We start from the raw sequence: 72,089 nt of genomic DNA on the forward strand, positions 1-72,089 counted from the left end.
AGGAGGTGATGGCAGCTCCGTCTCGTGGAGCACGATAATTCTTTCTCCCTAACTTTTTTCTGGAAAAATAGGATTTTATAGCGTCGGTTTCAGGGTCTGCGGGGCCACTAGGTGGGGACAACCCAGCTGGGCGTGCCTGGGGGGCAGGCGCGCCCTGGTGGGTTGTGCCCGCCCAGGTGCCCCCCTTCGGTGGTTCTCAGCTCCAGAAATTCTCTTTTATTGTATAAAACATCCTCGCAAAGTTTCGTTCCATTCTGAGAACTTTTATTTCTGTACAAAAACAACACCATGGTAGTTTTGCTGAAAAGAGCGTCAGTCCGGGGTTAGTTTCTTTCAAATCGTGCAAATTAGAGTCCAAAACAAGAGGAAAAGTGTTAGGAAAAGTAGATACATTGGAGACGTATCAGCCACCACAAGCTTCTGTTCTTCTGTGATCTCATATGGAGGCCTTTTCCGGTACTCTGCCGAAGGGGGGATCAATCATGGAGGGCTTCTACATCATCCTTGCTTCACCTCCAATGATGTGTGAGTAGTTTACCATAAACCTATGGGTCCATAGCTAGTAGTTAGATGACTTCCTCCCTCTCTTTGACCTTCAATACCATGTTCTCCTCAATCTTCTTGGAGTTCTATCTGATGTAATCTTCTTTTGCTGTGTGTTTGTTGGGATTCGATGAATTGTGGGTTTATGCTCAAATTATTCATTGAAAGTAACTGAGTCTTTTCTGAACTTTATTATGCATGATTATTATAGGTTTGTAATTCTCCCCGATCTATCCATTTGGTTCGGCCAACTAGATTGATTTATCTTCAATGGGAGAGGAGTTTTGTAATGGATTCAATCTTGTGGTGTCCTCACCTCATGACAGATGAGGTAGCGAGGCACATATTTGTATTGTTTCCATTAAGGGTAAAACGAAGGGGTTCAATCATATTGATTTGTTTTTTTTTATACATTACGTCATCATACTTCATGCATTACTCCGTTTTTCACGAACTTCATACGTAGAGAGGCAAGCATAGAAGCGCTCTCGAAGTGGAGTAATAGTAGTAGATGCAAAATCATTTTGGTCTACTTGTCACAGACGTAATGCCTATATACATGATCATTGCGATGAATAACATCATAACTATGCGCTTTTCTATCAATTGCCCTATAGTAATTTGTTTACCCACCGTATGCTATGGGTTCGAGAGAGAAGCCTCTAGTGAAAACTATGGCCCCCGGGTCTACTTTTATCATATTACTAAAACCAAAAATACCTTCCTGCAATTTTACTCTTTTATTTTACTTTTCACTTTATATATCTACCACTACCAGATTTGATCCTTGCAAGTAACGAGTTCAAGGGGATTGACAACCCTCTTGCCCACGTTGGGTACAAGTATTTGCACTTGTGTGTGCAAGTACTGTTCACTAGGGTAAATACTTATCAGCTACTATATTGCTTCACACTTCCTCTTCGGGGAAAATCTGAACACAGCTCACAATTAGCACCTGGTGCTTCCCGCGTGGGAGTTAGGGCCTGACCGCTACGACGACCTCACATGTCTCCACGAGCCTGCCCCGACCTCACAAATCGTTCCAATAGTTTCGTCAACTGCTATATAATGCACACACGGGAGGACCGCATCATCAATGATTCCGCTTCCCGCGACAGCACCAACACGATCGACGCCATCTCATTCTCACACAGCGAGAGCGAAAAGTACGGGGTGATCTTTGTCACTGATGGCGGCTACGGTGGGCTGCCCACCATTCTGGAAGCCCCGAGCTTAGGCTCCTGGAGCGGGTAGGAGTAGTCCAAGGAGACCGGAGATACCCAGCCAAACTCCTAGGAGGCCTCTGATACATATCCAACGTATCTACAATTTTTGATTGTTTCATGCTATTATTTATCAATATTGGATACTTTGTATGCATTTTTATGATATTTTATATCATTTTTGGGACCTAACCTATTAACCCAGTGCCGAGTGTCAGCTGTTGTTTTCTGCTTATTTTGGTTTTCTAGAAAATTAGTACCAAACGGAGTCCAAACGCTAAGAAACTTTTTGATGATTTTTTCTACACATAAGAGATCCTAGAAGCTTCGGAAGGAGACCAGATGCAAAGCAAGGAGACGACAAGGCAATAGGGCGCGCCCAACCTTGTGGGCCCCCACGTGGCTCCGTCTGACCTAATTCCACTTCTACAAATTCTCAAATATTAGGAAACCCACGAAGATCCACCCAAAACACTTTTTCCGCCGCTTTCTTCCTTGAGCCCATTTGGAGGCCTTTTCTGGTACTCTGCCAGAGTGGGAATCGATCACGGAGGGCTTCTACATCATCCTTGCTGCCTTTCGATGATGCGTGGGTAGTTTACCATAGACCTATAGGTCCATAGCTTGTAGCTAGATGGCTTCTTCTCTCACTTTGATCTTGAATACAATCTTCTCCTCGTTCTGCTTGGGGTTTTATCCAATATAATCTTCTTTTGCGGTGTGTTTGTTGGGATCCGATGAATTGTGGGTTTATGATCAGATTATTCAACTAAAGTAATTGAGTCTTTTCTAAACATTATTATGCATGATCATTATAACTTTGTATTTCTCTATGATCTATCAGTTTGGTTTGGCCAACTAGATTGATTTATCTTCAGTGGGAGAGCTGCTTTGTAGTGGGCTCAATCTAGTGGTATGCTACTTGTGAGATGTGTTCGGATTTCCTCGAAGAGGGGAGCATGGTGTAGTACAGTAGAGATAAGTATTTCCCTTAATTAAGAACCAAGGTTATCAATTGATGTCTAGTATGCAACTTTATTCTTGTAGACTCATGTTGGGCTTCCAAGCGCTTAGTTTTGTAGGACAATAGCAATTTTCCCTCAAGTGGATGACCTAAGGTGTATCAATCCGTGGGAGGCGTAGGATGAAGGTGGTCTCTCTCAAATAACCCTGCAACCAAATAACAAAGAGTCTCATGTGTTCCCAACACACCAAATACAATGGTAAATTGTATAGGTGCACTAGTTTGGCGAAGAGATGGTGATACAAGTGTAGTAATGATAGTAGATATTGATTTTTTGTAATAGGAACAATAAAAAACAGCAAGGTAGCAAGTAACAAAAGTGAGCACAAACGGTATTGCAATGCTTGAAAATAAGTCCTAGGGTTCATACTTTCACTATGCAATCTCTCAATAGTGCTAACATAATTAGATCATATAACAATCCCTCAACATGCGACAACGAATCACTCCAAAGTTCTTATCTAGCAGAGAACATAAGAAGAAATTGTTTGTAGGATACGAAACCACCTCAAAGTTATTCTTTCCGATCGATCTATTGAGCTATTCCTATAAGTGTCACAAACAGCCATACAGTTCGTACTAAAATAACACCATATGATACACATAAACCAACTCCAATGTTACCTAGGTACTCCAATGTTACCACAAGTATCCATGACTTGATTATACGATATGCATCAAACAACTTCAGATTCATAATATTCAATCCAACACAAAGAACTTCAAAGAGTGCCCCAAGATTTCTACCGGAGAAAGTAGGACAAAAATGTGCATCAACCCCTATGCATAGATTACCCCATTGTCACCTCAGGAATCCGCGAGTTGAGTGCCAAAACATACATCAAGTGAATCAATATGATACCCCATTGTCACCACGGGTATTCATACGCAAGACTTGCACCAAGTGTTCTCAAATCCATAAAAGTATTCAATCCAATAGTAGTGAAACCTCAAAGGTCAAAACTCAATTCATCACAACAAGATAGAGAGGAGAAAAAACAATATGATCAAACTATATTAACAAAGCTCGCGGTACATCAAGAACGTGCCAAATCAAGAACACGAGAGAGAGAGAGAGATCAAACTCATAGCTAGTTGTACATACCCCTAGCCTCGAGGGTGAACTACTCCCTCCTCATCATGGAGACCACCGGGATGATGAAGATGGCCTCCGGTGACGATTTACCGTCCGACAGAGTGCCGAAAAAGGGCTCTAGATTGGATCGTGGAGGTACAGAGGCTTGCGGCATTGGAGCCGAAGTTCTTGGGTTATTTCTGGGGGTTTATGTATTTATAAGAATTTTTGGCGTTGGAATCACGCGAAGATGGACCACGAGGTGCACACTACCCACCAATCCACCACTTTGGCCCCTGGCGCCCCCTGATTGGTAGTGGCCACCTCGTGGCTCTTTTGGCCCACCCACAAAGCTTCAGGGGTCTCTTTTGTTCCAAAAAAAATCATCAAAAAGTTTCGCTGCATTTGGACTTCATTTGATATGGATTTTCTGGAAAACCAAAAACAAGAAGAAAACAGCAAATGGCACGCGGCACTAGGTCCATATGTTAGTCCATAAAAACCATATAAAAGTTCACCAAAATCATACAAAACTTTAATAAACATGGGGATACTTCATAAATTATAGATACGTTGGAGATGTATCAGCATCTCCAAGCTTAATTCCTACTCGTCCTCGAGTAGGTAAATGATAAAAGAAATAATTTATGAAGTGTGAATGCTAGCATAGTGCATAAGTTTGATCAATGATAATTTCAATCACTTTTCCCAGCTTCATGACAACAACTTTGTCTCATAAAACTCATCATGATAAAGTAGCAGTCAAATCACATGTTATGGTTCAAACAATGCATTCTCTTGAAACTTAATAATAACCCACAAATATAGGGGATTGCAATAGTTTTCGAGGGTAGAGTATTCAACCCAAATTTATTGATTCGACACAAGGGGAGCCAAAGAACACTACAAAAAAATACACTTCCGTGATGACACGTGTTTGTAATAGTAGGTCATGTTTTCTATCATGCATGTACATCCATGACAATTTTATGACAGAATCAAGATAGTCATACCTGTGCTGTCGTAGAAGTTTTCCACGAGAATACCAAAATTATCATCACAGAAGTGTTGACTGTTGGGGAACGTAGTATTGCAAAAAACTTCCTACGATCACACAAGATCTATCTAGGAGAAGCATAGCAATGAGCGGGGAGAGTGTGTCCACGTACCCTCGTAGACCGAAAGCAGAAGCGTTTAGTAAAGCAGTTGATGTAGTCGAACGTCTTCGCGATTCAACCGATCCTAGCACCGGACGTATGACACCTCCATGTTCAGCACACGTTTAGCTCGATGATGTCCCTCGAGCTCTTGATCCAGTTGAGGACGAGGGAGAGTTCCGTCAGCACGATGGCATGGCGACAGTGATGATGAAGTTACCGGCGCAAGGCTTCGCCTAAGCACTACGATGATATGACCGAGCTGTGTAACTGTGGAGGGGGGCACCGCACACGGCTAAGAGAAGACTTGGTGTGTCTTTGGGGTGCCCCCTCCCACTTATATACACTATAAAAAATACAGTTCCGTGATGATACGTGTTTGTCACAGTAGGTCACGTTTTCTGTCATGCACGTACATCCATGACGATTTTATGATAGAATCAAGATAGTCATACCTGTGCTGTCGAAGAAGTGTTCCATGACATTACCAAAATTATCATCACAGAAGTGTCCACTTCCATGACGATAAATGTCGTGTCATGGAAGTGCTTTCGTCAAGGGTGACCGACACGTGGCATCCACCGTAACGGGTCGCCGTTAAGCTATCGGGTCCAGTTTTGGATCCGATAACCCGCTAACAGCCCAGACCAATGAGGATTTTCCACGTGTAAAATTCTCATTGGCCGGAGGAAACACGTGTTGGCTCACCGTTGGTACAGATGTCATCCATTCATTGGATAGGACGTTCCTATGATACGTCGACACATGGCAGGGCCCAACAGAGGCCCATATAGGTTAAAAAGGCCGGCCCAGTCAAAGGCCCGTAGTACTTACTCAGGTACTAGTGGGCCAGCCCAATAACGAGATGTTTAATAAAGGCCCATTTACTGCCCGAAGCTAGATTTGGCCCGTTAATTGTTCGCCGAATATTTGGGCCCAATTACGGCCCAGTGACTTTTGGCCTGTTAGAGGCCCGATGCAGACATGGGCCCATTTCATCCCGGTGTGTCTTTTGGCCTGTCAATGGCCTGTGCTGCCCATGGGCCATATATGGTCCGACGCAACATCCGGCCCACTAATGGCCCGTGATAAATGTGGCAACAGTTCAGCCCAACGTGACTTTGGGCCTGTTAAAGGCCTGTCGTATAATTCGGCCCATTAATGCGCGTACTAAGCTTTCAGCCTGTTAAAGGCCCATGATATCAGTGGGCCAACTAAGGCCCGAGATATGTTTCAGCCTGGTAACGGCACATCATATAACTGGGCCAAAAAATTCCCGGTCTACATTTCAGCCTCCTGAAGGCCCGTCGACGACTAGTGAAAATTGAGGCCAAACATGCATTTCGGCCTGTTAAAGGCCCATGGTTTGTTCGGGGCCGTAATAGGCTAGCAGAATATTCAGCCTGTTAATGGCCAACGCTACATGGGCCAAAGTAAGCACTGGGTCCACAAAAGGCCCAACTAAAATTTGGGCCGAATATAGGCCGGAATAAGTTCTGGGCCTAGCGCAAAGTGTGAAGGCCCCAATGGCCATTCGGGCCCAAGACAGATGCAGGCCGGCCCAATTGTGGCCCGCTAAAAACCAGGCCCGTTAGAGGCGAATGTTTCGGCCCGGTCGACTACATCAGATTTTTTTTCAGATAGCGAATGATGGCAGTAACTAGTAGGAATTAAGAACAAACCTACTTTATACAATAAAGAAATTACGACATGGTAACTTAGAGTAAACCTATAGTGTATAATAAAGGATTTAAGGTATATTACATCCACTCGGCATCGAAGTTCGCCACCAGTGATCATAAAGCGCAACGACGAAGAAGCAGATTACAAAAACTGGGCACCTTGCAGCGTAACAAAATAATACTAAACCGAGACCACTTCCAAGACAGTTCAAGAAAGGTTAGCCTTGCGCGGGAACTGCTGCGCAAGCTGCTGAGCAAGGTTGTGAGACCGGCCTAGCATGTCGGGCTGTTTAGCAATGAGGTTCTCATTGGTGTTCTCCACAATCTTTCTTAGAGATAGGACTTCAAGTCGAAGTTGAGTTGCAGAATGCCTTTCTGCTAGAACTTGGGACTAAAGAAGTCGAACTGATTCAGACAGCAAATTCTGTGAGCTTGTCTGACTGCTAGTCTCAAGTAAGTTGAACACTGCATCAAGACAAGACTTCGGGGTTGTCTCGCTATCTTCAAGATGTTTTGCCTTCTTTGCTGCAATATATGTTGGGTTTGTCTCACAGCCTTCAGCAGACTTGTGCATGCCATCAGGCATATCACCCGGAAACAAGCAGAGAGATGACAGGTTTTGCATGTGTATAAACTAAGATGATAACTGTGTTGTCAATTCCATCCAATTTCGAATTAGAAAATAAAGAGTAAGTTCAAAATATCAATAGCATAATTTGGCATTGTTCATAATGCGGGGAGCTTCACCACACTACTGGATTACCATGTCAACATGACAAGCATAGATGAAGGGCAAAGACAATCATTGTATCTATTTTGGTTAATGTGCATGGCATGTTGTTCATATCATCAGCCACATCAGTAAGATAAAACAAGAGGTGACAAGGTGCAAATGTGGGCTGCTTCACCACACACTGGATTATAGATCCACAAAAACAAGCATACATATAGGGAGTATTGAGTAATGTGCATGGTACACTACAAAAAAAATACACTTCTGTGATGATACGTGTTTGTCACAGTAGGTCGCATTTTTTGTCATGCATGTACATCCATGACAAATTTATGACAGAATCAATATAGTCATACCTGTGCTGTCGTAGAAGTGTTCCATGACATTACCAAAATTATCATCACGGAAGTGTCCACTTCCATGACGATAAATCGCGCGTCACAGAAGTGCTTTCGTCAAGGGTGACCGACACGTGGCATCCACCGTAACGGAACGCCGTTAAGCTATCGGGTCGGGTTTTGGATCTGATAACCCGTTAACAGCCCCGACCAATGGGGATTTTCCACATGTAAAATCATCATTGGCTGGAGGAAACACGTGTCCGCTCATCGTTGGGGCAGATGTCATCCACTCACTGGACAGAAGCCGCCTATGATACGTCGACACATGGCACGGCCCAACAGTGGCCCATTCCTGTGAAAAGGCCGGCCCGTTTGACTTGGTCAAAAGCTGGCGGGCCGGCCCATGGAAAGCCTGTTAACGGCCTGTTCACATATAGCCCATTTACAGCCCGCTAACCCAAGGCCCGTTAGGCCCTATCCGAATTAGGCCCAGTAGCGTCATCTGGGCCATCCAATATGGTTCCAGCCCGTTTTCACTTCTGGCCAATGTATAGGCCATGACGTCTTTCGGCCCATATGAGGCCCTTTGTAACTCTTGGCCCATTAGCGGCCCGTGCTGAAACTGGCCCGTAATGAACAGTGTATTACCTTACACCCATTAACGGCCTGTGGTGAAACTGGCCCGTAATGAACAGTGTATCACTTTATACCCATTAACGGCCCGTTATTCCGTTGGGCCGTTTCCAGCCCAAGTTAACTTTCAGCCTTCTGAGGGCCCATTTATTCTTGGGCTCATTTGCAGCATTCGGTTACTTACGGCCCGTTACTGTCATGTTCTGCTTGTGGGCCAAATTCAGCCCGTCGTTACAGTCGGCCCGTTTGTGGACCGTTAGTCTGTTGGGCCATTTTCATAGCATCACCAAATACGGCCTATTAACGGCCCATTATGGTCAGCCCATAAAACGTATGATTTCCATTAAAGGCCCGTCTACGGCCCATTAAAGGCCCGTACAAGAACCATTAATGAGTCGGCGGCCCATGGATCCTACGAGACGTAGAAGGCCCATGGATCCTACGAGACATAGAAGGCCCATGGATCCTACGAGACGTACAAGGCCCATGGATCCTACGAGACGTAGAAGGCCCATGGATCCTACGAGACGTAGAAGGCCCATGGATCCGACGGCCCGTGAAGGGCCATGGTCGGGCGAGTTGGCCCCCGTTTGAACGATATAGCATATTCAAAGAATTATCCTACTCAATACTATCACCTCTAAAAAGCATACACTATACAACAAAGAGATCAAGGCATAGAAAGGTAGAATAATCCTACACTATACAATAAAGAAATTATGGCCGATTATACCCACTGGGCATTATGGTTCGGCACAGGTGATAATAAAGCATACACAAACAGCAAATTACATACACTGGGCAAATACAGCTCATACATCATGGACGCGCATCAACATAACTCCATTTGAACTATAATCTCTTCAGAAAATAGGATTGGCCGGATTCAGATAGCACAAATTTCAGTCTGCAAAATCTCCAATTCCTTCATGGTTACCTCAGTGTCTTGTTTCATTTTTTTGACTCCTGCATCTAATACCTGCATGTCAAGTCTCAACTTGTTGATTATACGTTGACAATCATGTACACGTTGTCTTGCCACCTCTAGTTGATGCTCGAGAACATCAGCACATTCCAATTCCAATCCATAATCATTCCGCAACGGCCATGCCGCACTGCTCGCAGATCTTTGTGTTGATGTCACTTCATCCTGAAATGTTTCTGTAAGTACACATGACTAGTGCAAAAATATAGTTACAACAGTGAAGCGAACAAGAAACTATTTTGTACTACATGGCAAAACAGGACTAACAATAATGTTACACGTCACTTTCAAAAAAATGTTACACGCCATGAAGCATAAGCAGGTGATATTTTAAAAATTATAAAAAAGATAGTATGTGCAGCCTACATACAGAAATCCCTCTTAGTTCACTAGAGGAGCATGATGTTGGGGCCCAATCGAAAACACAGACAATTTACAAATTTAGACAGCACGTTGCATATAAGTAAGCAAGCAGTTGGCCATTTTGTGCCTCAATTAAAGTCTTAGGGAGGATAATGAACAGCAGAGGGTTTCATACAAACATACTATAGTAGGCAAAACTATGCAATCATTAGTGTAGTATAAACTAGATTGTGAGCCTCATGCAATAATAGTTGGTTAATAGACTTCAAAGCTTCAGGCACACTTCGGCAGAGTAATTAAATGGTAAGGCCTTTAATTATGTCAACTAATAGTGATACAAGTACCGAACATCAGGCATGATTATTTGGGCATCTCATTAACTGAGGACAAATAAAGCAATTGAAAAGAGAAAATTAACTATGCCTGAAACAAATAAGGAATTGAACTGTTGAGTTGCATATAGTGACTTACCTTAGCAGGTTGAAGAGGCTCAGCGCAGCTCCTACTTCTCTTGCAAGGCTCCTTCCTAACATCTTGTACTTGGAAATCCTCAATCTTATCTTCATTGCACCCCCTCTGCAAGGTGACACAAACTAGTTACTCGTCTCCATGGAAGATAAATATGCATACTTTCCAGTCTGTGAACACAAAAGGATGGGATTATAACAAAACAACACCACATAATGAAACATGCCGCATCTCTTGCACTTGCACACAATGAAATGAGTATTTACTATGTCTGCACTATGTAAAAACTAGGCATACCTTCGAACTGGATCTCCAGGTACTCTTGGAGAGCCTACTGTAGTGTATAGCCAAACCTTTATGTCACCTATGAGTTAGACAAGGCCCCACTACAGCAGCCCTTAGTGTTTAAATCGTTGACAAGCTTTGTTAGAGTGTTAGGTCAAGAACAGCAAGTAATCAAAGCAAACAGTCCTAGTATGGATGGCTGATGCAAAGAAGCAATTGAACAGATGTGTGAGCAAATCTTACATATCAAGAAAAGAAGCAAAGAAGGAGGCTTAAAGACCATCACTCGACTGACCAGATTTAAGGGGCATTTAAACATCATGTGCAACGTATGAACTAACATAAACATTGCATATTCCAGATTCTACAATGGAATGCACATGTATTAGGTTATGCCATGTATGATGATGCCTAAATGTATAGATAGCAGGCAGGAGTGATTCATCATTGCACGCACAATTGAATTACAGGTTAAGGGCCAGTTCGATTCCGCCTTTTCAGGGCATATTGTCAAAATAAGCCATAAAAGATGTAAAGAAGTCATTTTTGGGTTATGCGCTTGGGCTTAACTAATTTCGCTTTGGAGGGGGGGTGTTTCGGGTAGAACCTCACTAAAAATTGAAGGGAAGGGGAATAGTGAAATGACTCTGTTGTCTGCCTATATTACACTCAAAATGCAACTGCTGACGCCCGTGTCACACCTGGCCCTCAAGTACAAACAAACACGCAAGCATTCATTGCCCTGCCCGCTTGCATCTCCTCTCCCCTTTCCCTCTACCTCAATCCCATGCTTGCAGCACTAGGGTTCCACGAGCGAGCCGTCACCACTGGTCCCATCTGGCCTGGTCCTCGACGATGTTATGTCCAGCTAGGCTACATGGCCGGTGGGTAGGGGCAAATCTCCCTGGCTTCTCCTCCCTCTGGCGCCGCCCCTCATTCTCATGGTCTCCAGCAGCTGCTCCACTGTGGTTCGTCCAATGCACTACTCCGGCGGGCGCTGCACAACTACGGCTGATGCCACACTGCAGCAGAAGGCACCTTATTCCCCGTCCCCTCCTCCCAGGCCATGGCCTTGAGGTGCTGTTGAAGGATGAGCTCATCCAACAAGGTGAGGATCTCCTCTGATTTTTTGCCAAATTTTCATTCTGATCCACTATACGATGAATTGCTATGAGCTGCTTCTGCTGCTGCTATATGATGCATTGCTATGAGCTGCTCCTGCTGCTGCTATATGATGAAATTGCTATGAGCTGCTGCTGCTGTATGATGAGTTGCCATGAGCTGCTGCTGCTGTTATATGATGAATTGCTATGAGCTGCTGCTGCTGCTGCTATATGATGAGTTGCTACAAGCTGCTCCTGCTGCTGCTATACGATGAATTGCTATGAGCTGCTCCTGCTGCTGCTATATGATGAATTGCTATGAGCTGCTCCTGCTGCTGCTGGTATATGATGAATTGCAGACTGCTGCTGCTGTATGATGAGTTGCTATGACCTGCTGCTGCTGCTATATGATGCTTTCAGGTGGTGCTGCTATACGATAATAACCAGCCACTTGGACCATCGAATTTCAATAAATAATTGTTCTTCATTTAAATGTGGGCCATGCGTTCTTCGTTTAAATTAGGCAATGGGATCTCTATGGAAAACATTGACCAATGTAGATTGTGCCAAGTAGATGGTATCTTTGTATTTGCATTTTGAGCAAATAGTGATGGTCTGTTTTCCTATCATATTAATTACTGCACTGGGTTCTATTTGTGATGTTTGCAAGTCAAATTAATTTCCATATGGGCAGCAAAATGAAAAAAATATAATGCAATCTAGACTTTCCACTGATCATACCAAAGATAAGCTGAAAACGCAATGAAAAGAACTGGTTGGCTTATTACATGGAGCTGATATTCACAAGTGCTTATTTTCTTAGGATAACTCGTAATAACTGTCCCTAAGAAACTTGGCTAATAGAACTGGCATACAAATAACATGTCACGATGATTGCAATGGAGGAGTGACGTACCATAGCACACTGTATAGGCTCACCGCTGCCTCTCCTTTTTTTGCGATATTCCATGAAATTGCCACATACATCTTGTACTTTTTCACTGTGTAACCCTATCTGCAAGTTGACACAACTAATTTCAGACATCTCTACATGATACTACATTGCATACCCCTTGCGCATATTTAAACCACCAATTAACGATTGTGTGCGTACCATAAACTAGCCATGACTCTGTATGCTGGACTAGCAGGCACTCTAAGGGAGCCTAATGTAGTGCACTGGAATTCCTACATGCCACCTACTATTTTGTGTAATGTACTGCCCCTGTTCCTAAATATATGTCTTTGTAGAGATTCCAGTATGGACCACATACAGCTGTATATATATGCATTTTCGAGTGTAGATTCACTCATTTTGCTCGGTATGTAGCCTATAGTGGAATCTCTAGAAAGACTTATATTTAGGAACGGAGGTACGAGGTAGTATCATGTATGACATCTACATATCTAATTTAGCAGCCAGTAGTAGAAATCATGGTCTGCACAAAGGGATTACTGGTCGAAAATCCTAGCAAAGCACGCTGGCAGGCACAGAACAATACAAGAGAGAGAGACGCGCTTACAAGATCATAGCAATACCTCAGTCCAGGATCTTGGTTGGCCAAGCTGTTAGATCTGGAAGAAACATCGTCCTTGTAGTTTTTGCCAGCTGCATACCAGGTAACAGCGACCGGTTAGTATATTTGAAGTACATCGGGCAGGTGATGCTGGACGGGTTTAAAGGTGACAAGTACCTAGGCCATGGCGGGTGCTTGGCATCTCTCTAGACGGTGGGAATCAGGTTAGAAACGTCGAGGGTGATGACGCTGCGCTGGCTGTCGGGGTCCGGTAAGGAGATCTAGAACCGTCGAGTAGGGTGTTTGTTGAGCGGCTCCGGTAGGGTGGACTACGGTGTGGGCGAAGCGGATCTGTGGCCGTGGACGAGGGCGTAGGTGAAGCTGCTCCGGTGGTTGGGTTAAGGATGATGTCGACGACGCGGATCTGCGGTCGTGGACGGGGCGTCAGAAGCTGCTCCGTGGTTGGGTTAAGGATGGTGTCGACGACGCGGATCTGCGGCCGTGGACGAGCGTCAGAAGCTGCTCCGGTGGTTGGGTTAAGGATGGTGTCGAAGATGCGGATCTGCGGCCGTGGACGGGGCGTCAGAAGCTGCTCCAGTGGTTGGGTTAGGGTGGTGTCGACGATGCGGATCTGCGGCCGTGGACGGGGCGTCAGAAGCTGCTCTAGTGGTTGGGTTAAGGGTGGTGTCGACGATGCGGATCTGCGGCCGTGGACGGGGCTTCAGAAGCTGCTCTGGTAGGTTGGATGAGGGTGCGAGGAAGCGGATCTGAGGCCGTGGACTTGTGAGTTGGCAAAGCGGCCCCGGTAGGGTTGAGAATGGTATAGGTGAAGCTACTCCGGTAGGGTTGACGATGGTGTCGGCGAAGCGGCTCCGGTAGGGTTGAGGAAGGTGTCGGCAAAGCGGCTCCGGTAGGGTATTGAGGAAGGTGTCGGCGAACAGGATCAGAGGCCGTCGATGGGGGCGTCGGTGGGGTGGCTCCGGGGGGTGTGGACGAAGCGTCTCCGGTGGGGAGTACGAATGAGCCGCTGCCGATGCGCGGCGGTTGACGAGAGTACCGGCGAAGCAGATCCGGCGCCGTGGACAAGGCTGGCACTGAATGGGCTTGTGGTACAGTGGTGGATGAGCAGTCTACTTGTTTCTAGGGGTGGTGGGAGGGGTAGATGCGGCCGCAGAAGCAGATCCGGCGAGGTGGACGCCGCTGGCGGTGAATGGGCTATGGGACGCCGGTGGATGAGCAGTCTAGGGTTTGGAGAGGGGAGGGGAGAAAGGACGATGAAGTATGGACGACGTGATGCAAGATGCTCTGGTGCTGTGGAGTTAGTCGTTTTTGCGGGAGGGGGAGAGGAAATGGGGGTGCCGTGTAGTGGGGGAACCGGAAGTTACCAAAGCAGCCCCGACCTATCATGTAGATGAGGGCGGTATTGTAACTGTTGGTCTCCGTGCACCAAGGACAAAAGGGGGATTTCGCATGCTAAAGACTAAGGTGGCGGAAATTTTAGAAGGTGGCGGGAGATTTTGCCGCCCGCGGGATCGTTCGTATCCAGTTTCAACTAATTTTGGACCGTGCTAGCGGGAAGGTCATGCTAGACTGTGTACACGGGGCACGCGTCAGCAGTTAATAACTGGTGTGAAGTCCACCCCAGAAAAAAATACAATAACTCGGGATGATGCGCCGATAACTTGGACGTTCACACGGGCGCGGCCAATCGTATGGGTGTAGTGGCGCGTTCACAAAAAAGGGATCAAACGCTCAGCCTATGTATTTCTCGTGTAAATAGATAATTTAGTGTCATTGGTTATTTACTTTAAACATAATGCATTGACGTGTTAGTGTAGAGGCGCACAAAAAGAAATGGATATTGTAGTCAGCTACTTAAAAGTGTTACCTCATATGATTACATAGCCTCCATTTCATAAATTGCGTATCCGTTGAATTCCTATATGAATATTACATATGTTACTTCAAAATAGAAACATAAATCATCCAAGACTAATGAATTTGAATGCAAGAGTAACAATGGTGCATATACATGATAGCTACATTGGTTGTTTGAAGAAACATCACTGTAACTTTGGCATGCACAACTGAAAAGGTTTATTTAAATAGAAAAAATGTGATATGTGAGTGTCCAATCTTTATAGCGTTGAATCGATATTGTACCTTTGGCCACGATACGAAGTAGATATTGACTTATGTTCAAGCGATGCATGTCCATGATCGATAGATAGTGATATGTGAATGAATTGTGCAATCTCTCTCACACGCATACATATCTCACTTCCCTGTGGGCATCGGAATCACACACGCGCACTTCGTGTATTTCTCTCCCTCCGTCAGGGTTAAATTCGTCTTTCTACCCCGTCCTACAAGTCTCTCACACAGAAACACACACGCTCTCTATGTCTAACACGCCCACCCCTTTAATTCCGCCCACCCACAGCCACTAATGTCTCAAAGTATAATAATGTCTCTCACACATATGCTATCTACCTATCCCTTAATATAGCTAGATATGTGTCACACAAACTCCTTCTCCCTACTAGCAAGATGCCCATGCGTTGCACGGAACATCAAGATGCATTTGTATGAGAAGTTTATCTTGTGGGAGAAAAGGATGAACGAGGGAATGCCTTATTTGCAAATGAAGAGAGGGGTGTGGGTATCTTTTTGCAAAATTGCCATAGTTTCCTTCCTGCCGTCAGATATGAATCGGATGGCCTATATTGCAGGATGGCAAGAACACCATCATCACCAACTCTGTTTTTTTATAAGAGTAGAGATATGTGAGTGTCACTCCCCCCCCCACACACCCACACTTCCCAACACCGAAGGAGTAGGGTGACACCTCGATCTTGATACTAATCTATCGACTGGCTTCTCTCTCAAACATACACACACACACACTACCCGACACCGAAGGAGTAGGGTGGCACATCGATCTTGATAATAATCTACCAACTCCTCTTTCAAACACACACACACACACACACACTCGCTAGTTGTGCCTCTGTGCCTACCGCGCACACTCTCGATATGTCTTTCTCTCCCTCCCCCCCAACAATGACAGCAGAAGGGTGACAACTCGATCTGATCATAATCTATCAATTGGTTTCTCTCTCAAACATTGTGTCTCGGTGCCTCGCTCGGTAGCCCCCTCGATATGTAGACTTCTCGCGCGCGCATAGCTGTACTCACGATGACGCTGAACCCAGTGTGCCTTGTTTTTACCGGCCTCATGTGATAGTTTTCACCCTATTTTCTATGAATTAACAAGGCAACCTTTTCTTTGTTACTACCAGTGAATCTGAAATCATTCGGGGCAGACATAAAATATATCACTTCAACCCAACTATCGCAGCAACTATTTTAAAAGAAATTAGCTAGCTGCCCCGTGCGTTGCACGGAACATCAAGATGCATTTGTATGAGTAGTCTATCTTATGAGAGAAAAGGTTGAACGGGGGAAGGCCTTATTTGCAAACATGGAGAGACGTGTGGGTATATTTTTGCAAAATTGCCATAGTTTCTTTCCTATCCGTTAGATATAAATCCGATGGCCTATATTGCAGGATGGCACGCACACCATCATCACCAACTCTGTTTTCTACTCCCTCCGTCCGAAAATACTTGTCAACAAAATGGATAAAAATAGATGTATCTAAAACTAAAATATGTCTAGATACATTTCCTTTTATCCATTTTGATGACAAGTATTTCCGGACGGAGGGAGTATTTTTCTTTTTAGAGATTTCAACAAGTGACTATGACCGGACCTTACCAACATACTCCAAAAAGTAGTCCATAATTTTGATGTTACCCTCTTTTCTTGGCGGTGCAGTGCCATCTGGATACCTCATACATAAATCAAGGACAAATCTGACCCCTTCCTGAAAAGACATACGAAGCAAAATGAGTGAATCTACATTCTAAAATATGTCTACATACACATCCGTATGTGGTAGTCCATTTGAAATCTGAAAAAGACAAATATTTAGGAACGAATGGAGTATATATATGAGTAGACATGGAGATATATCTCCAGCATGGTCTACAACAAAAATGTGCTGGGCTGGTTAGCGCCGGATGCTCGCAACGCGATGACATGAGTTCGAATTCTGTCTTTAACTTTATATTTTTATATTATATATTACTCTACTTATTTAATATATACTTCTTTCGCTACTGTACTGACAGTGGAACCCACAGAGTACTTAGAATACAAGATTAAGGATCGACTTGTTTCTTTTTAACTTTCTGTACGAAGCTGTAGCCACCCTGCAAGTCATGTGTACACTGTACATGCAATTAACTTTTTATAGAGGGACAATCATACAGGCAACTAACTCAAATGGATTGGATGTCACTCTATTATTTCCAGCATAAAGAGCATCTCCAACGGCAGCCAAAAAATTTCCTCCCGCTTCCTTAAGCGGAGGACGACATCCAACGCCACCGGCATACATTTTTACAACTCTAACCAACCAGATGAAATTCGTGCAAACACGGACTGATTTCGTATAAGCATGAAGGATTTCGTATAAAAAAGCCAGATCTTCATATAAACATGATGGATTTCATTACATTTACATGAACTAAGAGGTGCCAATCCGGCTCTCTTGTATAATTAATACTCCCTCCGTCCGGAAATACTTGTCCTAGAAATGGATGTATCTAGACTTATTTTACTTCTAAATGGCCGCCCGCGGATCCCTTTGTCTTCCTCATGTCCGTCAGACACTTGCGGGGTCGACGAAGGTCCTCGGAAGAGACGAAGCAGCAAAGAAACCACCTGAATCCGCGGTCGTCGCCACGGCGGTGGCCTTCATGGCTCCCAAGTGGCGGCGGCCTCCCGTGTTCTACTTCTCTTCGATGATGGTGGCGGACACGGAGAAGCTGGCCACCGACTCGTCGCTCTCCACGCACCCGGCTTCTGTCTCTGCCTGCATGGCGCTACCGCAGGCACGGGAGGAGCGCCCACAGACACGGGAGGCGCAGCCACCGCAGACACTGGTGGCGCGGTACGACGCGGCAGCGACAGCGCCCGTACCTGCGTGCTAGCCGCCGTGCCGGCGTGGAGCAACTCGCCACTCCTCATCGAGCTTAACTGGAGCGGCGAGTTGCTGAGCTACGCGCCTGCTTGGGGCGGCAACTGGCTTCGTCGGGCCAAGCGAGGTTGGTGAAGCACCAAGCGGCCTCGCCCGTATCCGGAGGGCTCGGCGGGCCACCCATTCGGGTATTATGTCGGAGAACGGCTCATCGGAAGCCATCGGAAGAGTGGAGAAAATCGTGAAGGAGGAGATGGGGGAGCAGCGGAGGGGTGCGATTCTTGCCCGTTGTCTGTGTGGCCTCGTGTAAATAGAGGGCGGATGGTAGGAGCTTGGCCGGCGTCTGGCCTCGTTTAAACTGAGGGCGGACGGGAGGAGCTCGCCGGTGTTGCGTTTAATTCCGGCCCGCTCATGAACGGACGTGTGGCAGGAGTAGGATTCTCGGTTTGCATGCGGGTTTAACGGAGGGGTTTAATGGAGGCGTCGGGCGTGCAGCGGGCGGCGCAGTACTATTCGATTTGACAGCAGTAATGAGCCGTCAAATCACAAAGGCCCTCGCCTCTCGTGAAACCGACCGAGCTAGACTGCCCCGCCCTCTATGCTTTTTAAAAAATGTATATACTCCACTTTTGTATAGTAGTAGTATGGATGGATTGCGCCATGGAGCAAAACTTGAAATTAAAAAAAAGGTGGTACATATAGAGAGCGCTCGTCGCCAAATTATGCATATAGTACTATTAAAAAGGCTTGTCACAATAATGCTGTCCAGCACAAGTGCACAACCCACCCCTCAAATAAAACTAACCACCCTGGAATTCTTTGACAAAACTAAGCACCCTGAAATTCTTTGACAACTAAACTGCTGGCTATATGATGTTGGCCATATATATTGTACGTATATAATGTGAAGAAACGAGTGGTAGTACTATACCAACTAAAATATGAAATTTAAGAAATACTAGTATGTACGTACTGAAGAGTTAAAGTAACAAGAAGAAACATAACATAGTTCTGCTCGGGGCTCAGCACAACACACCCCTCAAATTAAATTAAGCACACCTGAAATAAAACTTTGCAACTATTCCGGTAGACATTGCATTAGAACCACCATGAGCAACGACACTGCCACCTTACTCGGAGTCCTCGTCCACGTCCTCGACTTCGTCCTTGTCCCTCTTCCTCTTGGCCGATACTTCTTTGCTTGAACCGCACACTTGGCTATTGCTCTTCATCCAACCCTTGTAGATATTGAAGCAAAGGTAGCCATTCATTGCAGCGTAGTGGATGTGGTCTATATCTAGTACATTCTGCTCCCATGCATGACGATGAAACGTGTATGGAGGTTTCTCCAGGTTACCATACGAAGGATGAACCATGGCTCCTGCCAGGGTCAGCATTGAAGGCTGACGAGAGGACACTAGCCGATTCTTCTGGAGGTCGAAGGTGTTGCCTACAACGAGGCCTATCCGACACAGGACTTCTTTGTCGTTACCAAAGTCTACAGTAACGTATTTGACTAGGTTGCTCTCGAGGAAGTCCTTAAAATCCTGGCACTCAACGTCAGCATGGCATATGTGGTAGACCAAGCATAAGTCATGCACGCAAACCTGGATCACGGCGGGCTTCTTCCTCTCTTTGTCCTTAAGATCCTTCTCTCGTCCCAGGACTGTGGTGTACTCAACATCTAGCCCAGCGAATCACTCATCATCTGAGTCTTCGAACATGCGTCTGAAGCGAGAAAGGCATCCTTTCACCGTCGCGGAAGAATGGGTGTAGATGACATCGAACTCATCGCCGGTGATGGTTCTAACCTTGTACTCACCGCCGATCGGGGAGATTTGGGACGCCATGGATTTGGGAGGAGGGTTAGGATTAGTGGAACTGCCGTAATGTGAATGGACGGGACGACTAGGAGCGAACCGCCGTAGTATTGAAGGACGTGCGGGGACGAGTAGGAGCGAACTGCCCGCGTGCGAACGGCAGGGTAGTGGCTATCCATTCTCCCATGATACGGGCTTCCGAGAGCCCTTGGATCTGAGATCGAACGGTTGCATGGCGTGATTCTAGACCTATGGGTGAATATCCTATCCTGGAGGGTTATTCTGCAAATTTTCAGCAACTTAGCATGTGACCGTTTGATCTCAGATCCAAGGGCTGCCAGCAGCCCGTATCGTGGTCGCGCCTACCACGACCATCACGTCGCTCATGCGGTCGCGCCCTTGGAGATTTAACACGGTGCGTTAGGCTATCTGATGTTGGCATGTCATACATAGTCATCACTTAGTCACTCATACTACAACAAGGTTTTGGCAATAAGGTTGGCTATAAGTGTATTTATTTTTTTACTTCTCTCTATCTCTTTCTTCGTACTCCCTCCGTCCCATAATATAAGAATGTTTTTGACACTAGTGTAGTGCCAAAAACGTTCTTATATTATGGGACACAGGGAGTACTAGTATTTATTGCATTTGCCAAGGAGTGACCTCTTCCAATGAAATGGTGTTGCTAAGTTTGCTTCATTTAATTAGCTACAGACTCAAAATTGTCTTTTCACCTAGGTACACGCGCTTAGCACCGTTTCTTCCTTGGGTCACCAAACTAGTCTCTCTCTTCTTGATTAACTTGCCACATCAGACTTTATGCCTATGTGGCAAGCTTAAGCAACTGTAGGAGCAAGTAAGTACAATAGTGCGCTTTACATGGCATTTTTGCATATCTGGAGGAAAGAGAGGCAAGGAAAAAGTGGAGAAGTGGGCTCTCATGCAAGAGCCAGCCTCTACTAGATGGTGGAGCATTGGGAGAGGCACCTGTATGGTGGTGGTCAGGAATCGGGAGACTCATGCCGGTCGTAGCGCCGCAGTTAAAATGATAATGGCAAGTCAAATCACGGGGCCCCACCTGTCCAGCAGTAATTCGCTGTCAAATCATACAGCCCTACGTTTGCAGCAGCCTACTCCCTCGTCTTCTCGCGTCTCTGTCGAACCGACTAGGCGGAACTGCCCCGCCTACCGCGCAGGAAAAGCCCGCGCAGTATACTCCCTCCGTCTAGGTGACCAAGGTGGAGAGGAAAACGAGAGAACTTAATGTTTAGTATTTGCTAAGCCTGGTTGTAATGGTACTAGCCTTAGCAATTTTGATGAGGTGTCATAGAATTAAATGAAGAAAGAGAAGGAGTTGAGTACTATGTGTCATACATGGCAATAAATAAAGTACTACATGATACTAATATATGATACATGGCGCAGGAGTACTAAGTATTATTAATACAGTTTTGCTAGAACTCATCTAGATGAGCTATAATTTGGTCTCATTCATCTTTTATAGCCACTGGATGTGATGCTATATAAGATGTGTGTGTGCTGACGTGGGTTGTATTTGTTCTTGTGCAACGAACTGACCACTGCATGTCATGTTTGATAGTCTCAAGTCATTAAAAGCATACAAGCCCCACATCTCTTCTTGGTTGATTCCTCTATTTATGTCAAAAAATAAGAAACAATGTGAGAGTTAATGCACCATGCCTATGTGTTTACTATTTGGTTTTCGTAAGATGACTTAATACTCACCTAGACGGAGGGAGTATTCGATTTGACAGCGGGCGGCGCAGTTCCCGATATGGCTTTAATGCAGACGAGGGAGGGAGCAGCGGTTCCCGATATGTTGAACGGTCAATGCATCCTCCTTCAATTAATGCATGAGGGAAGTAATGGGAGGAGGTCCAGGAAAAGAGGCTGCACGATGTGAATGCAACGCAGTTTGCTCTCATTGCCCTCATATAAAGGCGCCCCTCCATTCCAATGCATCTACCACATCGTACGCACCTAAGCATTTGCCTAAGTACCTACACTAAGCGCAAAAGAGCTCACTCCAGACCCATGGCGGCGATGCGCGTGAGCGGCCAGCGGCTGCGCCAGATGGTCCGCGACGCCGGCCTGCGGCATGGCGCCGAGGATCGTCTCTTGACGGTGTTGGAGACCGGCTAGTGGATGGCCGCCGTCGACGGCAACTATGACTCTCAGTTGGACCAGATGATCGTTGCCACCAACAATGCTCTAATAATGATGATCATCACACTTTTATTTACTTACAACTCATGAATTACAACTCAATACTTAGAACAAAATATGACTCTATATGAATGCCTCCGGCGGTGTACCGGGATATGCAATGAATAAAGAGCGACATGTATGAAAGAATTATGAATGGTGGCTTTGCCACAAATACAATGCCAACTACATGATCATGCAAAGCAATATGACAATAATGGAGTGTGTCATGATAAATGAAATGGTGGAAAGTTGCATGGCAATATATCTCGGAATGGCTATGGAAATGCCATGATAGGTAGGTATGGTGGCTGTTTTGAGGAAGATATAAGGAGGTTTATGTGTGATAGAGTGTATCATATCACGGGGTTTGGATGCACCGGCGAAGTTTGCGCCAACTCTCAAGGTGAGAAAGGGCAATGCACGGTACCGAAGAGGCTAGAAAATTGCGGAAAGGTAAGTGTGCGTATAATCCATGGACTCACATTAGTCATAAAGAACTCATATACTTATTGCAGAAAATTATTAGCCCTCGAAGCAAAGTACTACTATGCATGCTCCTAGGGGAAGGGTTGGTAGGAGTTAACCATCGCGCGATCCCGACCGCCACACAAAGGAAGACAATCAACAAATACCTCATGCTCCGACTTCGTTACATAGCGGTTCACCATACGTGCATGCTACGGGAATCACAAACTTCAACACATGTATTTTTCAATTCCACAATTACTCAACTAGCACAACTATGATATTACCACCTTTATATGTCAAAACAATTATCAAGCATCAAATTTCTCATGATATTAATTAAAGCAAATTGCCATGCTATTTTAAGATCCTCAAAATAATATAAGTGAAGCATGAGATATCAATAGTTTCTATAAAACAAATCCACCAACGTGCTCTAAAAGATATAAGTGAAGCACTAGAGCAAAACTATATAGCTCAAAAAATATAAGTGAAGCAGATAGAGTATTATAATAAATTCCGAATCAAGTGTGACTCTCTCAAAAGGTGTGTACAGCTAGGATGATTGTGGTAAACTAACAAATAAAGACTCAAGACGCTCCAAGCAAAACACATATCATGTGGTGAATAAAAATATAGCTCCAAGTAAAGTTACCGATGGAAGTACACGAAAGAGGGGATGCCTTCCGGGGCATGTCGGTGTACAAAAAGAGGGGTGCGTTTTTGTACCCCTATACCTGTGCACGGGCAGTCGGAGCCGCGCCCACGGTCACGCCAAGCAGAACAGGGGAGGTGAGCCAAGGTAAGACCAAAGCCCAAGATAATAAGAGCAACGCCAAGGCCAAGACCCCAAAGAGCAGAGGGACGAAGCAGGTTCCCCCGGCAAGACCCTTGCCGGGGCAGCCTCAGCAGCCCCGGCAAGATCCTTTCCGGGACAGCTCACCCCACACCAACAGAGCGAGCCACCCTTGAGCCCACGGTCCCCGACGCCATCATCCGCATTGGGCCAGGGCTCGGGAGGCACCTCCGTGGTGGCATGCAGATCTTTGTGAAGACATATTCAAGATCAGATGAGGATTAGAAGACGACGATCCTCGGCAAGATCCTTGCCGAGGAAGACCACCAGACCCCCGACAAGGCCCTTGCCGGGGACGACAGCGCGCCACGGCAAGACCCTTGCCGGGCCACCCGGCAAGGCCCTCACCAAGGACGCCAACAGGGCCACTGCCAGGCCCACGCCAACCAAACTTCCACCACCGTTCACATGCAGCTGCCAGCCCAACCAGCTTTGCGGGCACCTGTGTGACAACATGCAGCTACCGGGCCAACTCATCGAGTACCAGCGTGGCGGCATGCAGATCTTCGTGAAGGCTCCGCCACTGCGCCACCTCAGCTGCCTGCCTGCCTACATGGCACCACACGCCTCACTGGCCAGGGCGCATGTCAAAGCGAGGAGGAGCGGCGACGGACGGGACGAGCCTCACCCCTGTCCCCAATAAAGCAAGGGGACACCTAAGCTACGCATTAAATGCGTCTTGTCCTGTAATACGAGCGATAAGCTCAGGGCACTGTACGCCTTTCCACCTCCTGCGTGCCACTGTGGCAGCCCCTTTCGACTATAAAAGGAGGCCCATGGCATACTGGAGAAGGATTCGGCTCTTTCGAACCACGCACTGACCACAGCTAGTTCGAGAGCTCAAGAACTCTCTGAAATACACCCACCAAAGCAGGACTAGGGTTTTACGCATCCTCGAGGCCCGAACCTGGGTAAACGATCCTTGTGCTGGCTACTAACCCTGCTCTTCTCGCAACCCCGCGCCCCGGCAACCGTAGTAGGGATTCTTGTGATCCCATAGGTGTCGTTCCACGCCGACAGGGCATCCCCAAGCTTTGGCTTTTGTGTGTCCTTAGATTATCTTCTGGTGCCATGGGCATCCCCAAGCTTAGGCTCTTGCCACTCCTTGTTCCATAATCCATCAAATCTTTCACCCAAAACGTGAAAACTTCACAACACAAAACTCAGCAGAAAATCTCGTGAGCTCCGTTAGGGAAAGAAAACAAAACACCACTTCAAGGTACTGTAATGAACTCATTCTTTATTTATATTTGTGTTAAACCTACTGTGTTCCAACTTCTCTATGGTTTATAAACTATTTTACTAGCCATAGATTCATCAAAATAAGCAAACAACACACAAAAAACAGAATTTGTCAAAAACAGAACAGTCTGTAGTAATCTGTAACTAACACAAACTTCTGGAAGTCCAAAAATTCAGCCAAAATAGGAAGGCCTAGACAATTTTTTTATTAATCAGCAGCAATTGGAATCAATATTTTATCACGTTCTGGTGATTTTTAACAATTGTTTTTGTGAACAGAAAGTTTCTGGAATTTTCAGCAAGATCAAATAACTATCAACCAAGAAGATCCTATAGGTTAAACTTGGCACAAACACTAATTAAAACATAAAAAGACATCTAACCAGAGGCTAGATTAAATATTTATTCCTAAACAGAAGCAAAAAGCAAAAAACTAAAAATAAAATTGGGTTGCCTCCCAACAAGCGCTATCGTTTAACGCCCCTAGCTAGGCATAATAGCAAGGATAGATATAGGTATTGCCATCTTTGGTTTTAGGGAAGAAAAGAGCAAACTTGTTATCTATGGAATTAATCTTTCTATTTTGATAAAGCACATGGCTATTAATGGTAGAAGAAAGATTAAGCACGTTGCGAAAATTTGCATCTATGCTAGCTTTTATTTCTCTGGTAGATTCGTTTTGGTAAGAGAGCAAAAGAGATGTGGATTCAACTTTCTCATTCATGGGGTGCCCAAATATAGTTTTCATCTTTTCATAGGTGTCTATGGGGTCCCCTTCAAGAAAACCCTCTTCAAAAATAGAATCTAAAACTTGTTTGAACGAAGCGGGCAACCCAACATAAAAGCTTTTTAAGTAAACCTCAATTTGATATTGGGGTACATAGCTAGCCCGGATCCTTAACAGCCTATCCCAAGCATCTTTCAAGGATTCATCGAGTAAATAACAAAAAATTCCAGAATCATCTTCATAAAAATTATTAAGATTCTTATCGATAACTCCGGCAGGTTTTTCCATAGTATCTCTATTTATCAGTTTAGATAGAATAGCAGGATTATCTAAAGTGCTAAAACTCGGGAGAGAAACCCCAACCCTTTTGGATTCTGACATGAATAAAGGAAGGTGAGCGGAAAAGAGAGGGCCAATAAAACGGCAAGGGTGAAGTGGTGTTGATTCTGGCCAAGGCCCGGTCTTGCAACCCCGAGACTGATCCTATAACTCCCTCTCTGTTCTTCTTTTGGGTTTGTGATTATGGTTTCTTTTCCTTTTTTTCTATTTGACAGTTTCTTGATGTATGCTGGAGCACCGGCCGAAGTGATGTCTATGGCTCTGGCCAAAACCGTCGAGGCTCATGGTACGAAGGAGCGCAAGCACCCCGCCAAGACTATTGCAGACAAGCTCAAAGCCATCGCCCTGTCCAAGCCCCCCTCTCCGGGATCCCTCATTAAGCAAGTCCAGGTAATATCTCTTCTTGACAATCTTTTTCTCGATCTTGATCATGTTTTTTCATCTAACACGCAGTACTAGTACTAGTAGTACAACTTTCTGGGTGATCTTGCATGTGGTTTTTGTGTGCCAAATGACGGTTCTAATTTCCCCTTTTGCCCAAAACATGCGAGAGGTTGACACTGATTTCTTATAGATTACTTTCAGCTACTTTATGAACATCAATGCTACCTTTGAAGAGGGTATATTTGCCTCAGAAACTTGTGTTATGGATATTGCAAGTAATCCCCTGCTCTCATGCCTTTGAAGAGATGTTCTAGTGTCTTTGTTCACTCATTTCTGTGCGTATATGTAGTCATATATGGAGTAAAATATTGAAAAACATGCAGGCCCACCGGCCTATGGCCCAAAGTCCAGAACCGTGAGCATGTCTGAGTATTTCTCACCTGAACCCCCATAATGCCTTTGCGTTGCACGTAACATCAAGATGCATTTGTATGTGTATTTTATCTTATGAGAGAAAAGGATGAACGAGGGAAGGCCTTACTTGGAAATGTGGAGAGGTGTGTGGGTACCTTTTTGCAAAATTGCCATAGTTTCCTTCCTATCTGTCATATATAAATCGGACGGCCTATATTGCAGGATGGCAGGCACACCATCATCACCGACTCATCTATACTGTGTTAAAAAAACTCTGTTTTTTTAATTATATATCTTATATATATTCCCCTTGAATTTTCTTATGTATAAAGTTGTGATATAAAAGATCTTTATATTTCTTTACAGAGGGAGTAGCTCTCTGTCAAAAATATATTTATGTGTAACTAGTTACTCCTGTCTTTGTACTTCCTTTCGCTGATATGTGGGGCATCCGGCAACAGGGTCCAGGTGCCATATGCACGAAATTAGAGTGCACAACTGCACGATAGACACACCCCGGTCGTAGTGCCGCAGTAATGCCCAATGAGCCGTCAAATCACAAAAACCCCCACCTTTCCAGCTTTAGCAGTAAACTGGACGGACGAAGCGGCAATATTTCACTGGGCCCGAATCCCCTTCTCCCTCATGTGCGTGTTTAGAGAAAAACCCTGCTCGACGATTGCATAGGGTTTTCTCATGGAGAACCTAGTATGAATTCTTCATCCATCCCCGATAAATCCAAGTCCCTTCGTCGCGGGTAATCCTAGGATGGCAGCCGCCGCCGTTGATGCATTTTTCTTCCTACTGAATCTAGTGTGTTTCATTTGCAGTGCCCAAAGTGAGAGGACCCTACAAGTTTCTGCGCCCTCGGCGAGACACCACACTTGTTCCTTCTCATCCTAACACCGGATTTTAAAACGCGCACAGTATGTTCCTAGAATCCTCTTTTCTATCCGGGAGGGTGGGGTTTTTTGAACATGTTGTCGACTAATTTGGAAATTTGTATTGCTATATTTGGATAAAAGGTACTAGTACCATGGTCAACACTGACTTGAAGGAGGAAATTATTTCTGGATTTGGATATAGGGAATACATTGTGTTCTCATATTATTTTTCCTACAGTGCATTCCTTGCTCTGCCAGAACACATGTACTCAAGATGCTCGGCCTTTCCATAACTGAATACACCAGTTTAATGGTCACAGTGAAGACAAACCATGGATATAAGTTCCGAGTTGGGTTCATGAACCAAGAAGATCGCTGCTTTTTTTATGGCCGAACTTGGTTAAACTTTCTCAAGTGTTACGGACTGAAAGTTGGCGCACGAATGTTGATGGAAATAGCAGAACCTTGTCTCATGTTCACTGCGATCTTCCACCCCGACGTCGTTCCAATTGTTCATCCATGTTAGTTTTGTATCTGGTTCTTGCTTGTTGCCTTGATTACTTCTTAATCCACCTATTCTGTCTAACTAATCACAATTTAACTTTAGAAGTAGCAACAAATCTCTCACGAAGATGCTACTTTTAACTAATATTTTCTTATAATTGGTGGCACTTGTAGGTTTTTTCAGAGTTAAGTAGGCTACTCATTTGTTATTCTATAAGAACTCGGCTGTTACTAATGGCACTGAAGTTGACTGGGACGACATCCACAAGTTACTACACTTTATTGATCATCTTGAGGTCCTTGTGGGGCGTTTCAATGGTGGAAGGCCACGTGGGATTTGTGTGCCACTGCTGCACTCGTTGAACAGGTCCAACTGTGTTGAGAAACTTATGGTACGAGCTGTTTTCTGTTATATATGTTGTTCATAAACTCTTGCTTATGCACAGTTTTACAGCTGTGATCTTCTTGAAACAGAAACTGCCCAGTTCTATTGTTCCTATACGGATGCCTGACCATGGTCGGGTCAGACTTGTGCTTGGTCACAACATGATGTTTATGTGGACCTACTCCATTCCCCTTGGAGGTGAAAAGATATTTATTCATGGGTTGTCTCAAATAATGAAGGCCCGTCCATCTTGGAGAATAGGACAGAAGATTATGTTCCTGCTTTTCCATGGCTCTAAAGCGAATATCCTGTTTATTGACCACATTGTGAGATGAAGCCGCTTTTAGAAGATTGTGGATGAGCGGGGTGGCGCCTGGGCCTTGTCCTGGGGCTTGGCGGCCTCACCCTTTTGTTAACTGTAGGCAAAGTAGCACTGTTCGAGGCATGCTTTGTATGGTTGAACCTGTATAAGTACTCAATGCTTTCAACTATGGTTGTTAAGTGCCCCTGCTGGTTTCAGTTAAGGTTGTTAAGTACTCATGCTGCTTTTACAGTCTGTCGTGTTTCTTCAGTCCTGTCTTCCTCCAGCCGCCAAAACCAACCCAGCGCTGGCGGGGCCGCCTGCTTCCGCCTCCCATGGCTGGTTGCGCCTCAGCGCATGCATCACCGCCCCACCGTCTCCTAAATCGTTAATGCCAATCTCCGAGGCCTCGTCGTCGTCCTCCGCATGCTTTGGTGCGCTTGCCCTGGCGCCGCCCTCTCGCATTGTCAACATGGTCAACAAACAAGAGGAATCGGCAGAGGACTATACGTGGAGAGGATGACAGTAGGGGCCCACCATGTCCATGGCCGGACGCAAGGAAGTTCCTCATTTTTTGTTATATATACTCCATTGTCAGCGTATGGAAAGAGAAAATGCTTCCTGCTAGTGGTTTCCTAACATCTGGGACCCACGGCATTGTCAGCGTATATAGTCAATAGACAAGAGAACAACACAAGATCGGCTGACACCTGGGACGTAGCTGCTCGAGCAGTATTTTTTTGGTATTGTTGAGACGGAGCAGGGTTTCAACTGGGCTATGGCCCGTCTAGCCCAGGCTTATATTTTACGTTCACCACATGACCAACCCAGCTATTTTTTCTTTGTGAAAATGAGCCCAGTTTATTTTTTCTGAAGAATACCCAATCAAGGCCAACTTATTTTTCTACGCCCTGATGAGCTGCAACTCTTTCAAGACGCCTGCAAATCTTGAAAGTAATATGAAATGGGCTGTAAATATAAAAACAGATGACAAATTGGCAATTAATTTATAATTTCTGAATTTTTTCACATTTTCAGATTCCAATTTCACTGGGCTTTAACCTAGTTTAAATATATCTTCAAAGTACTTTAAATATGGCTCAACATTTCAGTATTAAAAATAGTTTGGAACCCACAGAAATATGCGAAATTTCATTTAAATTTTTAACCCTCGCCCTGGCCAGCAAAAATACAGCGGACTGCAATAAATTGCATAAGAAGTTGCAATGAGCTATATATAAATTATTAAAAAAAATAAGGAATGGTCTGACTTGTGGGCCTATTAAGTTGATGCGTATGCAAGATTTTTTTTACTTATTATATACGACAACAAACGATTCTAGCAGACGTAACCGTTGGATGTCAATCCAACGGCCGTCGTGTTTCTTCAATCTTTGATCTTCTTCCTGCAGCCCCCAAATCTAGCGCCGGCGGGACCGCCTGCTCCCGCCTCCCGTGGCTGGCTATGCTGCCGAGCAGGCCTCACCGCCCCCTACTACTCCCACTGCTGGCCAGGCCATCCCTCTACTCACCCACATCCCTCCACTCCTGTGGTTGCGCCGCTTCCGGGTCATTCCCTTCCTGGGTCTCGCCGTCGTCCATCGCGCTGGTGTTCTCGGCACGGCGTGGTCAACGTTGTCAACAAACGACAACATCGGAAGAGGGATGTACATGGAGAGGCTTAGAGTTGGGACCCACATGGTCCATGACCGCACGCAAGCAAGTACCTCCTTATTACGCCAAAAGAATGAATACTCCCACTGACAGCTCGGACACACCAGCTATATCTTCGCACGCAAGGAAGTCCATCCTTATTATGCACAAAAAAATGAATACTCCCCCTGCTAGCTGGGACCCACCATAGTGGGAGGCTGACTTGTGGGCCTACTAAGTTAACGCGGACGAAGGGCTTTGTCAAGTTAGTCAACAAACAATTCTATCACCAATGATCGTTGGATTGTTAACATCCAACAGTCGTCCTGCTTCTTCAACCTCTAATTTTCTTGCTCCAGCCGTCCAAACCATCATGTGCTCTTGCCTCAAGTGTCTGGCTGTGCTACCGCGGAGTCCTCACCGCCCCCTACTACTCCCACCGCTGGCCAGGCCCTGCGGCGACGGCAGCCTCACACCGTAGCCGAACCAGTGAACCCTCGTACTCCTCTCCGTGTGGGCATCCACTGCCGCGTCTTCCCCGGCTTTGTGTCGTTCCCTTCCTAGGCCTCACTGTCGTCCACCGCCTTGGTGCTCTCGGTGCAGCGTGGTCAATCTGGTCAATGAATGACTTCTATCAGAAAAGTACTGTATGTGGAGAGGCTGATAGCTGGGTCCACGGCCACAGCAAGGCAGTGCTTCCTTATTATGCGCAAAATAATGATTCCTCCACCTAACAGCAGGGACCCACCGTACAGGCCACCATATTTCAAAAAAAAACGTTTCCCCCTAACTGCTGGGACCCACCAGCTACATCTTCGCACGCAAGGAAGTGCGTCCATATTACGGGAAAAAAATTGATTTGCCCCCTGACTGTTGGGACCCACCAGCTACATCTTCGCACGCAAGGAAGTGCCTGATCGTCGGGACCCACCTGGTCGAAGCGTACGTAGCATTGTCATTCTGGTCACGAACGTGGTCGATCAGTCTATCTACACAGCGATGAACCGTGGCCGAGTAAGGAAGGGCACGTGTCATAGTAGAGGCGCAGACATAGCATGTACACGTACGTACAGCGGCCAGGGTGCAAGAAAGTAAATACGGCCACGTACGTACATATGAGCGGGCTCTCGAACGCCTACTCGCGCATACGTACGGCCAGGGCTCGCATACATGGCTGGGTCGGAACGGAGAAACTACTTCGTCGTCGTGTTCATCGGGGGCCAACCGGCTTGGACAGAACAGCCGATCGAAACGAGGCCTGGCGTACCACAGAACGGAGGAAACGGCCTTGTGTTTGACTAGCCATGGTCGAAACGGGATCTTGTTCACCGAGAGGGGTCTGGCGTACCGCAAAACGGAGGAAACGGACTTCTCTTGGACCTCCTACGGTCGAAACGGGGTCCTGTTGATCGGGAGGGGTGTGCCGTACCGCAAAATGGAGGAAACAGACTTGTGTTGGAGCGCTACGGTCGAAATGGGGATCCTGTTCATCGGGAGGGGTGTGGCGTGCCGCAAAACGGGACTCCACGGGATACTATTCATCTCCACCTGCGACTATTCATCCACGACATCTCCCCTCCTGCCTCCACCAGCCACTGTTCATCCAGCATCCACCGCTCCTCCACCGGCTACTGTTCAACCAGCCCTCTCCATGGGGTCCTGTTCAACCACCCCTCCACGGGCTACTGTTCATCCTGCCCTCCACTAGCTACTGTTTAACCAGCCCTCCACGGGGTCCTGTTCATCCAGCCCTGCACAGGGTCCTATTCATCCACCCCCAACCGGTTCGATCGGGGTCCTGTTCATCCAGCGGCAACGACCTCTACTACCATGGGGTCCTGTTCATCCAACCCCCCACCGGGAACTGTTCACCCAACCCCCCCCCCCCAACAACTATCACTATTCATCAAGAGGCAGCAGGTTCGATCGGCTTCAGTTAGTAGCAGTAGCGAAGGAATCGCTCGATCGGATTCAGTTAACAACCATCAATCGATCGCTCACGTTCAGTAACGCCTAGCCTGCAGTGCAATCGCTCGGGTTCAGTAGGCGAATACCTCGCTCGGGTTTAGTTAGAGCCCAACGCCTCGCACCCACGCGCGTACGTGTACGAGAGAAATGCGCATTGCTCGGCCCCCGACCACCCACCGTAATCAGGAACTCCCCGATATTTTCCTCGCCCTCGCTTCTACCACGGTTTTTTCTGTCATGGACGGCCCAACGAATGTCATGCAGCTGCGTCTCCGGCCCACCCAGGATGAAAAGCCCATTTTCTGTCATGATTTTTTGTCATAGAAGTAGGAGCCCACCACATCTATGATGATACCGGGTTTTGTCACAATTATCGCCATAGAAGTGTCATAAGCATGACAGAAAAAAAATTGGTTCGGCCCAAAATGTCATGGATGTGTCTTTTTTGTAGTGATAAAGGGGGGAGGAGAGGAGGCCGGCCATAGGGGGGCGCACCATAGGGAGGAGTCACTGGTACACGTCGGTGCTAAACAAACAGTTTTTAACCCCTTTCCGCGACGGCATTTGGAACCGTCGCCAAGTGAGTGTGGGAGATAGGGGGGTCCTTCCCACACGACCCAGAAATCATCGGGGATATGCCCTCCTAGCACACACGCTCGGAAAAATGAGGTTGTGTGCGACCGGCGAGCGCTCAAATACGGAAATACATATAGTAGAGCTAAAAAAATACATTTATACGGCGAAATTGTTTCCGGTCGCAAGTACATCCCACACAGTCAGTCCCCACTAAACGTTTCCATTCGTATATACATCCCACACAGTCGCTCCAAGGAAAACGTTTCCGTTCACAGGTACATCACACATAATCTTTCCTATTAAATCGTTTGTGATAGCGTTGCCATTGCACACGATATTAATAATTTATCATTTGCGTTATTGAATGCATCACACACGGTTTGTAGAAGAAACTGTGTGGCAAAGGCTGTCCATCACACACACCTTTTATGTGGTAAACATTTGCGCAAGGTGGCCTAACGCAAACAGTTTTCAAGAGAAAATCGTGTGTGCAATGGAGATTGATCGCACACGTAGTGGATCCTAGAAACGTTTCTGATCTCCACGTATATCGTAGACGTTTCGCTTTCACAAACCATGTGCAGTGTAATCCCTAATTAATCCCTAATTTAAAAATCACATGTTTTGAATTTGAAAGTAGGCAATCACTTATTTCATATCCAACCATGTTTATTACAAATATAGGTTCAACCACGAATCCATAATTCGATGCACAGGTACATATACTGAAGAACTAGAGAAGCACCAAGTAAAGAATGATGAACCACAGTTGTACTAAAGACTATAAAGAGAGAGGCGAAAGACATTCTGGTTGCTGGAGAAGGTGAAGCGGAATGCCCATATTGTGCCCTCCTCCATGCGTAATGCGCGCACGACTCTAGGCCAACCCCTTGTGATGGCTGCCCGTCCATCCTTCGCTGTCTTCATTAGGACTTCTCGATGCTCATTGTAGTCTGGAGGAAATACTTTAACTTTCATTGCGTGTCCACCAATCATGTACTTTGTGAGGTAATCTTGAGTGAACTGCTTCGAGAACCACTAGGAACGAAAAAGATTCAGACATTGTTGTCTAACAACTCATTATGGGCAGTAAAAAGAGAAGGCTGCAGAGTTTGTTGTTACCATCCTACAACTCACAGTTGTGTTGGATAGAGCATAAACAAATAATTTGCTTGCCACCATTTGTATCTTTTTGCTAATAATCCTTATCAGTTTCCTCACTTGATGCTTGTCCATCAATATCGCATTGCCCCATACGCAAAAAGGGTCGATGTGTGGATCCTTGCCAAGGGCATATGTACCTACAAGCAACAAATCAATATTAGAAGCTAACTAGTGTCCAGGCCTGGATCTATATGCACTACATTATGGAACGACGGGGGGAGTACAAGCCGAGGGATGAAGCTAACCTCGTGGAAAATGGTGGCCACTCCCGTTGTTGTCCTGCATAAGTAGTGGAAAGGCATGATAAGTACATCGATCTTAACATCAAAGAAATATAGCAAAGGTAAACAACATCATCTCCAAATGATACCTTGAATGTGTTGGTTTCAGCATGCTGTTAAAGCAGATATAAAATGGAAGGCAAAGTTACCAACAGCAGGCTTAACAGCCATCAAATATTGCAATTCAAACTAGTATTGTTGAAAATGGATAGAACGTAGGTAATGCTTAAACATCACACTGGATAAATGTGTAAAACTAAAATAAATGGCATGTGTTAACTACACCAGGAATAACTGGAACCAAATATAGCCGTTCAAACTGGTATTAATGTAGTCGAGCGGCACAGTTCCAACTTGCACATAATGAACAACACATTGTGAATGACTGAAATAAACAAGGCATAAATGACCAGTATAAAAACCAAATATATCCATTGAAAACTCGACAGAGTCTCACTGCAACCAACCTAACAAGCAAATACAGATAAACAGGGCATATGCTTGAAAACAGGACAAATGCTCACTGCAACCAACCTAACAAGCAGATAAAGATAAACAAGGCATCTGCTTGATAACTGGAAAAATGCTAAAAAAAAGCAACCTAACAACCAAATACAGATAAACAAGGCATCTGCTTGATAACTGGACAAATGCTAAAAAAAGCAACCTAACAACCAAATAGAGATAAACAAGTATCTGCTTGATAACTTGACAAATACTCACTGCAACCAAACTAAGAACCAAATACAGATAAACAAGGCATCTGCTCGATAACTGGAAAAATGCTCACTTTAACCAACCTAACAACCAAATACAGATAAACAAGGCATCTACTCACTATAAACAACCAAATATAGCCATTCGTGAAACTGAAGTGGACAATTCATACTTAAACATCACATAGACCTATTGAACAATACATATTTGCATAACTGAAATAATTAAACATGGCACAGTTAAAGCACCGCACGGAAAATGCTACTACAACAAAGGGTACGGGTTGGCAAGCTAGAAAAGGTAAGATTTGCTGATAGAATGTTGGATCCTTCCAGTTGGAAGAGCACAGACCCATGGTGCGCTCTCTGATGTCACAGATGGGTTGTTTCACCTTGGAAGAACCTTTGTCGGTGCCCTCCTCGTGGTCATGGTCGTGGTCGATGAGATCTGACTTGGCAATTGAGGATCCCAAGCCGCCGCCATAGAACGTGTCCTTCAGAAGTGACAAAATGGGCTCGATGGCGTATAAAGCTCGCAAATCCTTGATCGCTTGGCAGAGGAGATCAGCGGCAGGGCCTTCAAAGAGATCGACGGCGGTTGAACCAGAGGGGTTGGGGATGGACCACTTAACCTGTGACATGGCCCGCGTGAAGCCGTCGGTGTGGACGAGCTTGATGTTGTAGCCAGCTTTCCCGAGATACAGTAATAAGCTAGCCCACTGACATGAAGCCTTCGGCATGGCAATGTAGTCAACGTCTTCGCCGACTTCGGCGGCGACGTGTTGCTCCAGGATCGGCAGGTCGGGGCGAACGGCGGCCACCTCGCCAACGTCCGCCGGAGAGGCCATGATAAACCTCTTCTTGGCCGAATGCTCGTCGGGCTCCCCGGGATACGTGGTCGAGCTTAGGCTATGACATTCTAGAGCAGAGGATGTGGATCTGGCAGGGAGGGACACCGTAGGCCTCATCTAAACACTCAGGGGAGTGGGGCGACGGTATGGCAATCGATGGGTAACCTAAACTTTATTATCTAAGCTAGGAGGAACGGGCAGACCGGCAGGGTTGGCGGCGGTAGTGGCGGCCGCGAGCTAGGGTTCAAGGGGGGAGGGGGCGGGTGGGGGACTGTGGAGGGGGGTGTTTGAGGATATGGCGCGGCTACTGAAAATTTTAGTAATGGTAGGTGGAGATGGTGGTGGACAAGGGAGGGCGACGGTTCAAATGCCTCGGCTACTGCAATTTTACTATAAGGTTGGTGATGCAGGAGTGTGGGCGACGGTTGAAGTACGGTGGCTACTAAAATTTGGGTATAGGAATTGATGCGGGGCGGGAGTGCCCAAGATCGCGCACGGTCCAATAACAATATGCGTGTATGATAATAAGGAAAAGTGGCGCGGATCCGCCGATTTTTGCAACGCTCAAGGCAGGTATTTTGTTTTTTATATTTCTAGCTAGCTGTTCTATCGCAAACGGTTCGTCCTAATTTCCAAATAAACTTACCCGCCTTTAGCTTGCATAGGTGGTGGTTTTACAGCGCACTTGCATCGCACACGGCTAAGCCAGTACCTCCACCCTTTGCTCGCGCTTGCGCGGTCATGGTGATTTCAGTGCACTTGCATCGCACACGGTTGAGCCTGCACCTCCACCTTAATTTGCTCGCGCTTGCGCGAACGTGGTGATTTCAGCGCACTTGCATCGCACACAGTTGAGCCAGTACCTCCACCTTAATTTGCTCGCGCTTGCACAGTCGCGGTGATTTCAGCGCACTTGCGTTGCACACGGTTGAGCCAGTACCTCCACCTTAATTTGCTCGCGCTTGCGTGGTCGTGGTGATTCACAGCACACTTGTATCGCACACGGTTAAGATATTATACCCCGTGTCCATTGAGGGTCATCAGAGTCTTTGCAGCAAAAAATAATGTTAGAGAGGGTCAAAAGACAGCCACACCAGCACGTGGCCCAAATATATATGAGTGAAAAGGGTGGTCTGTGATGTTCAAAATTCCAATGCACAACTTTGACCCCGCGGGCCCACGGTTGGGCGCGTCGTTGAAGATCGATGAGAGGGGCCAGAAGTCAAGAACAACCTGGAAGTGGCCAAATATATGTACGAATATTGGGGATGCTTAAAACTTTAAATACACAATGCATAACTTTGGTGGCACCTGCCTCGCAAACCCGAAAGCACCCTAACAGCCACCTAGCTAGGATATATATAATGACATATGTCGTACCTAGCTAGGATGCTTGGCCCACCACCTCCCTCTTCGTGTCAGCGGGGCGGATGCATGTAATGATCGATACTTTGGTCATACATGCATGTCGCCATGACCTACCATAAGACGGACCAATGAATGTTTCATTTGGTCAAATGACAGTTGTTGTTGTCGATAAACCGCTTGGGCTAATAGATTGAACCATCATAAAAATCACACGAGGGGGACCACAAAACCAGCACCTCTTGCATGCGGCCCAAAATGATGTACGTTGGGAAGGGGTGATGTGTGTTTTCAATATAGAATAATGTACAATTTAGATGTGGTGCCTACCTCTCAATATAGACAACAACCATGAAGACAAGGTAGTTAAGGACGAGATACGTACGCAGGGTTTGATGTAGGTCGAACCTAGCAATCTGAGCATCTAGGACGGAATCCTGACAACACATGAGCTCGAGCTTTGGTTGACCGACATTTGACGGTGACCGGCCCTAACACGAACTAGGAGGAATCCATTCATGGCCAACACATACCCCTCATTATCGGTCAAAGGGATGATATATATACACTCGGGGAGCCCACAGATATCCGTGTTGTCACAAAAAACCGCACAAGGGAGATGTGCTCGATCAGAAGACCCCGTATACACTGCATGCGGCCCGAAAATATGTATGGGTACGATGGTGTATGATGTGTTTAAATCCCAAATGCACAACTTTGATGGGCCACGCCAACTACATTACAACCGAACATCGTACCCGACTCCAAGCCTGGTTCAATACCTATTATGTTAGTTTCCAAACTTCGAGGCGGCGGTGGCGGGGGGGGGGGTCGTCCCGCGCATGCACTCAAACTTTATTTTGTCTAGCATGGGACACATCTATATATATATACATATATACACCTATATAGTGTGCGAATAACTTTGAAAGTTGCTCGTTGGATGAAGCCAATCTGACGGTACAGAGATGACAAATCCGAGCACTACTGGCCATTGGATATGATCTACATTCCACCAGATTCTGCCACATGTACAATCTAGAAGACTCCATGGTTGAACTTAAGCATAATGCACAAACCTCAAAACACAAGCACTTCTCCTTTTTTCTCTAGAATCTTCCATATCATAATTGCCCAAACCTTTTTTTCTAAATGAATTGTCACTTTTTGTTTTTACCTTTACAATGCACAATTCCATGAATCTTAAAATAGTTTTTTATAAAACAAATTGATTTTGGATGAGATGAACTATAAGAATTAAATGGACATCTACATCATGCATATCTGGGACAAGAGGCGGGAAACCGATGAGAGGAGTGGCGAGAAACGGTAGCCTGTTTTGAATCAAAACCTAGTAGAGAAGGAAGTGTGAGCTACACGACGCATGCGCACAGTGGTTACCCATGTACTGCATGTGCTGTCGAAAGGGATCAGGGTTGCCATTTGATCTGGGAGCATCCAACGGTGCACACGTACGATCCGTGGGGTTTGGGTTCAGGCCAGTCATAACGCAAGACTCAGATCACGCGCGCAGCGGGGGGGATATCATACGGAAACCAACATTCGGTGGAAACCAGTGGAAACCACGAGAAAAGGATGTTTTGGAGTTTCAAAAAAATGCGGGATGTTAAGAGGATGATGTTTTATTGCCACACAAAATTTCAAGTTGAAACACATTACGAGATGTGAGCTATGAAAAAGACAAAATCACTCTTGAATAGTGCCGAATAGTAATGTCACTATTCAGGGCGCAATTTGTCTTTTTCATATCTCACATCTCGTAATGTTTTTAAACTTGAAATTTTGTGTCGCAACAAAACATCACCTTCTTAACATCCCACATTTTTTTCAGATTTTTATGAAACTTTAAAATATGGTTTCCTTGAAGTTTTCATTGAATATCGGCTTTCGTGAGTGAACTGTGTACTATTTGAAAACATTTCGTGAGAAGAATCTCGGTTTTTAAATCCCCGTAAATCCAAAACAAAGCTAAAAATCATGAAACCTACCATGGTGTCACGACATGGCACTTATATGTCGAGGAATTTTTTTCGTCCATTGTGGCGCAAGTTTTATTACAAGCCTCTTACAAACAGGAGCTTCTCTCAAAGAAGCCTCGTGGTTCCGTTAGGGAAACGTGTCCCCCTTGTGGGTGAAACATATTCACTTCCCCTTTTCGCCTTGTATTTTCTTCTACGGGAAACATGGAACGACAAGATATCCGTGCTGAAATTCAAACTTATTCAGGGTTCGTTTGGCCTTTTTATACACTAATTGAGTTTCCTAGGCATTTAATGTCCATAATTCAAATATGAACTAAAAATACATGCTCCAGTTCACCAAAATGGATAGAAAAATTATACATGTGTCCTTGGGTGCATGTTTAGGTCTCATGCCAGGAATGGGAACGAATTACAATCGTACCGGTGTCCTGGCTCGTCCTCAAACATTTCGAATCTCGGTTTTTAAGTCCTCATAAATCCTAAACTCACCAGAAAGTCATCAAAGGTGGCATGGTGTCACATCATGGCACATATATGTCGTGGTAAAAACATTGCCAATTTGGGCCAAGCTTTATTACAAACCTCTTACAAACCGGAGCCTGTCGCAAGAACCCTCGTGGTTTCGATAGGGAAATGTGTCCCCTTGTGGGAAAAACGATAATCACTCCCTCTTCTAGCCTCGTATATTCTTCTACACGCGACACAGAACAACTGGAGATTCACGCTGAACTTTGAAATTATTCACGGTTCGTTTAACCTTTTTATTCATTAATTGAGTTTTCTAGGCATTTAATGTCCATCATTCAAATCCGAACTACAAATACATGCTCCGGTGCACCAAAATGTCTAGAAAAACGTACATATTACCTTGGGGTGCATGTTTAGGTCCCACGGAACGAATGGGAACGAATTCAACCGTCTCACCGTCCTGGCTTGGCCACAAACATTGCGAATCTCGGTTTTTAAATGTTTGTAAATCCAAAACTCACCAGGAAATCATGAAACTTGGCATGGTGTCACTAGATGGTACATATAATTGTCCAATTTGGGCGAACCTATATTACAAGCCTTTTACAAACCGGAGATTGTCGCAACCCTCATGGTTCTGGTAGGGAAACATGCCCCTCTTGTGGGCGAAACGATAATCGCTGCCTCTTCTCGCCTTGAACTTTGTTTTCTATAGGCAACATAGAATAACAGGAGTGTCAGGCTGAAATTTGAAATTGTTTAGGGTTCATTTGGCCATTGTATATATATTAATAATTACTAAGTTTTCTATGCATTTAATGTAGTCCATAATTGAAATTTGAACTACAACCACATGCTCCAGTGAAGCAAAATGGGTGGGAAATCGTACATGTGTCATTGGGTGCATGTTTAGGTCTCGTTTAAGGAATGAGAATGAATTACAAACTTGTTGTCATCATGAAACAATGAGAATCTCGGTTTTTAAATCCCAGTAAATCAAAAAGTCACCCAAAAAATGAAACTTGGCATGGTTTCATGACATGGCACATATATGTTGTGGTAAAAAAATCGTCCAGTTTGAGAAGAGGCGCACACATTAGTAGCCAATGAAGTCCTTTTTGAAACAAAGAGCTGACACGTTAATATCGCAAACAATTGTATTATATTTACCGTGTCGAAATTTAACCATACTCGGTGGCGTGCGTGCAACTGTTTGATTAGACGGGACAAGCGCGAGAACTCCATCGTGCAGGCTCGACGGGACGCGTGCGAGCAGTCCGCCGCGCAGGCTCGATGGGACGCGTGCATCCTGTCCACCTCGCAGGCTCGATGGGACACATGCGAGTAGCAAGGCCGCCCATGCTCACCGGGAAGCGAGCTCTTTGACCTCCATGCACCAGCCGCCGCCCGCCTCTCTCACAACTTCTCCATTAATTGGTTAATTAAAGCACTTGGTCGGAGGGTGTTTGCTTGTGATCCCATGGCAGAATTTGCTTTGTTCGTGTTTTCAACTCGTATTCCGGCCTAATATAAATTGCCACATAGGGAAACGGATAATACGACCACAAATAAAATGGCAACTGATAATACGAAGACAAATTTACAATGGCGCAGATAATAATTGCCTTACATATTCTGGATAATTTAAAATGCCGCATGCGGCAAAGCCCGGAAGACACAGGTGCAAGAGAAGAAGGAAATTACAGACAATGATCTGGGTCACTACTGTCTCTACTCGTTGACGGATCGCCGGGCGGCAAAATCCTCCAGCTCCTTCTTCAATTCCTCACGACTTTACTTGAAAGCAGCCACGGATTCCTCCACCTCCTGCTCGCGCTCGATCCGGAGCTTCCACAAGCCACCCATCAGTTCCTCGACGACCGCTTTCAGCGTCATCTCCGAGACACTGCTCTGCTCATGCAGCATCTTCCAGCCGGTGGCCTCCTCCTCCTTCTCGACGACCAACTTGAGGAGCTTCGCATTGTCACCCATGAGTTGCTCGACGAGGCCGGTCTCCTTGCCAACCGAGGCATCGCTGATCTTGAGCAGCTTCATCAAGTCGTCGACCAGCTCCTGCTGCGTAGTGACGCCAGCGAGAATGTCGTCGTCGCCGTCGAAGGACTTCAGGATCGCCGGCTCGTCGCGATGGCCGATGCCGCGAATGCGCTTGTGAGAGCCCTCGCGTGCCCGTGAGAGCTCGTTCGAGGGCTCCGCGGCGCGCCAGGACATCTCTGCTGTGGATGCGGCTTCGTGGCGGGACCTCTCTAGTGCTTCCGCGGCCTTGGTCTTTGATGCCTGGTTATATTTCCACCCTACACTCCTCCTACCGGTCATGACGGAACGACTTGACAGAAAAAACCAGTTTTCTGGGTGATGAGGAGAGGAACTGTGAAGTAATTTTCGAGTGGGTAGTTTTTATAGCCCGGTGTGAAGTGTTAACACATATTAGTTTGATAGGTGTGAACAGATTTTCAATTACTTACTGCGTTGTTATCAGCAATGTGATGAGAAACAAGGTCAAAATTTATTGATGGCAGAAGGTTGACCACGTGGTTGCTCGCCGTTGAGGCGGCCGCGGCGCGCTCCGCTCTGGCGTCCCTGTGTGCGCTCTTCTCGCCGTTGAGGCAAAACTACAATGGCAATGGTTAAAAATTCTTAATAATTGTCTTACATATTCAGGATAATTTAAAATGCCAAATGCGGCAAGGCCCAGAACACTCACGGCCTACATATGTATACAATTATAATAAAATATAAGCTAAAAGGCTGAGCTGGCGGCCTTTCGACGATGGTCTTCTCGGACTCCATGATCAGCATAGCACCCTTGCGGCCGTTCACTCCGAGTGTCCCGACCCGCCTCCGCCTACGGAGCTGCTGGCGCTGGGAGGCTCTTGTGGCTGTTGGGCCTCTTCCAGAAGAGCTTGATAGCGTGCAATCGCGCGCATGAAAACTCCGTGGAACTGCTCCATTTCCATGTCTCAGGCCTGGTAGCAAATTCTGTCGATCACCTGCATCCGCAAGATATCACGTTGGCGATGTTCTACTTCGTCGGGGACGTCAACTCCGCCAAGGATGCGCTCGAGCCTGGCCACCACATCATCGGGATCGAGGTTGACACAGCCGCAGCGGGCAATGATGAAGCCGCAGGCTGCCTTTGTCTTGACTGAATCACAGAGGTCCTCTACCCATTCCTTGCAGGGAATTAGGCTCTCGATGAGCACTGGTAACGGCGGTTCTTCGGGTGGGTCGTCAATCATGCCGCCGAGCAGCCCTGGATCTTTTGCACGGTGGATGGCAAACTGCTCATCACACCTCCTCTGCAATATGTCGATTGTGCTCCCAAGGACTGTGACACCGATATCGCTGCCGATGGGCCATGGTGCCTGCACCGGCCGATGAAGCTCTTGCTCCCCGACCTGCTCCGGCTCGTTCTCCTCGCCGAAGATGTAACGCAGGTAGGCATCGACGTCTAAGCTTTGGTCGTTGCCTGGCATGCTTGGAATAACTAATGGTAGATGGGCGAGGACTAGATCTTCGCTGAGTGTCGTGGTAGTGCATTGCCGCCTGGGTTATACACAGCAAGCCGTTAGCTGGTGGCGGGAAACCGGTGAGGGAATAGGCATGGATTTTACAATTCACCCATGTGGAGCACGGGAAGCATTCGCTGGAGCGCGGGAAGACTAAGTGGAGCGCACACACAACCTGAATACTATATCCGGTGCCACGTGTTATTTATCACACAAGTGTTAACATAAGGAAATGCATGTGTAACTTACTAATCATCGCACACGAGTACTCGCAGACGCATCGTGTGCGATACTTCTAGCCACTGCAAGCAACTAGTTTGCATTTTTCAAAGTTTTTTGTACACACAGAATCGCACACGAACTAACTGTATTAACCGTCTGTGTTGTAAATTCTCATTGCAAACACTTCATCCGAGTCAGCTGTTTGCCACATATCAAACACATCTTGTTAAGTTGAACCGTTTCTGTTGTGTTCGCTAATCGAAAACAGTTCATCTGAGTGAACCGTATGCCCTATATCACACACACCTTGATCTGGCTAACCGTTTATGTTGCACTACCTAATAGCAAACGGTTCATCGGAGCGAACTGTATGCCGTATATCGCACACCCATTGATATGGCTGCCCGTTTCTGTTTTTCTGCCTCATCGCAAACAGTTCGAACGGGTTAATCGTGTGCCCTGCATTGCACACACAACTAAAATCTGAACCGTGTTTGATGCATCCTCCATCGCAAACGTTTTGCACCTTTTTTTATGATTTTTTACATCCCCGTTTGTGATTAATGCATCGCACATAGTTTCGTGAAAGGGTCTCTGATCATAGTGTCGCGTTAGCAGCATCCTGCAGTAGTGAGTCCTACTTGGACTCCAGGTCCAAGTAGGATTCGACCCCCCCCCTTTCTTATTCCAACTAGGTGGAGGGAAGGAGAAGGAGGGGGGCGCCGCCCCCTCCTAGTCCAATTCAGACCAACCCATCGGGGGCGCGCGGCCACCCTTGAGGCCCTTCTCTCCTTTCCCCTAAAGCCCATTAAGGCCCATTACTCTCCCGGGGGGGTTTCAGTAACCTCCCGGTACTCCAGAAAATACCCGAAACACTTCGGAACCATTCCGGTGTCCGAATATAACCTTCCAATATATCGATCTTTACCTCTCGACCATTTCGAGACTCCTCGTGATGTCTGTGATCTCATTCGGGACTCCGAACAAGCTTCGGTCATCAAATCACATAACGCATAATACAAATAGTCATCGAACATTAAGCGTGCGGACCCTACGGGTTCGAGAACTATGTAGACATGACCGAGACACATCTCGGGTCAATAACCAATAGCGGAACCTGGATGCTCATATTGGCTCCTACATATTCAACGAAGATCTTTATCGGTCAAACCTTTGTCATCGGTATGTTACTTGCCCAAGATTCGATCGTCGGTATCATCATACCTAGTTCAATCTTGTTACCGGCAAGTCTCTTTACTCGTTCCGTAATACATCCTCCCGCAAATAACTCATTAGTCATATGGCTTGCAAGGCTTATAGTGATGTGCATTACCGAGAGGGCCCAGAGATACCTCTCCGATACTCGGAGTGACAAATACTAATCTTGATCTATGCCAACCCAACAAACACCTTTGGAGACACCAGTAGAGCATCTTTATAATCACCCAGTTACGTTTTGATGTTTGATAGCATACAAGGTGTTCCTCCAGTATTCGGGAGTTGCATAATCTCATAGTCAAAGGAATATGTATAAGTCATGAAGAAAGCAATAGCAATAAAACTGAACGATCAACATGCTAAGCTAACGGATGGGTCTTGTCCATTACATCATTCTCTAATGATGTGATCCCGTTGATCAAATTATAACAAATGTCTATGGTCAGGAAACCTAACCATCTTTGATTAACGAGCTAGTCAAGTAAAGGCATACTAGGGACATTATGTTTTGTCTATGTATTCACACATGTACTAAGTTTCCGGTTAATACAATTCTAGCAAGAATAATAAACATTTATCATGATATGAGGAAATATAAATAACAACTTTATTATTGCCTCTAGGGCATATTTCATTCAGTCTCCCACTTGCACTAGAGTCAATAATCTAGTTCACATCGTCATGTGATTTAACACCAATAGTTCACATCTTTATGTGGTTAGTTCACATCTCCATGTGACTAATATCCAAAGGGTTTACTAGAGTCAATAATCTAGTTCACATCGCTATGTGATTAACACCCAAAGAGTGATCATGTTTTGCTTTGTGAGAGAAGTTTAGTCAACGGGTCTTCCACATTCATACAATGCTCTGCACGGAGCTACTCTAGCTAACCGCTCCCACTTTCTATATGTATCCAGATTGAGACTTAGAGTCATCCGGATCAGTGTCAAAGCTTGTATCGACGTAACCCTTTACGACGAACTTTTTGTCACCTCCATAACCGAGAAACATGTCCTTATTCCACTAAGGATAATTTTGACCGTTGTCTAGTGATCCACTCCTGGATCACTATTGTACCCTCTTGCCAAACTCATGGTGAGGTACATAATAGGTCTGGTACACAGCATAGCATACTTTATAGAACCTATGACTGAGGCATAGGGAATTACTTTTCATTCTCTTTCTATTTTCTGTCGTGGTCGGGTTTTGAGTCTTACTCAACTTCACACCTTGCAACACAGGCAAGAACTCCTTCTTTGACTGTTCCATTTTGAACTACTTCCAAAACTTGACAAGGTATGTACTCATTGAAGAAACTTATCACGCGTCTTGATCTATATCTATAGATCTTGATGCTCAATATGTAAGCAGCTTTACCGAGGTCTTTCTTTGAAAAACTCCTTTCAATCACTCCTTTATGCTTTCCAGAAAATTCTACATCATTTCCGATCAACAATATGTCATTCACATATACTTATCAGAAAGGCTGTAGTGCTCCCAGTCACTTTATTGTAAATACAGGCTTCACCAGAAGTCTGTATAAAACCACATGCTTTGATCACATTATCAAAATGTATATTCCAACTCCGAGATGCTTGCACCAGTCCATAGATGGATCGCTGGACCTTGCACACTTTGTTAACACCTTTAGGATTGAAAAAACCTTCTTGTTGCATCATATAGAACTCTAATTTAAGAAATCCATTAAGGAATGTAGTTTTGACATCCATTTGCCAGATTTCATAAAATGTGGCAATTGCTAACATGATTCTGACAGACTTAAGCATCACTACGAGTGAGAAAATCTTATCGTACTCAACACCTTGAACTTGTCGAAAACTTTTTGCGACAATTCGAGCTTTGTAGATAGTAACACTACTATCAGCATCCGTCTTCCTCTTGAAGATCCATTTATTCTCTTGCCGATCATCAGGCAAGTCAATCAAAGTCCATACTTTGTTCTCATACATGGATCCCATCTCAGATTTCATGGCCTCAGGCTATTTCGTGGAATCTGGGCTCATCATCGCTTCCTCATAGTTCGTAGGTTCGTCAAGGTCTAGTAGCATGACTTCTAGAACAGGATTACCGTACCACTCTGGTGTGGACCGTACTCTGGTTGACCAACGAGGTTTGGTAGTAACTTTATCTGAAGTTTCATGATCATCATCATTAGCTTCCTCACTAATTGGTGTAGGAATCATTGGAACTGATTTCTGTGATGAACTACATTCCAATTTGGGACAAGGTACAATTACCTCATCAAGTTCTACATTCCTCCCACTCACTTCTTTCGAGAGAAACTCCTTCTCTAGAAAGGATCTATTCTTAGCAACAAATATCTTGCCTTTGGATCTGTGATAGAAGGTGTACCCAACAGTCTCCTTTGCGTATCCTATGAAGATGCATTTCTCTGATTTGGGTTCGAGCTTATCAGGTTGAAGCTTTTTCACATAAGCATCGCAGTCCCAAACTTTAAGAAATGAGAGCTTAGGTTTCTTGCCAAACCACAGTTCATACGGTGTCGTCTCAATGGATTACATGGTGCCCTATTTAACGTGAATGCAGCTGTCTCTAATGTATAACCCCAAAACGATAGTGGTAAATCGGTAAGAGACATCATAGATCGCACCATATCTAATAATCTACGGTCACAATGTTCGGACACACCATTACACTGTGGTGTTCCAGGTGGCATGGGTTGCGAAACTATTCCACATTGTTTCAAATGAAGACCAAACTCATAACTCAAATATTCGTCTCCGCGATCAGATCGTAGAAACTTTATTTCTTGTTAAGATGATTATCTACTTCACTCTGAAATTCTTTGAACTTTTAAATGGTTTCAGACTTATGTTTCATTAAGTAGATATACCTATATCTGCTCAAATCATCTGTGAAGGTCAGAAAATAATGATACCCACCGCGAGCCTAAACACTCATCGGAACCCATACATCAGTATGTATTATTTCCAATAAGTCAGTTGCTCGCTCCATTGTTCCGGAGAACGGAGTCTTAGTCATCTTGCCCATGAGTCATGGTTCGCAAGCATCAAGTGATCATAATCAAGTGATTCCAAAAGCCCATCAGCATGGAGTTTCTTCATGCGCTTTACACCAATATGACCTAAACGGCAGTGCCACAAATAAGTTGCACTATCATTATTAACTTTGCATCTTTTGGCTTCAATATTATGAATATGTGTATCACTACGATCGAGATTCGACAAACCATTTACATTGGGTGTATGTCCAAAGAAGGTTTTATTCATGTAAACATAACAACAATTATTCTTTGACTTAAATGAATAACCGTATCGCAATAAACATGATCCAATTATATTCATGCTCAACACAAACACCAAATAACATTTATTTTAGGTTCAACACTAATCCCGAAGGTAAAGGGAGTGAGCAATGGTGATCTTATCAACCTTGGAATCACTTCCAACACACATTGTCACGTCGCCCTTAACTAGTCTCTGTTTATTTTGCAACTCCTGTTTCGAGTTACTACTCTTAGTAACTGAACCGGTATCAAATACCGAGGTGTTGCTATAAACACTAGTAAAGTACACATCAATAACATGTATATCAAATATACGTTTGTTCACTTTGCCATCCTTCTTATCCGCCAAGTATTTGGGGAAGTTCCGCTTCCAGGGACCATTTCCTTTGTAGTAGAAGCACTCAGTTTCAGGCTTGGGTCTAGCTTTGGGCTTCTTCATGGGAGTGGCAACTTGCTTGTCATTCTTCTTGAAGTTCCCTTTCTTTCCCTTCCCCTTTTATTTGAAACTAGTGGTCTTGTCAACTATCAACACTTGATGCTTTTCTTGATTTCTACCTTCGCCGATTTCAGCATTGCGAAGAGCTCAGGGAATCGTTTTCGTTATCCCTTGCATATTATAGTTCATCACGAAGTTCCAACAACTTGGTGATAGTGACTAGAGAACTCTGTCAATCACTATCTTATCTAGAAGATTAACTCCCACTTGATTCAAGCGATTGTAGTACTCAGACATTCTGAGCACATGCTCACTGGTTGAGCTATTCTCCTCCATCTTGTAGGCAAAATACTTGTCAGAGGTCTCATACCTCTTGACTCGGGCATGAGTCTGAAATACCAATTTCCACTCTTGGAACATCTAATATGCTCCGTCCGTTACAAAACATGTTTGAAGTCCCAGTTCTAAGCTGTAAAGCATGGTGCACTAAGCTATCAAGTTGTCATCATACCGAGCTTGTCAAACATTCATAATGTCTGCATGTACTCCTGCAATAGTTCTGTCACCTAGGCGTGCATCAAGGACATAACTGTCACATCCCTAGTTCTGACAATGCTTAGTGTTAGCATCTGGTGTTGCATCATGTTTACTTTTCACAGAAAGTTGAAATGGGGATGACAGAACCCCCAGCACCCCCCTGAAACCAACTAGGGTTTACTAAAATTATCTTCAATGAACCTAAAATGCCCTTCTAAAATGTTCATCATCTTTGCCTTGGTCTTAAACCTCTGAAAAAAATGGTGCACAATTTTCTAGGTCATCTTAAGGTCACTGGATTAAATCATGTGTTATTTGCATTTGGGCATTTAAATGCTACTAATTATTTTAAATGTCCAAATAATCCTAAACTGAAATGTTGCATGTTGTTTATATCCTAAATAGTGGGCATGAGCAGTTTGGTGATTTTTGAAAGTGCCTAGCTATTTTTAATAAAGCCACAAAGCTGTAGAAAAATAGAAAACAGAATTAAATGGAAAAGAGAGAGAGAGAGAGAGAGAGAGAGAGAGAGAGAGAGAGAAAGGCCACAGGCCAACTTACCTAGCTGGGCCGGCCCACCTGGCCCGTGCCAGTCATCACCTACCTCTGCGAGTAGGCATAGGAGGGAGACAGCGCAAGCGCGCGTTGCGCCACGCCACCTCCCTGCTCGTCTGCTTCATCCGCGCCTCGAAGTGAATCCACGGCGCCGCCCCGACCCCGTGGACACCTCACACCCCCTGCCTCTCTCCCTCTCCCTCTCCTCACCATGGCCGACGCTGCCGCGCCCGTGCCGCCATAGTTCTCGCAGCCACCGTCGTCCTCGCGCCGCCTTGTCGTGTCCCTGTGCTTCGACGTCGTCCGCTACACCGAGCAGGCCGAGCCCCGAGCGCTCGCACGCTCTGCCCCGTCTCCATCGACCTCTTCTTCACTGAACGCCACGGGAGATCCCCCTCGCCGCTCCGTCGCCACCCGACCTCCTCCGACCTTGCCGACTGCACTGCCGTGATCGCCGTGAGCCCAGCTACCTCCCCATCCTCTCCGTTCTCGCCGCCGTCCCCTGCATCGACCGCACCGAGCTCGCCCGCACCCGCCACCACCACCGCACATCGCCGTCGTGGCCGCCCCGCCACGTAGGCTCGAAGTCGAGCACGTCACCCGCACTCACCGCACCTCCCAGGAGGCCATAGCACCTCCCCACGCGCCTCGCCGTGCCCCCTAATGACGGGCCCGAGCTCGTCCGAGCTTCCGGCGTCGCCAAGGTCTCGCCGACGTCGATTTCCGGCCGCCCAGGTCCACCCACTGCCACTACTCGACGCGGCTCACTCCCCGCGTCACGTAGATGTGCTCCGCCGTTGTTTGTTCGCCGGAGGACGAACCCGCACCCTCCTCGCCGCGTTGGCCTCGCCGGCGATTGACCCGCTTGACCGCGCGGTCTTGACCCGGTTGACCCGTTTGACCCCCTGTGTCTATGACATGCGGGCCCGCCCGGCTAATTAACTAGTTTAGGTAACTAATTATTTAGTTAGTCTAATTATGTTAGTCTAGACACTGACACGCGGGACCCACTGGTAGGTTTGACCTGGACCGTCCCCGTTGACTGCTGGCGTCACCCTGACGCAATAAATCATTTACTGGATTTATTCTTATACAGGAAATTCCATAAAATGTTATAAACTTCAAAAATTCATAGAAATTAATCTGTAACTCCGGATGCAAAGATTTATATATGAAAATTGATCAGAAAAATCCAATCTTTCCATCTGTAATGGTTTCATGCATGTCAGAACAATTTAACCTTGCTGTTTAAGTGAAATAAGCTAATGCATTAATATGACTTCATATCATGGGCTTTCATTTGAATCTTTGATTCAAATGGACTCAATCCAACCTGTTTTAGAATGCATTAGCCAAAACACACCCACATTGCCATGTCATAGCATGCATCATATTGTTGCATATTGCCATGTGATGATTGTGTTCCGATGTGTCTTTCGTGGTAGGTTCTGCCTCCGAGGATACCCACGAATATCCGACTGAAGGGCAGTATCCTACTACCACTCCATCAGGCAAGCAAAACCCCGTTGTTCATTCCAATACAATCCCACTCTCTCGCTCCTGCTCTCTTTTACTGCATTAGGACAACAACGATTTAAGTGTTACATGTTGCGGTAGTTGAACCCCTTTCCTCTGCATGACCTGTCATTTCCACACTAAATAGATGAAACCCACTAGCATGAGTAGGAGTTGTTTGAGCCCTGATGTGCCTACTCATTCATGCTTGTTGTCATGCCTGCTCCTGCTTAGCGTTGAGTCGGGTCTGATTCATCGGGGATGAATTAGAATGGTGATGAACATGTCCTACTGTGTGTGAGCTAAGTGTGTGAACACGATTTGGTAAAGGTAGCGGTGAGAGGCCATGTAGGAGTACATAGTGGGTTGTCTCATTGAAATCGTCCTCAGGAACTGAGTTCTGTGTTTGTGATCCATGAACAGCTACTACGACGCATTGGGCCCAAAACCAATGGACCCTCTCGGCTTCTTAACCACCCTCGTCCTTTGTCCAGGAGTTGCAAGTAGTTTCTGGTGTTTGTAGTATGCTGGAGGCCGTGCACAGTGCTGACCCGAGGGGTGGGCTGTGATGCAGTAGGCACGTGGCCGGGTATGTCGGGAGTCCATTTGGTGTTGCGAAACCCTGTACACATCGTTCGGGGCCGTATGTGGAAACCTCGGCCGGACTCCCTGCGGATGGAACCTGAATAGGCGATAAACCTAGAATAGAGACTTGAGTGTTTAGGTAGGCCGTGGCCGACACCCTCGTTGGGCTTCCGCTTGAAGGTTGCCTAGTACATGTCATGTAAACGGTGGTAAGTGGTGAGAGCGTGTGTGAAGAAGTACACCCCTGCAGGGTTAACATCATCTATTCGAATAACCGCGTCCGCGGTAAAGGACCTCTGGGTTGCTTGTACAGTTCATAGACAAGTGAAAGTGGATACTCTAAAATGCGCAAGATAAGCATGAGTGCTATGGATGGCGTCCTCGTAGGGAGACGGGAGCAGATCCATAGTGGTGTATTGATATGGTGAATATGTGGGCTCGTGTGCGCCACCTCAAAAGAGTTACTTGCAGTCGTAGTTCAGGATAGCCACTGATTCAAAGCTGTCTTGCTGCAGCTAAACTCCACCACCCCCTTTGTTGATACTGATGCATATGTAGCTAGTTCTGATGTAAGTCTTGCTGGGTACATTTGTACTCACGTTTGCCTAATTTATGTTTTCGCAGAGAGACTTCAGTCTCGCTAGTAGTTCCACGTGGACTTCGACGTTTAGCTTGTTACCTCAGCTACGATCTTGTAGATAGTCAGGCTTTCAGCCTTTTTCGTTTGTAGTTGTCTGTACTCAGACATGTTTATGCTTCCGCTTGATGCTTGTATGCTCTGTATGTTGGTCATGAGACCATGTTTGTAATATCTCTCTCCTCGGAGCCTCTTGAATAAATCCTTGAGTTGTAGAGTCATGTTGTGATGCCATGTTGTATTTGCACATTTCGATCATATTGTGTGTATGATTGAAATGCTTGGTATGTGTGGGATCCGACAACCTAGTTATTTATCCTTGGTAGCCTCTCTTATGGGGAAATGTAGTCTAGTGCTTCCACTGAGCCATGGTAGTCTGCTACAGCCCGGTTTACCGCAGTCCTGCTAGCCCAGTTACTACTGCTCCGGAACACTTAGACTGGCCGGCATGTCTCCTTCTTCGATCATGTGTCTATCCCTTCGGGGAAATGTCACGCGGTGTCCTTCGGAGTCCTGTTAGCCTGCTACAGCCCGGATTCCCGGAGTCCTGCTAGCCCAGTTGCTACAGCCCGAATTCACTCGCTGATGACCGACACGTTTGTTGCTGGGTCATGTATGCCTGTCCATGTAAGTTAGCGCCACTTTGGGTTCACGACTAGTCATGTCGGACCGGGTTCTCTGTCATATGGATACTAGCGACACTATCATATACATGAGCCAAAAGGCGCAAACGGTCCTGGCCAGGTAATCTGGCACCCGTGGGAATACCGTGCGTGAGGCCGCAAAGTGATATGATGTGTTACATGCTAGATCAGTGTGACTTAGAATCGGGGTCCTGACAGCTTTGGTATCAGAGCCTGACTGCCTATAGGATTACCAAGCCAAACTGGTCGAAGTTGAGTCTAGAACGTAAGGCTCATTTTACTCCTTATACCTCATGCCCTCTGATCCGAGTCATCTTATATTTCCTACGGGGATTTAGAACTAGGCCTTCTCATCTATCTATCAGGATGATGTGTTACTAATCCATAGACTTATAAGATTGTTGGATTTAAGCCCCAGTTCAGTTTCTACTACTTCCGTGTGTTCATAGTTGGTCTCGGAACCTTGATATTGTGCTTCTGAGTGGTTATGCCACCATTTTTGCAGGATGTCTCAAATCCTTTGAGCATTTACACCCGTTATGCTGTCCGAGTCATCCCAGGTTTCTAAACAGTCTGATGCATTTGCAAATCCCTTCCTCCCGTTCCTGATGTCCTTTTGGGCCAGATTAAGCACACTAAACGGTCTGTTGAGGTATTCTATTGCCTCGGCATATATGTTGAAGCCATTATTATGACCCTAGGTATTCTAAAGAACTACCCACTAATCTAGCAATGCTTTGCATCCCCAGTGTGATGATTCTGGCCGCCATTCTCGAAAGCATCTCGTGATGTTATTAGTTAGTAGGTATTCTTTTCCTGGGTTCTTGAACCCAAGATTCACTCTACTTACCCCATGTTGATAGTGTTTGCTAGTTCCTTTAGGAAGTTAGTAATCTTGTGATAGTCTTCAAGGTACATGGTGTATCATTCTTCCAACACCATGAACAATTATGGCAGAAGTTCTTTTGAACCAAAAGATCACAACAAGCGTGCTCTCCATGAGTTCTCCGTTATATTTGTGACTCTGCCAATCCTACCTTGCTGCATGGGTTTTCCGGAAGAAATATGTTGAACTCGTTCGACATGCTAATCCATGCACCCACAACTCAGAAAATCATATGTTCCTTTGAGTTGTCCCTCTTTAGCTGTTTTCTGACCTTCGTCTATCAATTCATTGTCAAGAGTATGCGAGCATTCGTTCATCGATGCCTATTATTCTTGTGGTTCGTCAAGCCATTCTATTCCAGAATGACTAGGAGAAACAAACTCCAACACCTCATCCATTTCTTGGATTGGGTCAAAGCAATTGTATTCCACAGATCAAAATGCCAATCCAGCTTTTGATTCTGTTCTACCTGAAGTATTACCGTCTTATGTCAAGAACGTCATGGGAATTGCACACCATCTTATGAATTCTTGATACAGTGATACCTGTCGCCATCGTTGTTCATTCCTCGGTTCCCATGTTGCTGCAACCGGAATACCGACAAGTGAATCATGATGTGTGAAATCAATACTCATAGCAACTGCGTTGCTTGGTAGTTAAAGGACAATATTCTCATCCTTAGCGTGTTGGTTATTGAATCACCATCCTAGGACTGATCATGTTGCCTAGTCCTTATTTCTGGTGCACTCTTCGATCAATGAGTTAGGATTATTCAATCCCTTGCTTATTTGATCATATCGTCTTGCTCTGAAAAGAAAGATTGTTCTCGAGCTTAGTAACATATCGGTGGTTCGTGATGTTCTGAATATCTTCTCACAAGTATTACCAGGTTGTCACCTGACCGCTATGTTGAGTTCGTGATCATGTTGGTTTTCGTCCAAACCACCCATTCTCCAAGAATCTGTGTGGGATACCCCTGAGCTAGTTGGTTAAGCCAAACAACAACTTGGAGAGTCGGAAGATAAAAGCTTGTCTGACTTTGTTCATGTTAAGGGATATCTTTTTGTGTGTGTGTGTGTTGAAGGAAGATGATATCTCCATTGATTGGTCCTCGTGATCAGTTGTTGGATCTATTGCCTTGTCGAAACTTTGACTTGAGTATGGGCTATCGTCAAGTCAAATCAGAACCAACGATGTTCGTAATGTTGTCTTACTCGTGGTTGATCCACTCGAGCATACACCATTACATCTTTTGGTCTGACCAATGCTATCACCGTGTTAACATGATGGTGGAAGTCCAGTGATATGGAAATTCTGATGAGTTGCTGTTGAGCCCATCAACAGCATTTTGTCTCCCCCATGATTCATGTTGAACATTACACTAGTGTTGGAAACTTTATAAGCATTATTGCCCTCGTGTCCTGTTCATGAAGCATATGCCCGGTTGAAAGATGTGACTTCCTCTAATTCATGTGCATCTGATGGAAGTTGCTGCCATCGATTCGAGAAAGCTTGTTTTTGCTTCCTTTGGAGTCATCCCAAGTTAGTCATGCATGTGCGAAGTATTCTATGGTTTGATAGGCTCGCTACCTCCAGTCCATATGTGTCCCTAGCACGCCAAGCCATTGATTGATTTGTTCAAGGAGAAGTAGCTTCTTCTTAAGAGCTAGACTTACGCAAGGACTTCGATATCGTCGTTGATGGTTCCCCCCTGAACTCGTTAGTGTTTCTTTGTAAGACTACCAGGTGACCATGCTTGTCTAGGACAGCGTGTTCACATGCTTGTAGCACAACTGGCTCATGTTTTGGAGCTTACTACCGTAGTTCATTCCCCTGAGAATCTCGCAACGTCATCTCGTTGATTTGTGTTGCAAACTTTCATTTTTCTTTCCAGACCCGATGAGTCTGGATTATCCTGACACCAACCAGATCTGAATCTCAGGCAGATATGATGGTTGGATCGTTTCTCAAGAACTATAATATTGGTCTCTCTGTAACCCGGTAAAGTGGATGTTGTGGCCAACACACCCAACCGGAAGACTTATTATTGTAGTATCCTGATTGAGAAAGTTGGCCACCTCCCCATAAGGATCTCATAGAATTTATTCCAATAGTTGCTCCTTATGGATTTTTGTGTTCCCGAAGTCCGGCCTTTTACTTGATGTTCTAGATATCAAACCATATCTATGACGGGATTACGCTAGCACATCAAGGAGAACATTAGAAGCGGAGTGCTAAATGTCTCTCGGTCGATCATCCAGATGATGTTTCCTTAGCCTCGCTAAGGGGAAGTCTGAGAAGGTGTTATCTTCCTTTGCATCCACATCATCCATCACTAGTCATCATGGTAGTATGTCATGTTGCCAGGATCCTTGCCACGGATGTTGGTAAAACCTTGATGAATATGGAAATGCTCAAGTTCTTGAGAGCACGCTCACACACTAGGTTACATCCTCGATATCAATTGGAATGTGCCTTCCGTTTGCCGAGTTGTCTTATAACTCTAGTTTCCTTTCCAAGCTCAGTATGCCATTCTTTCGAATTCCTTCAAATGATCGATTGTGATTTTCCTTAGGCTGGTATAGAGAGTTTCGATGATCTATGCATCAAAAGTAATTCCTTTTGCCACTTAAGGGAATAATTTTACGAGTCACCTCTCCCAAGGTGCCCCGTTATGGGATAATGGTAATTGTTTCCTCGCTACTTTGAAACCCTCGTCAAATTGTTTCTTCTGTCCCTCCTGATGCATGTTTTGCCTCTCAGCTCCAGAGATGTTTCTACGTCTCATTCCGTGAGTTGATCTTGTGATCATTAAGATGATCCTATGTTGCTCGATCTTTGAGAAGATTGATTCTTCTGGAGTTGTCCCTTTCCTCTCGTTGTCATGTTAGATGGAGTTCACAGAGCAAGACATCGAGACAAAGATGATGATCGAATCAACGTTCTTATGAAGTGCAACGTAGATCATGAAGATTGTGTTAGTTGTGTCCCCCCCTTCATCTTACCCTACGCCTGAATCTCGGGACGAGATTCTTGTTTAGTGGGGGTGAGTTATCACATCCCTAGTTCTGACAATGCTTAGTGCTAGCATCTGGTGTTGCATCATGTTTACTTTTCACAGAAAGTTGAAATGGGGATGACAGAACCCCCAGCACGCCCCCTGAAACCAACTAGGGTTTACTAAAATTATCTTCAATGAGCCTGAAATGCCCTTCTAAAATGTTCATCATCTTTTCCTTGGTCTTAAACCTCTGACAAAAATGGTGCACAATTTTCTAGGTCATCTTAAGGTCACTGGATTAAATCATATGCTATTTGCATTTGGGCATTTAAATGCTACTAATTATTTTAAATGTCCAAATAATCCTAAACTGAAATGTTCTATGTTGTTTATATCCTAAACAGTGGGCATGAGCAGTTTGGTGATTTTTTAAAGTGCCTAGCTATTTTTAATAAAGCCACAAAGCTGCAAAAAAATAGAAAACCGAATTAAATGGAAAAGAGAGAGAGAGAGAGAGAGAAAGGCCACAGGACAACTTACCTGGCTGGGCCGGCCCACCTGGCCCGTGCCAGTCATCACCTACCTCTGCCAGTAGGCAGAGGAGGGAGACAGCGCACGCGCGCGCGTCGCGCCACGCCACCTCCCAGCTTGTCTGCTTCTCCCGCGCCTCAAAGCGACTCCGCAGCGCCGCCCCGACCCCGTGGACACCTCACATGCCCCCTGCATCTATCCCTCGCCCTCTCCTCGCCATGGCCGACGCTGCCGCGCCCGTGCCGCCGTAGTTCTTGCAGCCACCGTCGTCCTCGTGCCGCCCCGTCATGTCCCTGTGCTTCGCCGTCGTCCGCTACGCCGAGCAGGTCAAGCCCCGAGCACTCGCACGCTCTGCCCCGTCTCCTTCGACCTCGTCTTCATCGAACGCCACCGGAGATCCCCCTCGCCACTCCGTCGCCACCCGACCTCCTCCGACCTTGATGATTGCACCGTCGTGATCGCCGTGAGCTCAGCTACCTCCCCATCCTATCCGTTCTCGCTGTCGTCCCCTCTATTGACCGCACCGAGCTCGCCCGCACCCGCCACCGCCACCGCACGTCGCCGTCGTGGCCGCAACCATGTTGGCTCGAAGCCGAGCACGTCATCGCACTCCCAGGAGGCATAGCACCTCCCCACGCGCCTCGCCGTGCCCCCTAATGACGGGCCCGAGCTCGTCCGAGCTCCGGCATCCGCCAAGGTCGTCACCGGCGTCGATTTCGGCCACCCCAGGTCCACCCACTGCCACCACTCGACGCGGCTCACTCCCCGCGTCACGTAGATGTGCTCCGCCGTCGTTTTGGTCGTCGGAGGATGAATCCCGCGCCCTCCGCCGCGTTCAGCCTCGCCGGCGGCTAAACGCCGACGGGTTGACCACTTTGACCGCCGGTGGTTTAGCTTCGGTTGACCAGGGGATTTGACCTCCCCTGGGTCTATGACATGCGGGCCCCGCCCGGCTAATTAATATAGTTTAGGTTTAAACTTAATTAGTTTAACCTAGGTTAGTGCTAATTAAACTAGGTTAGTTTAGTTAGCCACTAACACGCGGGCCCCACAGGTCAGGTTTTGACCTGGATCGTCTCCGTTGACTGCTGGCATCACCCTGACGCCAGGAAATTCCAGAAAATGTTATAAACTTCAAAAATTCATAGAAATTAATCTGTAACTCCAAATGCAAAGATTTATATATGAAAATTTATCAAAAAATCCAATCTTTCCATCTGTAATGGTTTCATGCGTGTCAGAACACTTTAACCTTGCTGTTTAAGTGAAATAAGCTAATGCATTAATATGACTTCATATCATGTGCTTTCGTTTGAATCTTTGATTCAAATGGACTCAATCCAACCTGTTTTAGAATGCATTAGCCAAAAGAAACCCACATTGCCATGTCATAGCATGCATCATATTGTTGCATATTGCCATGTGATGATTGTGTTCCGATGTGTCTTTCGTGGTAGGTTCTGCCTCCGAGGATACCCACGAATATCCGACTGAAGGGCAGTATCCTACTACCACTCCATCAGGCAAGCAAAACCCCCTTGTTCATTCCGATACAATCCCACTCTCTCGCTCCTTCTCTCTTTTACTACATTAGGACAACAACGATTCAACTGTTACATGTTGCGGTAGTTGAACCCATTTCCTCTGCATGACATGTCATTGCCACAGTAAATAGATGAAACCCACTAGCATGAGTAGGAGTGGTTTGAGCCCTGATGTGCCTACTCATTCATGCTTGTTGTCATGCCTACTACTGCTTAGAGTTGAGTCAGGTCTGATTCATCGGGGATGAATTAGAATGGTGATGAACATGTCCTACTGTGTGTGAGCTAAGTGTGTGAACACGATTTGGTAAAGGTAGCGGTGAGAGGCCATGTAGGAGTACATGGTGGGTTGTCTCATTGAAACCATCCTCAGGAACTGAGTTCTGCGTTTGTGATCCATGAACAGCTACTACCATGCATTGGGCCCGAAACCAATGGACCCTCTCGGCTTCTTAACCACCCTTGTCCTCTGTCTAGGATTTGCAAGTAGTTTCTAGTGTTTGTAGTATGCTGGAGGTCGTGCGCAGCGCTGACCCGAGGGGTGTGCTGTGATGCGGTAGGCACGTGGCCGGGTATGCCGGGCGCCCGTTTGGTGTTGCGGAACCCTGTACACATCGTTCGGGGCCGTATGTGGAAACCTCGTCCGGACTCCCTGCGGATGGAACCTGAATAGGCGATAAACCTGGACTAGAGACTTGAATGTTTAGGTAGGCCGTGGCCGACACCCTCGTTGGGCTTCCGCTTGAAGGTTGCTAAGTACATGTCATGTAAACGGTGGTAAGTGGTGAGAGCGTGTGTGAAGAAGTACACCCCTGCAGGGTTAACATCATCTATTCGAATAGCCGCGTTCGCGGTAAAGGACATCTGGGTTGCCTGTACAGTTCATAGACAAGTGAAACTGGATACTCTAAAATGCGAAAGGTAAGCGTGAGTGCTATGGATGGCGTTCTCGTACGGAGACGGGAGCGGATCCATAGTGGTGTATTGATATGGTGAATATGTGGACTCGTGTGCGCCACCTCAAAAGAGTTACTTGCGGTCGTAGTTCAGGATAGCCACTGTGTCAAAGCTGGCTTGCTACAGTTAAACTCCACCACCCCCTTTGTTGATACTGATGCATATGTAGCTAGTTCTGATGTAAGTCTTGTTGGGTACATTTGTACTCACGTTTGCCTATTTTATGTTTTTGCAGAGAGACTTCAGTCTCGCTAGTAGTTCTGCGTGGACTTCGACTTTTAGATTGTTACCTCAGCTACGATCTTGTGCCCTCGGCAGGATCTTGTAGATAGTTAGGCTTTCAGCCCTTTTCGTTTGTAGTTGTCTATACTCAAACATGTTTATGCTTCCTCTTGATACTTGTATGCTCTGTTGTTGGTCATGAGACCATGTTTGTAATATCTCGCTCCTCGGAGCCTGTTGAATAAATACTTGAGTTGTAGAGTCATGTTGTGATACCATGTTGTATTTGCACATTTCAAGCATATTGTGTGTATGATTGAAATGCTTGGTATGTGTGGGATCCGACAACCTAGTTGTTTATCCTTGGTAGCCTCTCTTATGGGGAAATGTAGGCTAGTGCTTCCACTGAGCCATGGTAGTCTGCTACAGCCTGGTTTACCGGAGTCCTGCTAGCCCAGTTACTACTGCTCCAGAACACTTAGACTGGCCGGCATGTGTCCTTCTTCGATCCTGTGTCTGTCCCTTCGGGGAACTGTTACGCGGTGTCCTTCGGAGTCCTGTTAGCCTGCTACAGCCCGGATTCCCGGAGTCTTGCTAGCCCAGTTGCTACAGCCCGAATTCACTCGCTCATGACCGACAAGTTCGTTGCTGGGTCTTGTATGCCTGTCCCTGTAAGTTAGCGCAACTTTGGGTTCACGACTAGTCAAGTCGGCCCGGGTTCTCTGTCATATGGATACTAGCGATACTATCATATATGTGAGCCAGAAGGTACAAACGGTCCCGGGCTAGGTAAGGTGGCACCCGTGGGATTACTGTGCGTGAGGCCGCAAAGCGATATGATGTGTTATGTAGCGACCAGACCTCAAACAGTCTGTGCTGCTGTGCACCAGTGTCATCCCTGGATCAGTAATGCTGACACGCACAGTACAAATGGAGGATTCATAACCGAGTAGCAATCACACACTTATTACAACGAGTATCTCAAGAGAGAAATAAGTATGAGAAATATGGCTTAAGGCCATCTAAATACGATAACAGCGGAAGACTTGGAGGATAAGTGAGTCCATCAACTCCAACGGCATCACTGAGTATAAGACCACGACCTAAGGCACCATACTCATCGTCTGAAAAGTCTGCAACATGAAACGTTGCAGCCCGAAAACGGGTCAGCACATGGAATATGCTGGCAATGTAACACATAGAGAGTAATGAACATAATAATGCTATACTACATGCATATATGGCTGGTAGAAGGCTCTATGGTTACAGTTTTGCGAAAAGCCAATTTTTCCCTACTGCAAAGGAATAAATTTTATTTAACTATCATGGTGGTTGTTAAACATTGAGAATGGTTGACAGCATTCTCAATCCCAATTAAGTATCATCATCAAACCCAACAAAATTAATTAAAGTAACATGATGAGATTCACATGATAATCCAAGTACTAGATACTCAAGATGTCCATAACCGGGGACACGGCTAATCATGATTAGTTTGTACACTCTGCAGAGGTTTGTGCACTTTTCCCCACAAGACTCGATCGCCTCCGCTTGATTCTCGCACTACATGATGTTTGAGAAACGGATGACCGAGACACAGTCTTTCAGAAACAATAACTCTTTACTCCGGGTGGACAGTTACACCTACTTTCCCCTACATCTGCTAGCCCACCTCTTCAAGAGATCATGTAACCTACTCAACTATGCTAGAGCCCATAATAGCTTGTGGCTGCACACGGAAGTTTCTAGCATGAATAATCTCATGATCCCTTTGAACCTGGGTGGCGGTCCAAAAGAAAAACAGGCAATCCTGGAATACCCAGGTACCTCAACCCACGCAGATGTGAGTTTTAGTTGCCACCTTAAGGTTAACCATTAATTAACAATCTCACATCTGTCATGGTAACACTCAAACCCAATCCACGTCTACTAGCATAGCATAGCAATATGAGCAAACGTAGAAGTAACTCCCAAGGTTTGATAATAAACAGGTAATAGGTACTACCTCAACTACTTCCCAATACCCACAATTTAATTAGATCCTAATCATGCAATTGTTTGAGGATTGGTCTAATGCAATAAAACTGGGTAGTAAAAGAGGTATGATCAAAGTGTTTCTTGCCTTGCTGATGATCCGTGAAACCTAGAGATTCGAAGTAGCAAACGGCGCACTCCGGGTACTCTATCGCAAACAAACAAGCAAACAATAAGCACTCATCTAATGCACAGGTAAAACTCAAATAAAGATCTAACCAGAAAGTTCAACTTAAGAACTCCGGTTTGCAAAAAGAATAAAATCAAACGAAGCAACGAAAGTCAAACGGCGAAAGAAACAAGCTTCATTTACTAATCTGGATCTAAGTCAAATTTTACAGTAGCAAAAACTTGTTTCAATAGGTTAAATGGAAAGAGAATTTCGAGATGAAACTCTAGGCGCTTGAATCGCCTGATTCGGATAAACGAGCTAAAAGATAAACTAAAACAAAAAACAGATCAGAAATCGCGATATGGGAAATCGCGGAAAATCCGATGAAAAAGAAAACTGACGAACAGTTAAACTAACGGAAGTTCGTTAACTGCAACAAACCAACGAACACGTTCGTTAAAACGAACGGATCGGCGAACGTTCACTAACAAACTAAACCGAAGAAAAAATAAACCGATCTATAAAAAATTAAACCTAGGGTTTCGGAAAAAATAAACCGAAGCAGTTTTTTTTTAAAAAAACGGCACGGTGGCGGCGGCTCGGCTATACCTCCGGCGAGGTATTCCGGCGGGCGGGACGGGGCTCCGGCGGGGTCTTCGGGTGCGGCGAGGGGCGGCGGGGCTCGGGGAGGCAACGGGCAGCGGCGTTCGGGGCTTCCCGAGGCGGCGGCGATGGGCGGCTCCGGCGCGGCTCCTCTGGGCGGCGTCGGGTGCGGGGCGGGGTCGGGACGAGGTGAGGAGAGGGCGGCGGGGCTGGGGTACTTAAAGAGGGGGGTGCCGTGGGGAAGGGGGCGAAGGCGGCGGCGGCGTCGTCCTTGAGTAGGACTCGGGCGGCGGCGGGTCTCCACGTCGGGGACGACTCGGGCGGGAGCTGGGCCGTCGGCGGGGCTTCGGCCCAGTCGGCGCTCGCGCGTTTTTTTTAAATAAATTCCGCCGAACCTAAAAAAATCATTAAAAAATAAATAAAAATCCAAAAATGCCAAACCAAATTTTCACCGTCTAATTAAAATAATTAGAACGAGATGAACATTTTCTTGACCCAAAATGCAGTTTTGAAAACGTGCAACTTTTTTTAATGCAAATAAAATCCAAATAAAATCAAATATTTGATTTTAATATTTTTCCTCCAATATTTCAATTATTTTGGAGAAGTCATATTTTCTCCTCTCATATTTTAATATGAAATATTTTTCGGAGAGAAAAATAAATTAAACCAAAAATCCTCGTTTCATTATTTGATAAAAATCAAATATGAAAACCGCGAAAAATCCCCAACTCTCTCCGAGGGTCCTTGAGTTGCTTAGGATTTTCGAGGATTTTCCAAAATGCAATAAAATATGCTATGCAATGATGATCTAATGTATAACATTCCAAACTGAAAATTTGGGATGTTACAAACCTACCCCCTTAAGATGAATCTCGCCCTCGAGATTCGGGTTGGCTAGAAAATAGGTGAGAGTGGTTCTTCCGTAGATCTTCCTCTCGCTCCCAGGTGGCTTCGTCCTCGGTATGGTGACTCCACTGAACTTTGCAAAACTTGATAACCTTGCTGCGGGTGACTCGGCTGGCATACTCAAGAATCTTAACTGGTTTCTCCTCATAGGTCAAGTCACTATCCAACTGAATCGCTTCCAATGGCACTGTATCTCTCAGTGGTATCTCAGCCATCTCTGCGTGGCACTTCTTCAACTGGGAAACGTGAAATACATCATGAACTCCTGACAATCCTTCAGGCAATTCCAGTTTGTAAGCAACTTCTCCCATACGCTCCAAAATTTTGTATGGTCCTACAAAACGTGGCGCTAACTTTCCTTTAACTCCAAAGCGCTTAACTCCTCGAAGTGGTGATACTCGTAGGTAAACTCTGTCTCCGACTTCGTGAACTGTCTCCTTGCGTTTAGAATCCGCATAACTCTTCTGCCTGGACTGGGCTACCTTGAGCCTATCGCGAATCAATTTCACCTTCTGTTCTGATTCCTTAATCAAGTCTGGTCCAAACAACTGGCGGTCTCCAACTTCGTTCCACAACAAGGGTGTTCTGCACCTCCTTCCGTACAAAGCTTCGAAAGGGGCCATCTTCAAACTGGATTGGTAACTGTTGTTGTAAGAAAACTCTGCATACGGCAAATTGTCGTCCCAACTAGATCCATAATCTAGCGCACAAGCTCTCAGCATATCTTCCAAAATCTGATTGACTCTCTCGGTCTGTCCGTCTGTCTGTGGATGAAAGGCTGTACTGAACTCTAGCCTGGTACCCAAAGTTTCATGTAACTGATTCCAAAACTTTGAAGTAAACTGGGTTCCTCTATCTGATACAATGGTCCTCGGAACTCCATGCAGACATACGATCCTGGTCATGTATATCTTTGCCAACTTAGCACTGGTGTAAGTGGTCTTCACTGGGATGAAATGAGCTACTTTCGTCAAACGATCGACTACAACCCATATCGAGTCATAGCCTGAACGAGTCCTGGGCAATCCCGTGATAAAATCCATGCCTAGTTTATCCCATTTCCATTCGGGTATCGGCAATGGCTGTAGCAATCCTGCTGGCTTCTGATGCTCTGCCTTCACTCTCTGACATACATCACAAACTGCTACATACTCTGCAATATCTTTCTTCATTCCGGTCCACCAGAAAGTATCCTTCAAATCCAAATACATCTTGGTATTTCCTGGGTGAATCGAATACGGTGAATCATGGGCCTCTTGCAAGATCAACTTCCTGATCTCCGGATCATTGGGCACATAAACGCGGTCCTCAAACCATAAGGTATCGTGCTCATCCTCACGAAATCCCTTGGCTTTTCCTTTGCTCATCCTTTCCTTTATCTCGTCAATCTCCTTGTCTGTCTTCTGAGCTTCTCTGATCTTTTCCATCAAGGTAGACTGAATCTCCAACGTTGCTAAATAGCCTCTTGGAACTATCTCCAAACATAGCTCGCGAAGATCCTCGGCTAATAATTTCGGTAACTCTCCGGTCATGAGTGTGTTGACATGGCTCTTGCGGCTCAACGCATCTGCTACTACGTTAGCCTTCCCTGGGTGATAATGCAATCTCATATCATAATCCTTAATGAGCTCCAACCATCTCCTTTGCCTGAGATTCAACTCCTTCTGCGTGAAAATGTACTTCAAACTCTTGTGATCCGTGTACACCTCACAGTGATTTCCGATGAGAAAATGTCTCCATGTCTTCAACGCATGCACTACGGCTGCTAACTCCAAATCATGGGTGGCATAATTCTTCTCATGGGGTTTAAGTTGTCGTGAAGCATATGAAACAACTCTTCCCTCCTGCATTAGCACTGCTCCAAGTCCTCGACGTGAAGCGTCGCAATATACTTCATAATCCTTGCGTTGATCTGGCAGAATCAACACTGGTGATGTAACCAAACGTTTCTTCAACTCTTGGAAACTAGCTTCACATTCCTCAGTCCAATTGAATTTGGTGTCCTTCTTTAACAGCTCTGTCATGGGCTTAGCAATCCTCGAGAAATTCTCAATGAACCTCCGGTAGTATCCTGCAAGTCCAAGAAACTCCGGATCTCTCCAACTGATGCGGGTGATTCCCAGCTTGTTACTGTGTCGACTTTGGTGGGGTCTACTGCTATTCCTTCTCCGGATATAACATGTCCGAGGAATCCAACTTCCTTCAGCCAAAACTCACATTTGCTGAACTTGGCGTATAACTGATGTTCTCTGAGCTTCTCAAGTACCAAACGCAAATGTTCCTTATGCTCCTCTTCATTCTTTGAGTAGACCAAAATGTCATCAATGAACACTACGACGAACTTATCCAAAAACTCCATAAACACTTTGTTCATCAGGTTCATGAAATAGGCAGGTGCGTTAGTCAGACCAAATGACATAACGGTATACTCATATAGCCCATACCTGGTGGTAAAAGCCGTCTTAGGTATATCCTGCTCTCGAATCTTTAACTGATGGTATCCTGATCGTAGATCGATCTTGGAAAATACCTTAGCTCCTTGTAATCGGTCAAACAAATCATTGATCATCGGCAGTGGGTACTTATTTTTGATGGTCACTTCATTCAATCCTCGATAATCAACAACCATCCTCAACGATCCATCTTTCTTCTCCACTAGAAGTACGGGTGATCCCCAAGGTGAAGAACTTGGGCGAATATAGCCTTTATCCAGTAACTCCTTAATCTGCTTCTTAATTTCTTCCAAATCCTTAGCGGGCATCCTGTACGGTCTCTTAGATATCGGCCCTGTGCCTGGCAAAAGTTCAATCAAAAACTCTATGTCTCTATCTGGTGGCATGCCTGGCAACTCTTCTGGAAATACATCCGGGTAATCCTTCACCACTGGTACTTCTTCCTGTACAACTCCTGATAAGGAATTTACTTGAGTCCTCTTCGGCACATGCCGGGATACATACTTAATCCTTCTCCCTTCTGGGGTGGTAAGCAAAATCGTCTTACTGGCGCAATCGATGTTTCCCCCATACATCGATAGCCAATCCATACCCAATATTACGTCCAAACCTTGCGACTCCAAAACTATTAGGTCTGAGGGGAAAACATGCCTACCTATGGCCAATGGCATCTGAAAACATCCTTGGCTTGCCATATACTCTGCTCCTGGCGAGGTTACTAACATAGGTGTTCTGAGAACTTTGGTGGGCAACTTAAACTTATCCACAAATCCCCTTGATATGTATGAATGCGATGCACCAGTATCAAAAAGAACGATTGCAGTAAATGACTTAACCAAAAACTTACCTATTACTGCATCTGGCTGAGCTTCAACCTCCTCCACGCTAACGTGGTTCACATGTCCTTTGTTGAAAGGGTTCGGCTTCTTCCCAGAGCTTCCATTGCCATTTCCATTCTGGGCTTCAGGACATTCATTGGCATAATGTCCAGTCTTCTGGCACTTAAAGCAAGTGACTTGGCTCAGGTCTCTCTTAGCTGGGGTTGAAGGGTTGGTACGGTTCTGGCCGTTGCTTCCTCCATTCCCATTACCATTCTTGGGGCCATTATGGTTGTGCGAACTACCTCCTCCATGGGTATGCTGAAACTGTCCTCCCGATTTCGGGGTAAAACGTGGCTTCTGCTGAGCTCCAGAATTGTACTTCCCTTGTCCATACTTCCTCTTACGGTTTTCAATCTGCTGTTGCTTCCCTTCAATCATGAGAGCTCTATCTACCAACTCCTGGTAGTTGTTGAAGGTTGCTACCATCAACTGCATACTCAGCTCATCATTCAGTCCTTCCAGAAACTTCTCCTGCTTGGCTGCATCTGTAGCAACGTCATCTGGAGCATAACGTGCTAACTTACTAAAGTCCTCCACATACTGGCCTACGGTGCGTCCTCCTTGGCGTAGGTTGCGAAACTCACGCTTCTTCATGGCCATAGCTCCTGCTGAAACATGGGCAGTACGGAAAGCTTGCTGAAACTGGTCCCATGTGACAGTGTCAATAGGGTGTGTGGCTGTGTAATTCTCCCACCATGATGCTGCGGGTCCATCAAGCTGATGTGCGGCAAATCGCACTCTCTCCGCATCTGTGCATCCTGCAGTGGTCAACTCCCTTCCAACTTTGCGGAGCCAATCATCTGCAACAATCGGCTCGGTGCTGCTGGAAAACACCGGCGGATTTAGCCTCAAGAAACGGGCTAAGTGATCAACAGGTGGTGGTGGTGGGTTGTTGTTGTTGTTGCCTTGGTTCTGTACTAATACTTGCATCAGGGCATTCTGCTGCTGAATCAACTGAGTGATCTCCGGTGGGAAAACAAATCCGGTGTCGCGTCTCAGAGGCATCTGATAGGTTTAGAAAAGATGAGAATTTAGAATAGAATGAGGTCTAGAGGGAAAACACTACCCATATGCACATGAGACAAACACAAACAATATCACTCAATCAAACAAGGCATACAATCGATCTAACTATCGTTACAAAGTGCTCGGACTATACTGTATACATGGGGGAAATACTACTACTGATTATGGGGGTCTACTAGAAATTTTGATCGGTCGAAGACTCCATGATATCTGCTCCAGCTTCATCAACAAAGTCATCTTCACTGGGGTCCGAGTCGGTGTCGTCGATGATGATGTAGTTATCCGGGCAAGTAGAATCGTCATCTTCTCCTCCTGGTGCTGGGTCTCCCATGAATACTCCGATCTTCTTTATCAGGTCGTCATTCTTTTCCAACAACGTGGCGATCTCCTCCACATATCCATCGCGTGTAGACTTGAGTTCTTCCTCCAACTCCGTGATCTTGGTCAATGCCTTCTTCAGATCTATCATGTCTGCGCACATCTGGTTCTCCTGGCGACGAATGTGTTGGTTTTGCTCCTGGATGAAAGCTGCAATTGATCCATCCTTCTTGGTGCTGATCATCTCCCATTGCTCATCTCGGCGTCCACAAATCTGATAAATAGTATCCTTAAGCTCCCTGTGGTAGACTTCTCCAATGCGTCCCATAGAGATGTGGGCTGCCATGCTCTTCCCTAAACTCCAGGTTGGTGCATCAAAGGAAAAATCTATAGGCTCAGTGACTGGCGTAAACGTCCTTCCTGGAACTTGAACTTGAATCTTCCAGCGCTCCTCTTCTGGTAGTGTGGCTTTGTAAGTCCCGGTGAAGCTTGGTATTCCGATGTTCAGGTACTTAGTGACTTCCTTCAAGTGTCGTCCAAAAGGTGTATCTTCATCCGGTTGCATGAACTTGTTCCTTGCATCCGCCATTCCTAAAAGAGTAGAAAGTGGAGAGGAGTCAGAAATGAGAAGAGAGTAGTGTTCTAGGGTTTAAGCTTAGTGGTCGTGTCCTACAGTCAGCGTGTGCTCTGATACCACCTTTGTAGCGACCAGACCTCAAACAGTCTGTGCTGCTGTGCACCAGTGTCATCCCTGGATCAGTAATGCTGACACGCACAGTACAAATGGAGGATTTATAACAGAGTAGCAATCACACACTTATTACAACGAGTATCTCAAGAGAGAAATAAGTATGACAAATATGGCTTAAGGCCATCTAAATACGATAACAGCGGAAGACTTGGAAGATAAGTGAGTCCATCAACTCCAACGGCATCACTGAGTATAAGACCACGACCTAAGGCACCTTACTCGTCGTCTGAAAAGTCTGCAACATGAAACGTTGCAGCCCGAAAACGGGTCAGCACATGGAATATGCTGGCAATGTAACACATAGAGAGTAATGAACATAATAATGCTATACTACATGCATATATGGCTGGTAGAAGGCTCTATGGTTACAGTTTTGCGAAAAGCCAATTTTTCCCTACTGCAAAGGAATAAATTTTATTTAACTATCATGGTGGTTGTTAAACATTGAGAATGGTTGACAGCATTCTCAATCCCAATTAAGTATCATCATCAAACCCAACAAAATTAATTAAAGTAACATGATGAGATTCACATGATAATCCAAGTACTAGATACTCAAGATGTCCATAACCGGGGACACGGCTAATCATGATTAGTTTGTACACTCTGCAGAGGTTTGTGCACTTTTCCCCACAAGACTCGATCGCCTCCGCTTGATTCTCGCACTACATGATGTTTGAGAAACGGATGACCGAGACACAGTCTTTCAGAAACAATAACTCTTTACTCCGGGTGGACAGTTACACCTACTTTCCCCTACATCTGCTAGCCCACCTCTTCAAGAGATCATGTAACCTACTCAACTATGCTAGAGCCCATAATAGCTTGTGGCTGCACATGGAAGTTTCTAGCATTAATAATCTCATGATCCCTTTGAACCTGGGTGGCGGTCCAAAAGAAAAACAGGCAATCCTGGAATACCCAGGTACCTCAATCCACCCAGATGTGAGTTTTAGTTGCCACCTTAAGGTTAACCATTAATTAACAATCTCACATTTGTCATGGTAACGCTCAAACCCAATCCACGTCTACTAGCATAGCACAGCAATATGAGCAAACATAGAAGTAACTCCCAAGGTTTGATAACAAAACAGGTAATAGGTACTACCTCATCTACTTCCCGATACCCACAATTTAATTAGATCCTAATCATGCAATTGATTGAGGATTGGTCTAATGCAATAAAACTGGGTAGTAAAAGAGGTATGATCAAAGTGTTACTTGCCTTGCTGATGATCCGTGAAACCTAGAGATTCGAAGTAGCAAGCGGCGCACTTCGGGTACTCTATCGCAAACAAACAAGCAAACAATAAGCACTCATCTAATGCACAGGTAAAACTCAAATAAAGATCTAACCAGAAAGTTCAACTTAGGAACTCTGGTTTGCAAAAAGAATCAAATCAAACGAAGCAACGAAAGTCAAACGGCGAAAGAAACAAGCTTCATTTACTAATCTTTATCTAAGTCAAATTTTACAGTAGCAAAAACTTTTTTGAATAGGTTAAACGGAAAGAGAATTTCAAGACGAAACTCTGGGCGCTTGAATCGCCTGATTCGGATAAACGAGCTAAAAGATAAACTAAAACGAAAAACAGATCAGAAATCACGATATGGGAAATCGCGGAAAATCCGACAAAAAGGAAACTGGCGAACAGTTAAACGAACGGACGTTCGTTAACTGCGACAAACCAACGAAAACGTTCGTTAAAACGAACGGATCGGCGAACGTTCACTAACAAACTGAACCGAAGAAAAAAATAAACCGATCTATAAAAAAAACCTAGGGTTTCGGAAAAAAAATAAACCGAAGCGGTTTAAAAAAAACACCGGCACGGTGGTGGCGGCTCGGCTATACCCCCGGCGAGGTATTCCGGCGGGCGGGACATGGCTCCGGCAGGGTCTTCGGGTGCGGCGAGTGGCAGCGGGGCTCGGGGAGGCGACGGGCGGCGGCGTTCGGGGCTTCCCGAGGCGGCGGCGATGGGCGGCTCCGGCGCGGCTCCTCCGGGCGGCGTCGGGTGCGGGGCGGCGTCGGGACGAGGTGAGGAGAGGGCGGCGGGGCTGGGGTACTTAAAGAGGGGGGTGCCGTGGGGAAGGGGGCGCAGGCGGTGGCGGCATCGTCCTCGAGTAGGACTCGGGCAGCGGCAGGTCTCCAGGTCGGGGACGACTCGGGCGGGAGCTGGGCCGTCGGCTGGGCTTCGGCCCAGTCGGCGCTCGCGCGTTTTTTTTAATAAATTCCGCCGAACCTAAAAAAATAGTAAAAAAATAAATAAAAATCAAAAAATGCCAAAACAAATTTTCGCCGTCTAATGAAAATAATTAGAACGAGATGAACATTTTCTTGGCCCAAAATGCAGTTTTGAAAATGTGCAACTTTTTTTAATCCAAATAAAATTGCAAATAAAATCCGAATAAAATCAAATATTTGATTTTAATATTTTTCCTCATATATTTCAATTATTTTGGAGAAGTCATATTTTCTCCTCTCATATTTTAATATGAAATATTTTTCGGAGAGAAAAATAAATTAAACCAAAAATCCTCGTTTCATTATTGGATAAAAATCAAATATGAAAACCGCGAAAAATCCCCAACTCTCTCCGAGGGTCCTTGAGTTGCTTAGGATTTTTGAGGATTTGCCAAAATGCAATAAAATATGCTATGCAATGATGATCTAATGTATAACATTCCAAATTGAAAATTTGGGATGTTACATGTTACATGCTAGATCGGTGTGACTTAGAATCGGGGTCCTGACAATAATTCTTCTATGCATCAATGAGGATAATCCTTGGATCATGGACCTAGTCCGCATCATTGCTACTATCATCTTTCAACTTAGTTTTCTCTAGGAACATATCATAAATAAAACGGCGAAGCTATACGCGAGCTATTGATCTACAACATAGATATGCAAATACT

Source organism: Triticum aestivum, chromosome 2D (genome assembly GCF_018294505.1).
Source record: "Triticum aestivum cultivar Chinese Spring chromosome 2D, IWGSC CS RefSeq v2.1, whole genome shotgun sequence".
Lineage (NCBI taxonomy): Eukaryota > Viridiplantae > Streptophyta > Magnoliopsida > Poales > Poaceae > Triticum > Triticum aestivum.